At 40.4% G+C, this 72,089-nt stretch overlaps 6 protein-coding genes and 1 pseudogene across 6 annotated transcripts; 6 read left to right on the top strand and 1 right to left on the bottom strand.

The window, feature by feature from the left end:
• Window positions 1–248: 248 nt before the first annotated feature.
• Window positions 249–902, bottom strand: LOC125283741 (olfactory receptor 7A17-like; the record flags this gene model as incomplete). Its single annotated transcript, XM_048226578.1, has 1 exon — window positions 249–902. A coding segment is annotated over one exon (654 nt), but the record flags the coding sequence as incomplete, so codon positions are not given.
• A 15,484-nt stretch (window positions 903–16,386) lies between these two features.
• Window positions 16,387–17,355, top strand: LOC113249198 (olfactory receptor 7A17-like). The gene has a single exon (XM_026490715.3). The coding sequence runs from the start codon at window positions 16,387–16,389 to the stop codon at window positions 17,353–17,355; it is 969 nt and encodes a 322-aa protein (XP_026346500.3).
• Window positions 17,356–30,676: 13,321 nt separating this feature from the next.
• Window positions 30,677–31,630, top strand: LOC125283774 (olfactory receptor-like protein OLF4). The gene has a single exon (XM_048226987.1). The coding sequence runs from the start codon at window positions 30,677–30,679 to the stop codon at window positions 31,628–31,630; it is 954 nt and encodes a 317-aa protein (XP_048082944.1).
• A 7,408-nt stretch (window positions 31,631–39,038) lies between these two features.
• On the top strand, window positions 39,039–39,971 carry LOC113249196 (olfactory receptor-like protein OLF4). The gene has a single exon (XM_026490713.3). It carries the CDS (start codon window positions 39,039–39,041, stop codon window positions 39,969–39,971), a length of 933 nt encoding a protein of 310 aa, XP_026346498.2.
• Window positions 39,972–48,849: 8,878 nt separating this feature from the next.
• LOC125283816 (olfactory receptor-like protein OLF4) lies at window positions 48,850–49,836 on the top strand. The gene has a single exon (XM_048227247.1). It carries the CDS (start codon window positions 48,850–48,852, stop codon window positions 49,834–49,836), a length of 987 nt encoding a protein of 328 aa, XP_048083204.1.
• A 1,572-nt stretch (window positions 49,837–51,408) lies between these two features.
• LOC125283815 (RWD domain-containing protein 4-like) lies at window positions 51,409–52,116 on the top strand (annotated as a pseudogene).
• Window positions 52,117–62,574: 10,458 nt separating this feature from the next.
• Window positions 62,575–63,543, top strand: LOC113249984 (olfactory receptor 7A10-like). Its single transcript, XM_026491411.2, has one exon. The coding sequence runs from the start codon at window positions 62,575–62,577 to the stop codon at window positions 63,541–63,543; it is 969 nt and encodes a 322-aa protein (XP_026347196.2).
• Window positions 63,544–72,089: the final 8,546 nt, after the last annotated feature.

Genomic DNA, 72,089 nt, shown 5'->3' with positions numbered 1-72,089 from the left:
TTAAAAGTGTGGAGAAATTGAATTCAAATAAATGGAAATTCTAGGAAATAAATATGAGGTGCAGATTCCACTTCCCTAGTCTGATCAAAAGAATAGCAGTTCCTGGCTCTGAGGCTGTGAGCCCTGCAATCATGGGCGCTTCTTCAGCCCAGGACAATGGGCCCTCACATCACTGGAACCGAAAAGGTTCTTTTCAGAGCCCTCTTTATGTCTGTGTTCCTCAGGCTGTAGATGAAGGGGTTCAGCATGGGGGTGACCACCGTGTACATCACCGAGGCCACTGTACTTGTGTGGGAGCTCTGGGGGCCAGCAGAGCTAAGGTACACTCCTAGGCTTGTACAATAAAATAAGGGGACAACAGAAAGGTGAGACGCACAGGTGGAAAATGCTTTATACTTGCCCTGAGCTGATGAGATCCCAAGTATGGAGGAAACTATCTTAGAATAAGAGTAAATGACCCCAATGAGGGGACCAGCACCCAGTAGCAGAGCTGAAAAATACATCACTGTGTCATTAAGAAAGGTGTCAGAACAGGCAAGTTGGACCACCTGTTTCATATCACAGAAAAAGTTGGAGATTTCCACTTCTCTGCAGAAGGACAGCCACCACACCATTAAACTTTGTAATAAGGAATTCAGGGCACCCATCACCCAGACCACCAGAACCAGCAGTGCACAGAGCCAGGGTTTCATGATGACTGTGTAGTGCAGGGGGTGACAGATGGCCACAAACCAGTCATAAGCCATCACAGCCAGGAGAAAGTCATCCAATCCAGTGAGGAGTACAAAAAAGTACATCTGTGTGATGCAGCCTGCATAGATTATGACTTTGCTCTGAGTCTGGATGTTCCACAGCATCTTGGGGATGGTGGTGGAGGTGAAACAGATGTCTGCAAAAGACAGGTTGGCCAGGAAGAAGTACATGGGGGTGTGGAGGTGGGAGTCTGAGCTGACGGCCAGGATGATGAGCAGGTTTCCAAACACAGTGATCAGGTACATGGAGAGGAAAAGTCCAAATATGAGGGGCTGCAGTTCTGGGTCCTCTGAAAATCCCAGAAGAAGAAACTTGGAAATTCGTGTATCATTGTCTGGTTCCACGTGATGCAGGTGACTACCAGGGAGCAAAAAACTAACGTGGCTATTTTTTTCAATAATGAATATTACAAATATCGTTGAAATTCTACAGTCTTCGTTTCTGCGATCACAAATTCAATATCCCAGTTTTGTATGGAACTTGTCCCCTTTCCAGACCCCCGTGCCAGCTCTGAATAAAATATGCATCCCACAGTAGGCCTTTTCCTCAAGTACTCATGTATTCCATACTTTCTGAGAAAGTGAGAAATTCTGTCACACGTTTGAGGAATAAACTTGAGTAACAGATAACCTCCAGGCAAAGAGTACAGGTGTCAGGAAACAAGTGTCTGCACATTCAGTGATGGAGAAGATAAGCAAATAAAAGGTCGGATAGAATATCAGAAGGTGACCGGTGCTATGAAGAAATACAAAGTGGGATAAAAGGGAAGAGTGGATGAGGTGTTATTTTTTACGAGGTGCTGGGGTAGGCTACACACATTTACACAGAGGCCTCAGGAGGAGACAGCAGGAGACCCAAGGTTATCCAGGGAAGCGTGTGCCCATCAGAGAGAATAACGCTGCAAAGGCTCTCAGAACAGACTTGCGTTTTTCAAAATTAATTTTTAAAGCTTGAGTGTGGTTGACACACAATATTACATTAGTTTGGGGTGTACAACACAGTGACAACGGTTTAAACATTACGCCGTGCTCACACGTGTGGAGCTGCCATCTGTCACCACACAACGCTCTGACGATACCACTGAGTATATTCCCCACGCTGTGCCTTTTATTCCCATGACCCATTCATTCCTTAAATGGAAGCCTGTATCTCCCACTCCCCTTCACCATTCTGCCTTTCCTTTGTTCATTTATCGGTTTAAAAATCACTACCAGGCTGTTCTCACCTCCAGCCACAATAATTAGGCAAACAGGTATACAAGGCAAGCTGCCGATATCAGATTGTCTTTCCCCTAAAAATGTCAAACCTCATCCAAATTCCAGGAGTTAAGTCTCCTGTGAGCATGTAATCATGGGTCTCCCTTTTAAGAAGGTCATTTTGTGTCCAGTATTTAACGAAACAAAAAAATCAGTTCCAAAAACTTTGAGGAAGAAAAGTGGGGAGAAAGATCTAATAAGCTCAGGGGCCCCCAGAGATGGTGAGAAGGAGCAAACGTCCTTGGTTCTGGCAACACTCCAACCCCAGCTGCAGTGTCTTGATGCCCAGAATAATAGAGAAGCAAAAGACAATTTATCCAAAAGAAAATGTAGAGAGGATTTTGCTTTACCAAGTCATCTGACCCACTGAACACCCCACCAGAATAACAAGTAAAGGGAAGACACCCACAATTCACTAAAGGAAATGCACACAGAGCAACAAAAGTGGGGGATTTTAAAAGATTATTTGCTAAAAATAAAGAAACAAAAAAACAAAGACTCTGGATTCTGGGAAACAAACTGAAGGTTTCAGAGGGGAGGGGGCGAGGGGATGGTCTAGCCTGGTGATGGGTAGTAAGGAGGACAAGTATGGCATGCAGCACTGGGTGTCATGCACAAATGGTGAATCATGGAACACTGCATTGACAACGAATGAGGTACTGCACCGTGACTAACATAATAAAAATACAGAAAGAAAAAAAATATTTTTATTTTTTATTTTTTATATACAATGGAATATTACTCAGCTATCAGAAAGAACGAGTTCTCAACATTTGCTGCAACATGGACGGCACTGGAGGAGATAATGCCAAGTGAAATAAGTCAAGCAGAGAAAGACAATTATCACATGGTTTCTCTCATCTATGGAACATAAGAACTAGGAAGATTGGTATGAGAAGAAATGAATAAAGAAAGGGGGGTAATCAGAAGGGGGAATGAAGCATAAGAGACTATGGACTCTGGGAAACAAACTGAGGGCTTCAGAGGGGAGGGGTGGGGGAATTGGATAGACCAGTGATGGGTAGTAAGGAGGGCATGTATTGCATGGTGCACTGGGTGTTATACGCAAACAATAAATCATCGAACTTTGCATCAGAAACCAGGGATGTACTGTATGGTGACTAACATAATATAATAAAAATATTATTATAAAAAAGAGTTTTTTAAAAAATTTAAAAAGATATTACTTATTCATTTGAGACAGAGAGATACAGAGAGAGAGAGCATGAGCATGAGTGGGGGAGAGGCAGAAGCAGACTCCCTGCTGAGCCTGGATCCTGTCTTGGAGCTTGATCCCAGGACCCCAGGATCATGCCCTGAGCCGAAGGCAGACACTTAACCCAGTGAGCCACCCAGGCGTCCCCGTGAGAATATTTGTAAAAGAAGGGCATTTCCTGCTGATGAGGGAAAAGCAGTGTGAATGAAGAGCCCGTTAGAACGTCCTGGATGCAGAGGGAGTGGGCAGCCAGCGTGGGTGCTGGGGTTCCTCCAGATTCAGGGACTGCACACTGTACTTTTATTTCCCCAATCACCTCGTTACAGTACACACATCAGGCCCTTGGTCTGGTTGTTATTCCGTATTTATTCCTATGTGTTTGGCCACCCTTGTTCTCCTATGGCCCAGTAACAGACGAGGCTGGCCCTTCTCTCAGGTTCCTCTGTCTCATCTTTTCTCTGTAATTCCTGGGCTTTGGGTTTTGATCTCTTTAAAACAAAAACAAGAACATTTATGTATTTCAGAGAGAGAGAGAGAGAGCACGGGAGCATGGAGAGGAGGGGCAGAGGGAGAAGGGGAGAGACTCTCAAGCAGACACTGCACTGAACGCAGAGCCTGGCACAGGGCTCATGTCACAACCCCAAGATCATGAGCTGAGACGAAACCAAGAGCCAGGCGCTTAACCGACTGACACACCCAGGCGACCCTCAGTCTCTTTCTTACAAACACTATGGCGCACTCTATTCCTGCTTCTGATTTTGTCCCACATGTCTAGACGTCCCTACAATATACTCTGTAAAATCTGACACATGCCACAAAAACCTATTTCTTTGCTTTCTTCATATGAATATCACTGAGGACATCAGTCACATTCAAATTTATGTCACCCACTCTGCTTTCTTCATTTAACAAAGATCCAAGGGAGAAGGGACCTCACCTCCTTCATTCACTTTCAGTTTTATAAAGGTGTGCATTTAGACAGAAACACATTTTTAGAAGATAGACTTTATAAAATAAAAAGAATAGCGGGGAAAAGAAAACCGGGATAAATACAGTGGATTCAAAACAACCTTATTCATCAAAACTGAATATAAAAAGATTATCTTTTGCAAGAAAATATATAAAACAACAATAATTTCATCACATTAACACAGGCATCTAAATAAAAATGGAATGGGCGAAAATATATAGGAAAATATAATTTATAATTATTATTGATTCTAAAAATATGCAGAGAGCAGTGTCTAAAATTATAATGTCATCCTATATAAATGTAAGTGGAGTCAAACCTGCTTGTGAAAAAGATGTAAGTTGAATGCCAAAGAATGTGTTGCACAGGGTGGAGGAAGAGGAGTCTGGTTTAGAAAATAGATCTAATCACAAAAGGCAAAAGGCAGCAGTAAGCAGCAGGCACAGATGTGAAGTTAGACAGCAATGCATACAAAAGGCAGTTTATTAAGACTCACATAAAAAGCAATGGATGGGGGACAAAATATGACCGAGTGATAGATTTGACCCTTCACATTTATAAACCCTCACACTAGCTACCCAATACATCTGTACATACACGCAAGAATTACACAGCAAAGAGCAAACTTGGCTTAAATATTTGTAATTCTTTGGTTGAAAGAGTGCAATCAAAAACAAGGAAGAAATGATTCAGCAAGAACAACACACATACTAAACAAGAGTAAGACCGCTCAGAGCCCAGTATACAAGGAAAGAACTTGCACAGATGATTTGGGATGCGGAAAGTAAATGGCTAATAAACCCCCAAATACATCCTGCCTCCGGGTAATGAAATAAGTGCAGACTAAAGCCCTTTAGCATATGCCTGAATGTGCTGTAAGTAAACTTCTGGAGCGAATACCTATGTGAGAGAGGATTCCGTGAGATGTGTGTCTCCAGAACAGCGGTTGCAAGGTAGCGGCTCCCTCCACTGGTCAGGGTCTCTCTCATGAATGCAGAATATGGTTGAATAGACCACATCCTAAATATTTTTAGTTTTAGTTTTTTAAAGATTTATTCACTTATTTGGGAAAGAGAGTGTGAGCAAGGAGAGGGGTAGAGGGAAAAGTAAAAAAAGAATCTCAAACAGACACAGACCCCTCCCCCCCGCCCCCGCACTGAGCAGAGACCTGGCACAGGACTTGATCCTGGAACCAGAGATCATGACCTGAGCCAAAACCAAGAGCCAGAGGCTTACTGACTGGGTCACCCAGGCACCCAGTAAAACTCTTTTATAAATGCCCTCACTGCTCCGCACCTGCCTCCATCCCTAATAGTTTATTTTCATATTCCTCTTCACTGCAAATCTCCTTGGAAGTGTTCACATTTTCCTAAAGAGAGTGCCTCCCATTCCTTCTCTAGTCTCATCCAACCGGACTTTTATTCCCACACTTAGTGATCTACGGTAATCCTTGTATTGCCAAGTGCACAGACATTTCTTTTTTCAACATATTAAATAAATGACTGTAAATGAATGAGTTCACCAGGCCAACAGACACAATGATCACTTGGCTCCAGGCTAGGCTGGATAGGATGTCAGGCGACCTCAGGTAAAAGCTTTCAGCTTCCATTGTCTCTGATCCTTTCCTGAAATACCTGCTGAGCTCTGAGACTCACCGGGATGGGGTCTGTGAGAGGAAGGTCTCTATGTGGAGGTCTGAAATCCCCCCTGGATGGTTGATGATGGAGACTGAGGCTCTGTCCCCAGACAGGACAGCAGGAAGGAGTGAAGCATAGGTCCCCTTGCAGACCTAGGAATCCAAATGTAAAAACTATGTCTCCACCAGCTCAAGGTTGAACATGCCCAGGGGCTGCAGCAGATGAGATATTTACAGCTCCTGTGTTTGCTGTATCTGTTCCCTATACCTGCTCGTTAGACACATTTACCATTATTACTCCTTGAGCACATCTTCCCATGGGAACTTATCTGGACCGAACAGAGTTTTTTCCCGTAGATTCTATGTTCCCAAGAGACCAGGTTAGAATTCAGGTGCATCCGGTGTTTATTAGTCCTCCCTGAACTTGCTGGATTTCTAGAGCTCTAACATTGAAACTTTCCACAGACCTGAGTGAAATTTTTTTCCAGATCAAAGACTGAGGAACCTGTGTTGACTACATCCCTTGGATCTCCAAAATATTGACTTACGGTGGGAGCACAACTCCTGACAGCTCTAGAAAAATGTTCTTCCTTCTCCAACAAGCAAGAGTATTCCTTTGCTACAAAACCATGGACACAACAATCCTTGGATTCATAATTCTTTTGAGAAATCAATTAGGAGTTTAATGTGGTTTTTAAAATGATTTATTTATTTATTTTGAATCGATTAGCCAAGGTATAGTACATCATTAGTTTTTGATATAATGTTCAATGATTCATTAGCTGAGTATAACACCCAGTGCCCATATTATGTGCCCTCTTTAATGCCCATCCCCCAGTTACCCCATCCCCTCATCCCCTCCCTTTCTGTAACCCTCTGTCTATTTCCCAGAGTCAAGAGTCTCATATGGTTTGTCTCCCTTTCTGATTTCTTCCCATTCACAGGAGTTTAGAGTATTTAATACAGGTTAAAATGTGACATTTAGTCCTTGACTTATAACCATTTGCTAATTATGAGATGTATTTAGACCTTTTAATGCACCATGGGCTGAGCTTAGAATCTTATATGGATTGTCTCACTTATTTTGTGCCAAAGCCATTCTATGAGGACCATAAAATGATGAGCCTTATTCCACATCTGTAGAAATGTGACTTGGAAGGGTTCAGCAATTGACCCAGAATTATGAACTGGGTCATTATGAACTGATGTGCATTGACTCGAATGCAACAAGATAGGCCAGTGGTTCTCAACCAGGGATGATTTTGCCTCCAGAGGACACTTGAAAATATCTGGAGAAAATTTTCACTGTAGCAGTGTGGTAAGTGCTATTACTAAGTTGGCATGTCTAGGGTGGCCCAGAGAGTCTGCATCTGTAACCAGCTCCCAGTCATTGATGTCGCCTGTCTTGGTCTCTAGACACTTTTGCATGTTCAGGCTGTGGTCCTGTGTCAGAGTCAGCTCTGTTCTTCTCCCAGAACCCCCCACTCACCACAGATCTGACCTTAGGTGGTCAAAAAAGTTTACAGGTGTCTTTTTTTTTCCTTCAAGAAAAACATGAACCTGCCAAGCCTTTGTTCCCTTATCTGTAAACTAGAGAAATTCCATCTAAGGATTCGGTCTGGGAACTTAGTAATACTTTAGAGCTCACAGGAAATTCCGTGGCACAGAGCGGTGCTCCATCCATGGGGACTACTGTGACCATCTAAGTTCCACATTGCCTAAGCTCATGATGACAATAAAAAGGTCTTTTGGGACAGGAAGTGAGTCCAGGATTCCTCTGCCTCTGGGACAGTGTTCTGGGTGTTTGGGGAAGGAAGTGGGTGTCACTGGCAGCATCCTGCACAACTGGGGAAGCCAGGCACTCACACACTCACATTCGTCCCTGGGAGAAGTCCCTGGCCGAGCAGATCTCCCGTGGCACTGAGTGTGCTGCCTTGTGATAGAGGGTATGTGGGTAAAGTGTAATTGTTCCTCTGACTCTCTTCAGTGTGGTCAGTGTTGATTGCATTTTGGTCCAATTGTGGGCGTCAGTTTCTTTGTCAGACCCCAGGACTTCCATGAAGGTGCTTTCAACCATGAGTTATTGTCAAAGTGGTGCTCTTTGGGGAAAAGATGTGAGTAAACTCCTATTTCTCTGTTTTGAGGGTATATATACTATATATATAGTATATATACTAGGAATATATATAATGTACATTAGTAGGAATATTTTATATATATATATATATATATATATATATATATATATATATATATATGGAAAATTCATTTTTTCCTAGAAGCTCTACTGACAGATTTCATCTCCATGTCTTTGGGCAAATCTGTGTCACATTGTATGTTAGGCAGAATGATGACCTTCCAAAAATGTCTGCATCCCAATCCTTGGAAACTGTGAAAATAAACAGATTATAAGAGAAGAGGAATTACAGTTATTGAAGGCATTAGGATTGCTAATAACCCGACCTTAAAATAGAGTTTATCTGGGATTATTTGAATAAAGTCATTGTAATCACAAGGGTCTGTGAATGGAAAAAGGAGGCAGCAACAAGAGTCTAAGAGATGAGACATGAGAAGGACTCCACCAGCCACTGCAGCCATTGAAGATGGAGGGCGGGGCCATGGGGCAGGGGTGCGGGCAGTCTCTAGAAGCTGGAGAAGGCAAGAAAGTGGCTTACCCCTTAGAGTTTCCAGAAAGGAATGCAGCCCTGCAGACAAATTGACTTTTATTCCAGGGAGACCCATTTTGACCTTCTGAATTGTAAGGTAATTTCTTTGTGCTCTTTTTAAGCCACTATGTCTGTGGTCACTAGTTACTATAGCAACAGGACCAAGACACATGATCACCCCTACACTGAGGCTTTAATCGGAGTATATGGCCACCCCTCTCAAATCAGTGTCCTGCCACTAGGAAAACAGAGAATCCATACTGGAAAGTCAGCCTAGCCTCTGTTCATGATTAAAATGTGTAATAATCTTCCGTTTATCAAAACATTGTGAAAATGGCTTCTGCCCAAATTGGTGTCAAGACAGGACAATAAGAAAACCCATATTCTATAAGAGAAAAAGCTATTATGTTATAAAAGTGGATTCAAAACCAATGAGGAAAGGAAGGTTTTGGAAATAAATGGTGTTTGGACAATTTGTTGTGAGTCAGAAGCAAAATAACATTAAATTTCTACCTTAACGCCTTACCACTTGTTGCCATAAAGTGAGTGAACTTGTAGGAAAATGAAATGTCTAAAATGAACTTGTAGGAAAAATATAAAACAGCACGGATTTCTAGAAAACAGATTAGATCAATTCTCTGAACATAAACCAGATGGTAGTAAAAGAACTGAGAACCATAATTGATGGATTCCAGCGCATGAAAACCTGTAGGTCCAACAATAAGGAATATTTAAAAATAAGTGTAAAGCTAGGGAAAATACCTAGAACATATTGGATATTGCAAAATGTCAAGTGTAGACATATAAAATGTTGTTTTAAACAAAAGTGAATAAAACTACTTAAGATGAGAAATGATTTAAGGATGCAAATCAAAAATATAGGAAGGATACATGGGAATAAATATATAAGCATGAAAATGTGCTAGTTTGTAACAATCAAATGAAGTGAAATTATCATATTAAGGAAACCTTAATCTCAGTGTAGGGTTTGATTTATTTCTTTTTTTCATTGTTATAAAATTTTATTTTACTTATTTTAATAATTTTTTATTATGTTATGTTAGTCACCATACAGTACATCCTTAGTCTTTGGTGTAGTGTTCCATGATTCATTATTTGGGTTTGATTTATGTCTAAGGCTACAGCCCCTAGAGACAGAACATTTCTTAGCTGGGAGGCTGACTTCTAGAAGTGGGCATTTATGTGTTAGGGGTTGAACTGTTATTATAATAAGATTTGGCTGGAGGCAACATAACGTGATGCCTGAGAGACCATCTGAATCAGGCAGCCCTGTACAGACCTCAGAAGGGGTGACCTTGACTGAGTCAATTGGTTACCATAAGCTCCGCCTCTGCCTCCCTAGTAAATGGGGAATGATACTAATCATATGAATTCTATTGGAAAACTTACATGAGAGAATGTGTACACACAGTTACACAGTGCCGGCAGAGTGCTATCATTACATTTTGTTATCAAGATCCATATTGATAACCAAATTTCTTGGGGCGCCTGGTGGCCAGTCTGTTAAGCACCAAACCCTTGATCTCAGCTCAGGTCTTGATCTCAGGGTTGTGAATTCAAGTCCCGCCTTGGGCTCCATGATGAGCATGGAGACGGCTAAGAAAAAACAAACAAGAAAACCACCAAGTTTTTTTTCTAGCTCAAAAGCTTTGATTCAATCAATACATTTTTTTTCTGATTCTGACTGTATTTAACCACCTGCCTATCTGCCTGTACTCAACAAACATTCACTGAGGATAAGGAGCATCCTGAGAACTGTACGAGGCACTGCAGATTCAAAGATAAGTAAGAGACAGATCCGAAATTCAAGGAATTTGTATTGTGAAGGAGCAGAGAAATTTAGTAAAGTTGATGTGACTGGATGGAAAGTGAATCAGATCAGGAGAGAAGGGGAGGGCAATTCTTTGAGTTGATTTTATTCATATGACACAAGAAAACATCTCCATAAATGAGTTTTTAGGAGATTTCCAAAATAGTCACATATCTCATCCTTCTGAGGATAGATGTTAACTGCATGAGAACTGACTTGTTTTTTTTTTTTTTTAAGAAATCCAAACCATTACTGAAGATGACCAAGAAAATACCATCTTGTATTCACACCAAGTGAAAATTACTGGTTTTAAAGCGGAAAGGGGAACCTAAGACATAAACCTGAAGAAAACTAGAGAAGGGAAGGAAGACCCAAGGAGACTACTTCTACAAACTGAGGGCTTCAGAGGGGAGGGGGGTGAGGGGATGGGCTAGCCCAGTGATGGGTATTAAGGAGGGCGTGTATTGCATGGAGCACTGGGTGTTATATGCAAACAATGAATCATGGAACACTACATCAAAAACTAATGATTTACTGTATGGTGACTAACAATACATAATAAAAAATTTAAAAAATAAAGGTCTGGATTAGATTTTTTAAATATTTTATTTATTTATTTGAGAGAGAGAGGGAGAGAGAGAGAGAAGGAGAATCACCACTGAGCAGAGAGCCCTGATGAGGGGTTCAATCCTAAATCCCTGAGATCATGACCCAAGCTGAAGGCAGATGCTTAACCGACTGAGCCACCCGGATGCCCCTGGATTAGATTATTATTGTGGTTGTAACAAATGACCAGGCTGCTGCCTTCAAACAAATACATTTATTTTCTGATAGTTCTGGAAGTCTGAAGTCTGAAATAGGTCTCTGTGGGCTAAAATCACTGTCTGCAGAAAAGAGTTCATTCTGGAGGTCTGGGGAGAATAGGTTTTCTTGCCTATTCCAGCTTTAGAGCCACCTGTACTCCCTGCCTCATGTGCCCTCCGTTTATCCTCAAAGCCAGCAACATAGCATCTCAAAATCTCTCTGTGACTCCAAGTCTTCTGCCTCCCCCTTCCACATCTGGAGGACCCTTGTGAGCTATTGAGCTCACCTGGATCATCAGAATAACTTTACCTTAGTGTCAGCTGACTAGCAATGTTAATACCATTTGTAACTTTAATTTTCCCTTGTCATGACACAAGACATATCCACAGATTCTGTAGATTAAGATGTGGAAATGTTTTGGGGACATTATTCTGCTACCAAAAGTCTTTGTCAGAGGTATATTTGCTGTCAACTCATGGGCCCTCCCTTTGAAGGATCAACCACAGAATTTATTTCAGACTCTACATGAGAATTGAGACTTTTTTATCAAGACCACGCATGAAGAGGACCACATGGCTTATTTATTGACATCTCCCCAAATCTACTAAACACAATGTAACATTTCAACTAAATAAAATCAATATCAACTCAAGGTTAAGGTAAAGTACAAGGAGGTTATACCTTTGGAAGGCAGGCAAATTCATGAGACGGAGGAATACAAAACTGGATTCACTTGACTTCTCATCTGGTCTCTTGGGAACAGAGTCTCAGCAGGAAAATTTTCCATTCTGTCCAGACCAGTGGCCCACAGGGAATGAGTGCTCCGAGGTGGGAGTAACAATGGAAACATCGCCTAGTGAGCAGACACAGGGAGCTGTAAATATCTCCTCTGCTTCAGAACTTCAGCACGTGGATCCTTGGACTGGCCGGAACATGGTTGTTATTTCTGGGTTCCTAAGTCTGGCTGGGGGACCCATGCTTCACTGCTTCCTGCTGCCCTGTCTGCGAACAGAGGTTTGGTCTCCATCATCAACCATCCAGGGAGGAATCGGCACCTCCACACGGAGATTTTCATCTTATGAAAGACTCACCAGGTGAGTCTGAGATTTCAGCAGGAATTTCAGGAACGGATCAGAGAGAATGGAAGCCGGTAACTTTGACCTGAGGTCACCTGACACTAGACAGACTCATGTATAAGTAATTTATTTAATGTGTTCAAAAGAACAGTGTCCGTTGGACTCAGCAATGCAGGCATCATTGTTGACAATATGCAATGGGAATAGAAATGCAGTTGGATGAGGGGGGGAAGGAATGGGAGACATAAAGTGGTTCCATTGAAATTAGAACATATGCAAGGAGTTTGCAGGGAACGGGAGCAGGAAGACAGAGTATTAGGATTGAAGCACGTGCAGTGATTTGTTTACAATGTGCTGGTTTTGAGCATGTTCGTATTTATAGAAAGACCCAGACCCATGAAGGTAGCTGTTCCCTTGCAACAGCAGTTCCTGAGACATACATTTCTCAGCACCTTCTCTCACAGTGAGTATTCACATGAAAAATTGTATTTAATATGCAAATAGCGATATGCTAACTAGCTTTACTTTGTAATACATCATTAGGAGGAGGTGTGAAAATGATGGGGAATTTGTGAGGTAGAAGAAAAACTCAGACAAATCTTTTCACTGGTGATAATCACTCACTTAGTCACAGGAAGGAACTGTAGTGTAAGCTTTTTACACATACTGACGACCGCTGTCTGCCACCCCAGGAGGATGGGTGCTGCTATCCCCACTATTTGAGTCACGATATTCACATTTGGAATGGATTGGTTGTTTCTCCCAAGTTCAGACAGCGTATATGTGGTAGATCTGACATTCAAAACCTGGTTTTCTGATTCCAAAAGTCTTGGTTTTAAAATCATTCAGAAAAGTATTTTATTATGTCATCTTTAAAATTCCCTTTCTATTGTCATACATTGTATATTTTCTGTTGTAAATTACAATTTATTCCCTTTGCACAGTTTTTTTCTAGAGGGGTTTTCAGTCAGTAAAATATCTTGACATCATAAAGATACCACTGCTTTATTGTTTAGATACATTGTTATTTTCCTTTGTTAATTATTCTGGGCATCAGGGGATGTGGACTGGGGCTGGAATGCTGCCAGAACCAGGGAAGGTCTCCGCTCATCAGTCTCTCAGGGAAAATCTGAGCTTATTACATCCCTTTCCCCCCGTGTGTCCATTTGTTTCCTCGCTGTGATTTTGGAACTGCTTTCTTATGTTTCTTTACATACAGGACACAACTGGTGATGGGCATCATGGAGCACATGTGATGGGATGAGCACTGGGTGTTATATGCAACTGATAATTTATTGAGCACTAGGTCTGAAACTAATGATGTACTGTAAGTTGAATTTAAATTAAAAAAGAAAAAAAAAAGAAATGCATAACATGTGATGATCATATTGAAATGGAGCCCATGTTTCCATGTCCAGTAGAGGCTTCCTAACTAGATGTTGAGTACTGTTTACACAGTCTTCAGGGTAAAGGTAATCTCGTGTTGACAGCTTGCCTTCTACTGCTTCCTTCAACAGTATTGTGGCTAAGGCAGGAAAAGCATGAGAGTAACATAGCGGTGGGAGGGCGTATTGCACTGCGCTCATGTGCAAGCCAGTGATGTGTGTGTGTGTGTGTGTGTGTGTGTGTGTGTGTGTGTGGTGGGGCATGAGCAGTCCTCAGGGCAATGGTATCTGAGTTCATATACTCCAGTATGGGAGCCTTCAATGCCAGAATGTTAAAAAATGGTTGGAAATAAGGAAGGAATCCATCTCTATTCACAGAACACCTTGGAACACAATTAATAAGATGCAAAGAACACCACGTGAAGGAAGGACTCCCTGTGTCTTGAAGTCCCATCAGTGGCAGGAAAGTCCCCTGGGTCCTCAACGTTCTCTGCCATCACCTCTCATCTCTCTTGCTCTTGCTCATTAGCTCACTGCACTGACTGCATGTTGAGATCTACAGATCTGCAGTAAGTGCCTTCTGCAGGGCCTTTGCTCTGCTTTCCCTGCAGGGCACACACCTCCCCCAGATATCTTCCTGCCTCCTGCTCAGTTGTTTGTTGAAACTTCTGTTAAAATGTCACCTTCTTTGCAGGCCTTCCTGAACTCCTATTAAAACCTAGCATCCTCTGCATACACTCCTTTTTACACCAACCTTTTTCCCCCTTCATAGCACCTGTCACCATCTTATATGGAATACGATTTTTTAATTTTTTATATATATATCCTTTCTCCATCATTGTATTGTATGGAGTTTTCTTTTTCTTCTCCAAGTTTTAATTAAATTCAATTAGTTAACATACAGTGGCAAATAAGTTTCAGGTGGAGACTTTGGTGATTCGACACTTCCATACAATACCCAGTGCTCATCACAAGTGCCCTCCTTCATCCCTTCACCTATTTCACTCATCCCCTCACCCACCTCCCTCCAGCAACCCTCAGTTTCTTCTCTACAGATAAGGGTCTGTTTCTGGTTTGCCTCCCTTTTTTACCCATATGTTTGCTTGCTTTGTTTCCCTAAATTCCACACATGAGTGAAATCATATGGTGTTTGTCTTTCTCTGACTGACTTGCTTCACTTAGCATAATATACTGTAGCTTTATCCATTGTAAATGGCAAGATTTCATTCTTTTTGATGGCCTAAAATTCCGATATATATATATGTATATATCTATATATCTATATCTATATCTATATCTATATCTATATCTATATCTATATCTATATCTATATATCTATCTATATCTATATATCTCACTTCTTTATCCATCCATCAGTCAGTGGACACTTAGGCTCTCCCCATAGTATGGCTATTGTTGATAATGTTGCTATAATCACCAGGGTGAATTTACTCTTTCAAATTAGTATTTTTGTGCCCTTTGGGGAAATACCTAGTGGTTCAACCTATAGAATGGGGAAGATATTTGCAAATGACGTATATATAAGGGTTAGTATCCAAAATCTATAAAGAACTTATCAAACTCAACACACAAAAAGCACATAATACAGTTAAGAAATGGACAGAAGACATGAGTAGACAATTCTCCAAAACAGACATACAGAGGGCTAACAGACATATGAAAGATGCTCAACATCACTCATCATCAGGGAAACACACATCAAAGCTACAATGAGATATCACTTCACACCCATCGGAATGGCTAAAATGAACAACACATGAAACAGCAGGTGTTAGGGGAGGATGCAGAGAAAGGGGGACCCTCTTACATTGTTGGTGGGAATGCAACCTGATTCTGCCATTCTGGAAAGCTGTATGGAGGTTCCTCAAAAAGGTAAATAGAACGGCCCTTTGATCCAGCAATTGCACTGCTAGGCATTTACTCAAAGAACAAAAAATACTAATTCAAAGGGACACATGCTCCCCAATGTTTATAGCAGCATTATCTACAGTAGCCAAACTATGGGTACAGCCCAAGTGTCCTTCCACTGATATGGATAAGGAGAATGTGATATATTTTATATAATGATGGAATAAGAGTCAGCCATAAAGCATGATTCTTGCCATTAGCACGATACAGATGGAGGTAAAGAGTATTATGTTAAGTGAAATAAGTCACTCAGAGAAAGATTAATACCATATGATTTAACTCATATGAGGAATTTAAGAAACAAGAGAAGTAGCAAAGGGGAAAAAAGAGAGAGAAAGGGATAAACAAAGAAACAGACTCTTAACTACAGAGAACACACTGCTGGTCACCAGAAGAGATGGTGGGGGATGGGGAAATGGTTGATGGGGATGGAAGAGAGCACCTGTGCTGAGCACCAGGTGTCGTATGGGTGTACTGAATCACTATATATTGCACACTTGAAACCACTTTTATACTTCATGTGAACTAACTGGAATTTAGGGCGCCTGGGTGGCTCAGTTGGTTAAGCATCTGCCTTCAGCTAAGGTCATGATCCCAGAGTCCCAGGATCCAGTCCCAGGATCCAGTCCCATATCAGGCTCCCTTCTTAGTGGGGAGTCTGCTTCTCTCTCTGACCCTCCGCCATCTCATTCTCTCCTTCTTACCCTCTTTGTCAAATACATACATAAAATCTTTAAAAAAATTAACTGAAATTTAAATAGAAACCCAAATAATTAAAAAAAAGGTAAAAATAAATAAATGATGTCCATTTGTTGAACATTACTATGTTATATTTTTTTCTTCCTTGGTAGTCATGTCAACAAGATGGTACCAGGTAATGATACACAGGTTTCAGAGTTTGTTCTTCTGGGATTATCAGAGGAACCAGAAGTGTACCCCCTCATTTTTGGGCTTTTCCTCTCCATGTACTTGATCACTGTGTTTGGAAACCTGCTCCTCATCCTGGCCGTCAGCTCAGACTCCCACCTCCACACCCCCATGTACTTCTTCCTCGCCAACCTGTCCTTTGTAGACATCTGTTTGACCTCCACCACCATCCCCAAGATGCTGTGGAACATCCAGGTTCAGGGAAAAACCATAACATATGCAGGCTGTATCAGCCAGATTTTTTTTTTCGATGTGTTTGGATTCCTGGAGGATTTACTCCTGACGGTGATGGCTTATGACCGCTTGGTGGCCATCTGTCACCCCCTGCACTACACAGTCATCATGAACCGCCAACTGTGTGGACTGCTGGTTCTAGTGTCCTGGATCATCAGTGTTCTGAATTCCTTATTACAGAGCTTAATGCTGTTGTGGCTGTCCTTCTGCACAGGCATGGAAATCCCCCACTTTTTCTGCGAACTCAATCAGGTAGTTGGGCACGCCTGTTCTGATGCCTTTGTTAATGACATGGTGATGTATTTTGGAATTGTGGTGTTGGGTTGTCCCCCTGTGGCTGGGGTCCTTTACTCCTACTCCAAGATAGTTTCCTCCATATGTGGAATTTCATCAGCTCAGGGCAAGTACAAAGCATTTTCCACCTGTGCATCGCACCTCTCACTTGTCTCCTTATTTTATTGTACGGTGCTGGGAGTGTACATTAGCTCTGCTGCTAACCAGAGCTCCCACGCAAGTGCCGTGGCCTCAGTGATGTACACAGTGGTCACCCCCATGCTGAACCCCTTCATCTACAGCCTGAGGAACAGAGACATAAAGAGGTCTTTGAAAAGAATCATTGGGGTTCCAATGATGTATGTGCCAATGGTCCTGGAGCTGAAGAAGTGCCCATGATTGCAGGACTCACATCCTCAGAGTGAGGAACTGCCATTCTCCCATCAGGCTGAGGAAGCAGAATCTGTTACTTCTACTTATTTCCTGGATTTCCATTTGTTTGAATTCAACTTCTCCACACATTTAAGTAACTCACTTTATTAAGCTTCTGCTACGTCTGATATACAGACAGTTTCCCTTTTATCTATTTTCATAAAATTCCAATATTTTCTCCAACCTTGGTCACAAATGTCTAGATATTTCTGTATCTTACATAGGGCAAGCTGGATTTCTTAAAAATAATTTCATTTCAAGTGACTTATACCATGCCAAGTAAATGTCCCCGATTTCCCAAAAGAATAATCATGAGTTTTATTTGTCACGTGGAAGAAACTACACTTGGCCACTAAGCCCTTCATATAACGTGTTTGTAGGTGCAAATACATAACCATAATTTTACCTTGAGTCTGTCAGCCTTTTTACATATCTGCCCTCATTACTCTTCTGATAATGTGGACTCTAACACTGTTCCCTTTAAGTCTCAGGCTCCTGACAGGAATGCTCAGGCTAGGAAAGCCCGGGCACCCCCTGCACCCCTGTGCTTGTGGACATTCCCACAGATGCTTCCCTGACCAGAGCCTCTGCTGTGGCTGCACCAGCCCTTGGGTTCTTACTGTGACTGCAAGACAGGCCTCAGCAGCACCCATCAGAGAACTCTAACAAAACCAGGTTTATTCCTTACAGGTCCTGGAGGGCACAGGGAATCCCAAAGGCCATTCAGGGAGGTCTCAGAAGGGTGAGAAAGACATTGAGAGGGAAAGAGAGAGTGGTGCGGAGGGATCTGTCTTTACTGGGAACATGGCCAGAGTGGTTAAGGATTTGTGGGTTTCATATTTTGTAGGACAATTTTATATGAGTAGAATTTGGGTGCTGAAGGGGAAAGCAGGGTCACTCACGTGTCCATATGGAGGTGACCCAGGTCTTTCTGAAGAGGTACTTCATGGCTGGGGCAGTCTCAGGGCTTATCTGGTAATAGTGTCCCACACCTGATAATATGTTTATTCAACATGGTTGTCTATGAAATGGATGCCTCAGAAATTCAAAGATTAAAGTCAGGCACCTACTCTATAAACATTCTCCTGTGTTTCCTGACTGGTCTCCTGATTTTATCCTGTGATTCAGCTCAGTGTCCTGAAAGACTATGGTAGCCACCAACAAACACTGATGAGCAAAATCTCTTCCAGTGGAGTCTACATGGAAAGGCAAATTTGAATAAACAGATCGACCTGATGTGTTCTAAGTGTCAGGATGACCATAAATACTATGAAGGAAAATTTCAAGACACTCATTTTGTTACTAAACAAAATATTCCTTTTTTTCATTTTCTCTTCTTTCCCATCAAAGTTCATGCTTTGCCTCTATTTATTGAAGCATGGAAGGTTAGTGTCTGCGACTGAGGGGGTTTATTTATTTATTGAGTTGAAGGGTCGGTTAGTGTCTTGTATGTTTCATCACTGAATTATCTTCCTTTCCTACTTGAAAACTTCCAATATTACCTGCTATTATGACTCAATTGTTCCACAAAATATCTCCTTTTTCCTAATATTTGTCACAAATGCTAAAGGATGGTGAATGAACAGTATCGGTATCATCCAACTCGTGCCTCCTTCCTGCTCAGAAATCTCTTCCCCCTGCATGATCAGAGGACACTTCACAGGAGAGCTTTATGTCCTGCTGGTCGCGTGGTTCAGAGTCACCAGTTCTTCTGCACAAACATGCACATCCTTCAAACTCTCCCAGTGACTCAGAAGGGAGCCCACATACAATCACTTGTTCATAACGTCAATGGAAAGAAACTTGAGTAACAGAACGATCATGACTGCTGTCCTCTTTTGTCAGATCATGTGCCACAAATAAAATGCAGCCCTTGTTTTAACTGCCTCAGATCTGTTCATTTGGATTACTGTGTCAGTCACCTATGGTGCATAACAAGCTGTCCTTGTCAAATGGGACATCTCTATCATGTGGGTGGCCAAGTGCGAAGGTCAAGAGAGAATTCTTGAGACATTTTACGGTGCAAAGAAGTGCTTTTACTTTAGCATAAGGACAGGACCCATGGGCAGAGAGAGGTGTACCAGAATTGTCAGCAGTGACTGATTCTGTACTTTGGATTTTGTGGAGGGAGGGGCTGGAGATAATGTAAATTTCTAGGGAATTTCTGTCCATGACATTTACAGGACCTTGGGGGTTGGACTATTGTCAAGATAACATTGCTTTTCATCTCTGATAAAACATGTACATTAAAGCAGCCATGAGTTCCTGGAGGAGTGTCACACTCTGCATGTCTCACGGTTTTATCAGGGGCTGCAGGTTGTAAGGAGATTGACTTTTAGCTACAGTTTCTCTTGTCTTTGTTCTCCTTATGAATAATTCCTTTACAATGAAATGGCATTGTATTCTGGGAAGCATTTCTGATCTCTGCTGGGCTCCATGGGTCTGGAGTCAGGAGTGAATCTCTATGTTGTATTTCTAAGGCTCATCAATGGTGTTGTATGAGGTGGTAGTGTTCTTCTGTCTCAGCTAATTCATGCTCTTATTACTACATTTCCATATGTAAGGTATTCTTCTATTTATAACTAAATGAACTTATGTGAATTATTTGAATTTCTTCCCACTGTTCCTACGTCCATGTAACACTTGCTTTCCTTCCCTGTTAGAAGAGCTCTCTCCCACACCTTCAATGGAGAGTCAGCCGCCTGTGATCTAGATCCTTCCTTTAGCCATGCACCGTAGATATTTTCCCACCTAATTAAATCATTGGAGTATAATTACACACAATTAGCTGCAATTTTAATGTGTACAATTTGATGACTTATAGAAGCTACACGAAAATGAAGAGCACATGGTGCAAGTTCCTGTTTCTGTCTAATTAGAGGCTGTTACATAATGTTTATCTGCTTTGTTAGGTAATTGTTAAAAATTTCAGATCCCTGGATCTCTTTCCTTGTTGCTGAAAGCAGTGTGGAATTCTAAAAATAACTTCATATGAATATTGTAAGAAAATAATGAAATACATGGAAATTAATTTTTACTCCAAAGAAAACATACCAGTGTAGTGGTTGTGAAAAGAATGAATGGTCGAATCAACATGAAATAAAAGGATGCAAAATATGGGCACAAAATTGCAAATTACAATGGGTAGCCTTAATTTTGATCCTAAGCTCCTTTCCCATGTCACTGCTTCATAGGCCTCAGTGTCAGACCAGACATGCCATGAGGAATTCATGGCACCAGCTGATGGGGCAGAATATCTCCAAACCAATTCAATTCTCTTTTTCTTTTTTTTTTTAAAGATTTTATTTATTTATTTGACAGAGATAGAGACAGCCAGCGAGAGAGGGAACACAAGCAGGGGGAGTGGGAGAGGAAGAAGCAGGCTCATAGCAGAGGAGCCTGATGTGGGGCTCGATCCCAGAACGCCGGGATCAAGCCCTGAGCCGAAGGCAGACGCTTAACCGCTGTGCCACCCAGGTGCCCCTCAATTCTCTTTTTCTATTTAATTGGGTTCCTTAAATGCAAATTGCCCTTCTCCAAGAGAAGCTGATGAGTGAATTGAGAGGCTTAAAGTCAGTGTCCTCGAATAGTTTGGTTGACTATGTCTATATGAGATGCCTCCTGCTGCTGTAAAATATCCCCACTAGTTGCTTGAAACAAACACGTATGTGATCTTATAGTTTTGGAGTCAGAAGCTTGGAAGGAGTCTCATTGGACTAATAGCAAGATGTCTGCAAGGTTGACGTCCTTCTTGAGGCTCAAGGGAGAATCTGTTTTCTTTCCAATTACAGTCTCTCTTGCTGGTCGCCTGATTCCTGGGCTCCTGGCTCGTCAACATTTGGAGGACCATTGTGATTACCTTCGTCCCACCTGGACAATGATAGGTAAGCTTTGTATGTTAACGCAGCTGATTAGCAACCCTGTACAGTCTGCTACCTTAACCTTTCTTTGCTATAACAAATAACACAGTAAAGGCCCTGCAGATTAGGGCGGGGACATATTTGGGAGGGCCTTCCTCTGTCTACTACAAAGTCTTTATCATAAGTGTACTACTCTGTTCAGTTATGAAAGCAATAAACACGGAATTTACAGCCTCGAGAAGGAGTGAATATACTATTTCTTCAAAATTTCATGCCATGACAGTATTTGGTGACAAATGCCTAAAACTCCCCATACTTACCTCTAATGCAGGATCACAGCTTTGTTAATCAAAGAGTGGTCCATACACCAGTGTTACACGATTTCTATTCCCTTAGGTCCCCACAGTTCTTGGTCACACCACTTTGAAGAATGAAAAGGTAGACCAGAAGAAGAGTGGTAGACAGCAAAGCAAAGTTTATTGAGCAACAGTATAAAGCTCCAGAGAGCGAGGGGGCCCAAGAGGCTGGGCCCCAGAGTTTCTAGGTTTAGGGGTTTTTATGACTCTTCTGCAGAACTATCTTAAGTAATCAGGGTGTAGTGAGTCATGCCAATCAGGCTTTGGTCATGTATCTGTCTACCTATTAGGTTAATGTCTCTATGATGATGGTCCTTTCTTTTTTTTTTAACATTTTATGTATGTATGTATGTATGTACGTATGTATCTATGTATTTATGAGATAGAGAGATCGGGTCCCTGTGTACAAGCGGGTGGGAAAGGACAGAGGAGAGGGAGAATCTTAAAAAGATTCCACTCCCAGTACAGGACACAATCACAGGACCCTGAGATCATAACTTGAGCCAAAATCAAGAGTCAGATGCTTAAATGACTGAGCCACCCAGGGACAACCAAAAGTCTGTATTTTAATTCATGGCCATTCCTTCTCACTGAACCCACGATAACCCTACATCATTGATGGAAAGAAATAAAATGCAGGCAATATTTATCAAGAACTTACAGTGTTCCAGGTCCTTGTATCAACCTCCCTCCCCCACCCCAGACAGAGGGAGACATTCTTTTCCTAATTTTGTAATTATAGAAGTACATTCAGCAATTTTAACTAAGCCACCCAACACCACACAATTAATAAGTAGCCAAAACAGTATTTGAACCTAGGTCACTCTGAATAAAAATTCATATTTGTTGAAAATACCCCCTTTTTTAAAAGATTTTATTTATTTGACAGAGATAGAGACAGCCAGCGAGAGAGGGAACACAAGCAGGGGGAGTGGGAGAGGAAGAAGCAGGCCCATAGCAGAAGAGCCCGATGCGGGGCTCGATCCCAGATTGCCAGGATCACGCCCTGAGCCGAAGGCAGATGCTTAACCCTGTGCCACCCAGGCGCCCCTGAAAATACCCTTAATTGGAAAGGAAAATGTGAATCGCTCTCTCTCAATCTCTCTTTCTCTCTCCAACTCATTTCCTTTTCTGAAGTACTATCTTAGTATCAGCAGAATGCATATGGCATATACTAGAATTTGGAGTTTTAATTTTTTATTTCTATTTTATTTAAATTCAACTAATTAACATAAAATGTATTATTAGTTTCAGAAGTACAGTTCAGTGATTCATCAGTCTTCTAAAAAACCCTGTGCTCATTACCTGACAAGCCCTTCTTAATGTCCATCAACTAGTTACCACAACACCCAACCACCTCCCCTCCAGCAACCCCCGGTTTGTTTCCTATACTTAAAAGTCTCTCATGATTTGTCTCCCTCTCTGATTTCATCTTGTTTTCTTTTCCCTCCTTTCCTCTATGCTCTTGTTCTGTTTCTTAAATTCCACATATGAGTGAGATCATATCATAACTGTCTTTCTCTGATTGAGATATTTGGCTTAGAATAATATCCTCTAGGTCCATCCATGTCATTGCAAATGGCAAGAATTCTTTTTTTTTTTTTTGATCGCTGAGTAGTATTCCATTGTATATATGTACCACCTCTTCTTTATCCATGCATCTGTCAATGGATATCTGGGCTCTTTCCATAGTTTGGCTGTTGTGGACTTTGCTGCTATAGACATTGGGGTACATGGGTCCCTGTGGATCACTTCATTTGTATCTTTGAGGTAAATCCCTAGTAGTAAAATTGTTAGGTCATAGGGTAGCTCTGTTTTCACCTTTTAGAAACCTCCATACTGTCTTCCAGAGTGGCTGCACTGGTTTGCAGTCCCACCAACAGTGTAAGAAGGTTTCCCTTTCTTCGCATCCTTGCCAACATTTGATGCTTCCTGATTTATTAATTTTAGCAATTGTGACCAGTGTGGAGAGATATCTCATTATGGTTTTGATTTGTATTTCCCTGATGACAAGTGATGTGGAGCATTTTTTCATGTGTCTGTTGGCCATTTGTAGGTCTTCTTTGGAGAAGTGTCTGTTCATGTCTTCTGCCCATTTTTTTTTGTTTTATTTTGTTTTTTTTTCTTATTTTTTATTTTTATTTTTTATAATAATTTTTATTATATTATGTCAGTGACCATACAGTATATCCTTAGTTTTTGATGTAATGTTCCATGTTCATTATTTGCATATAACACCCAGTGCACCATGCAATATGTGCCCTCCTTAATACCCATCATTGACCTGTCCCAGTCCCCCACCCCCCTCCCCTCTGAAGCCCTCAGTTTGTTTCCCAGAGTCCATAGTCTCTCATGGGTCATTTCCCCTTCTACTTACCCCCCCTTCATTTGGTTTCTGCCCATTTCTTGACTGGATTATATGTTTTTTGGGTGTTCAGTATGATAAGTCCTTTATAGATCTTGGATACCAGCCCTTTATCTGTAGTGTCATTTGCAAATATATTCTCCCATTCTGTAGGTTGCCTTTAATTTTGTTAACTATTTCCTTTGCTGTGCAGAAGCTTTTTATCTTGATGAAGTCCCAAAAGTTCATTTTTGCTTTTGTTTCCCTTGTCCTTAGGAATGCATCTTGCAAGAAGTTGCTGTGACTGAGGTCGAAGTGGTTACTGCCTGTGCTGTCCTCTGGAATTTTGATGGATTCCTGTCTCACACTGAGGTCTTTCATCCATTTAGAATCTATTTTTGTATATGGAATAAGAAAATGGTCCAGTTTCACTCTTCTGCATGTAGTTGTCCAATTTTCCCAATACCAGTTATTGAAAAGACGCCTTTTTCCATTGGAAATTCTTTCTTCTTTTGTTGAAGATCAGTTGACCATAAAGTTGAGGGTCCATTTCTGTGTTCTCTATTCTGTTTCAATGATTTATGTGTCTGTTTTTGTGCCAGTACCATGCTGTCTTGATGATGACAACTTTGTAATATAGCTTGAGGTCAGGCATTGCGATCTCCCAGCTTTGTTTTTCTTTTTCAACACTCCTCTGGCTACTCAGGATCTTTTCTGCTTCCATACAAATTTGAGGATTATTTGTTCCAGCTCAGTAAAAAAAGAAAAAAAAAGTTGATGGTATTTTGATAGGGATTGCATTGAATGTATAAATTACTCTAGGTAGCATAGACATTTTAATAATGTTTATTCTTCCAATCCATGAGCATGTAATGTTTATCCATTTCTCTGTGTCTTCCTCAATTTCTTTCATGAGTGTTCTACGGTTTTTTGAGTACAGATTCTTTACTTTGTTGGTTAGGTTTATTACTAGGTATCTTACGGTTTTTGGTGCAACTCTAAATGGGATCAACTCCTTAATGTCTCTATCTTCTTTCTCATTGTTAGTGTATAGAAATGCAACTGATTTCTGTGCATTGATTTTATATCCTGCCACTTTGCTGAATTCCTGCATGAGTTTTAGGAATTTAGGGGTGGATGCATCCTTAGACACATATAAACTACCAAAACTGCAACAGGAAGAAATAGAAAACCTGAACACACCCATAAGCAATAAGGAAGTTGAAGCAATAATAAAAAATCTCCCAGCAAATGGGAGTCCAGAGCTGGATGGCTTCCCAGGGGAATTCTACTAAACTTCTAAAGAACTATTACCTATTTTTCTGAAGCTGTTTCAAAATATAGAAATGGAAGGAAAAATTCCAAACTCTTCCTTGAGTCTAGCATTACCTTGATCCCAAAACCTGAACAAAGAACCCTCCAAAGAGGAGAATTACAGACCAAGATCCCTGATGAACATGGATGCAAAAATTCTCACCAAGCTATACCACAAAGGTGTGATCACCAAGAAATCTTGTACCAGCACAAAAACAGACACATAGACCAATGGAACAGAATAGAGAACCCAGAAATGGACCCTCGACTTTATGGTTAACTAATCTTTGACAAAGCAGGAAAAAACATCCAGTGGAAAATTCTCTTCACTAAATGTTGCTGGGAAAATTGGACAGCTATATACAAAAGAATGAAACTTGACCACTCTCTCACACCATACACAAAGATAAATTGCAAATGCATGAAAGACCTCGATGTGAGACAGGAATCCATCAAAATCACAGAGGAGAACACAGGCTGTAACCTCCTCGACATTGGCCACAGCAACTTCTTTCACGACATGTCTCCAAAGGCAAGGGAAACAAAAGAAAAAATGAACTTTTGGGACTTCATCAGGATGAAAAGTTTCTGCACAGCAAAGGAAACAGTCATCAAAACAAAGAGGCAACCCACAGAATGGAAGAAGATATTTGCAAATTAAACTACAGATAAAAGGCTGGTATCCAGGATCTATAAGGAACTTCTCAAACTCAATACACGAGAAACAATAATCAAATTAAAAAAATGGGCAGAAGATAAGAACAGACACTTTTCCAATGAAGACATACAAATGCCTAAAAGACACATGAAAAAATGTTCAACATCATTAGCCATCAGGGAAATTCAAATGAAAACCACTTTGAGATACCACCTTACACCAGTTAGAATGGCAAAAATTGACAAGGCAGGAAACAACAAACTTTGGAGAGGATGCGGAGAAAGGGGATCCCTCCTACATTGTTGGTGGGAATGCAAGTTGGTACAGCCACTTTGGAAAACAGTGTGGAGGTCCCTTAAAAAGTTAAAAATTGAGCTATGATCTAGCAATTGCACTACTGGGTATTTACCTTAAAGATACAGACGTAGTGAAGAGAAGGGCCATATGCACCCCAATGTTCATAGCAGCATTGTCCACAATAGCTAAATCATGGAAGGAGCCGAGATGCCCTTGAACAGATGACTGGATTAAGAAGATGTGGTCCATATATGCAATGGAATATTACTCAGCCATCAGAAAGAACGATTATCCAACATTTGCAGCAACATGGATGGGACTGGAGGAGATTATGCTAAGTGAAATAAGTCAAACATAGAAAGACAATTATCATATGGTTTCACTCATTTATGGAACATAGGGAATAGCAGGGAGATCGGTCAGAGTGGGAAGGGAAGAATGAAGGGGGTAATGAACCATGAGAGACTGTGGACTCTGGGAAACAAACTGAGGGCTTCAGAGGGGAGGGGCTGGGGGATTGGGATAGGCTGGTGATGGGTATTAAGGAGGGCACATATTGCATGGTGCACTGGATGTTATATGCAAGCAATGAATCATGGAACATTGCATCAAAAAGTAATGATGTACTGTGTGGTGACTAGCAAAACATAATAAAAAGTTAAAAAGAAGTTCTCCCCAAGATACTAGCCAATAGGTTCCAATAGTACATTAAAAGGATTTTTCACCCTAACCATGTGGGATTTATTCCTGGGTGGCAAGGGTGGTTGAATATCTACAAATCAGTGTGATGACTACATTATTACAGAAAGGAACCATATGATCCTCTGAATAGATGCAGAAAAAGCATTTGAGAAAGTATAGCATTCTTTTTTTTTTTTTTTATGAACGCATTCTTTATTTCTTGAGAGGCATGAACCCTCAAAGGCTCTGATAATACTTTTTTACACTCTGGAACAATTCATTGTATGCACTTTTTAATTGCAGGTATTTATTTTATGTGTGTGCTCTACTATCTTTTTTTTTTTTTTTTGGGGGGGTCTTTCTCTGCTTGACTTATTTCACTCAGCATAATACCCTCCAGTTCCATCTGTGCCAATGCAAATGGGTGTTATATGCAACTAATGAATCATTGAACACTACACCAAAAACTAATGATGTACTTAGAGTGCCTAAATGAACATAATTTTAAAAAAGAGCATTCTCTCTTAATTAAAACTCTTCACAGTGTAAGGATAGAGGGAACATACCTTAATATCATAAAAGCCATATACAAAAAGCCCACAGCTAATATCATGCTCAATGGTGAAAAACAGAAGTTTTCCCGTAAAGTCAGGAACACATCAGAGATGTCCACTATCACCGCTGCTGTTCACACAGCACTAGAAGTACTGGCCTCAGCAATCAGACAGAAAAAGAAATGAAAGACATCCGAATCTGCAAAGAAGCAGTCAAATCCTCACTCTTTGCAGATGACATGATACGCTACATTGAAAACCCAAAAGATGGGGCTTTTTTCTTGCTGTCATCTGGGGCATATGGCCTAAGTGCCCCTTACCCGTGATATTGACAAATGCTTTGCAGTTAATTATCTTATTTAGGACATTTTGAAGAAGTTATTTCTGCAAGGGCTGCAAAGCAGAATGTCAGTAAGGTCCTGTCAAAGCTGCAGAACAGGATCTGAGTGCTATTTTATTTTAGCTGTCTTGCTTTGAAAATAAAGAAACCTAATCCAGGCAGGTTACTGGGTTTTAGACTTTATAAAATTATAGCTTCGATCTAACGTAAGATCCTAGGAGATTCACAGAGAAAGAAGAGAACAAGGTCAAGGAAGAGCTGTAAAAAGAAAAACAAAACAAACAAAAAAAAAACCACCTGAAAGCTGGATTCACATGACCTCTAAACTAGTCTTTTGGGAACCAAATTCATTAGGAAAACATCCCTTCTGTCCAAAGAACTTTTCCACTTGGGAATCATGTGCATAGAGGCTGGAGTAACAAGAGGGAAATGCGCCTAATGAACAGATACAGGGAGCTAGAAAAAGGTCCTTATCTCCAGTCCATCAGCCTGTGCAACCTTGGACAGGAAGGGCCATGCTTCTTGTCTGTTTGTTCCAAGTCCTAATTCTGCCTGAGGGCCGATGCTTCTCCTGCTGCCTCGGCTGAGGACAGAGTTTAAGTCCCTATCATCTGCTGTCCAGGGAGGAATTCAGACTTCCACAGGACACCTTCCTGTCACACACCCAGCCAGGTGAGTCCAACACCCCAGTGGACCATGGATGACAGGGTCAGAGAGAATGGAAGCCAAGAACATTGACTAGTCATCTCCTGAGAGCCAATTCAACTTAGCTCAGAGTGAGGGATCCCTATGTTTTTTGGTTTCCCTGATTAAGTTATTGATTTTTTTTTGTAAGATCTGAGGTATTTCATATTCTTCCAGATAGATGTCCCTTATGCCATCATTTATTTAATAATTTGACCTTTTCCAATGAAATTGAAATACAACCTTGTCATGTCATAAATGTCCTTATACATTGAGACCTAATTTCTAACTCATTTAACAAATAAAAACTGAGAATTCAAGGAACATTATATATTATATTCTTTTATGTTTTTGACTTTGGTAATTTAATTATTAATCTATCTTGATATCATTAATGATTGTAATGTTTTATCCTATTTCAGTTCATTTTGGATTTTCATACAAATTTGCCTGGGACGGGTATTTTGAAACTACTCATTTTATGTTTTAACCAGGTTTTGTGATCCCTTCATACTTTTCATTCTATAACTTTTCATATTGTAGGTCTTTATATATTAAATGCATAAATCCACAGAACTTAGTGAAAACAACAAGTGTGAAGAAAGAAGACAAAGTCCCTGCACTTTTGAATCATGAATCATACCAGTGAGGACAGAGAGCAATGAATTAAGTGTGTGTATGATATGTTGTCCACAGACAGAATGATATGAAGCAAATTATTGAGAACAAAAAGATAGAATTGTCATGCTGTGGGCAGGATTTACAGACCAATGTCTGGGGACGCCTGTGCAGATTGGATGAAATCCAGAATGAGGGTTAGAGTGTGCCCATTGGGATTGTCAAAGGAGAGATCAATACACAAAGCCCAAAAATGTCAGTAAGTGATGCCGTGGAAGAAAAGGGAGGGGCTAACCTCACCTCCTGTCAGACCCCATAGAAATGAACCGGCCAAATAATGATGCAGGAGATACAGGAAAAATAAGTCTTCTATGTTGGATATAAAAATGCCCAACTTTTGTTGTATTGTGTATACTTTCTTTTGTGAAGTGTTGGTTAATCCATTTCTCATTTTTGGGGGTTTACACTATTAATACATATTTATTTATATATATAAAATTTATCCATGGGAGGCTTAAGAATTGGCAATTCTGCACTTTGCAGGAGAAAGATCAGTGATCTGGCTACTTGGGTTAGATCCATTCCCAGCATAACCAGGATGGTGGGGCTGAGAAAGACAGGGGAATAACACCACACAGGCGGCCATGGTGTCCTGTGTGTGTGTGACTTTAGAGTGTAAGAAGTCCCCACAACAAGGTGCCAGGACTCATAAATCCCAAGGTGATATAACACAGGGGCCAGAACTCGATCAAGAGAGGCCACTCAAGAGGAGATCTGGTTCCATTCACGGGAGGCCTTTGCAACACAATGAACACAGAGGGAGAGGCAGTGTGGACAAGGAAGTCCCTGTGCCATAAGGGTTCAGAGGTAGCAGAGAGGCCACTTCCCTCCTCAGCATGTCTGACAGTGTCTCTCCTCAGTCTCCCTCCTGCTCATTCCCCCCGCAGCACTGATTTTGTTTCTTTGAATTGAACCTTGGAAACAAGTACCTTCCTCAGGGCCTTTGCACTGGCCATTCCCTCTGCTGGGCACACATTTCCCCCATAATCCTTGATCTGCCTCCATCTCTTACTTGAGGTCTGTGTTCCAATGTCACAATGTTTGCAGAACTGGCCTCCATACCCGTGAAAATAGCATGCCCCTTTTCACTCTCTACTTTATCCCTGTTTTCATATTACCACCTGCCACACCACAAATGTAATTAATTTTCTTATTTGTTAATTTATTCTTTCTCCGTCATTGAGTGATAGGGATTTTTTTTTCTCTAGCTCCTTATACTCCTTGCCTATAGAATTCCTAAAACATTGCCAACACTCAATTTATATATCTGAAATTGGGAATAATATTTTTAATTAAAACTGAATACTACATGGCCTTTTGGGGAAAAAAAGGATTGGAAAAAAATCCATTACTCTCCTGATATATGCGATTCATTGAAGGGGACCAGATGCATGCACGACATATTAAAATGAACTTCTAGACTACAAAATTTAAAAAGTAGCATTGAAATCTGTGACTAATACAAGTTCGTGTTAGAATTAGTCATGCATTTTGCTTCTTTCCTTGAAGTCACCCCCACCACATGGGACCAGGCAATGACACCCAAATTTCAGAGTTTCTTCTTCTGGGATTATCAGAGGAACCAGAACTGCAGCCCCTCCTATTTGGGCTTTTCCTCTCCATGTACCTGATCACTGTGTTTGGAAATCTGCTCATCATCCTGGCCGTCAGCGTGGACCCCAACCTCCACACCCCCATGTATTTCTTCCTGGCCAACCTGTCCTTTGTAGACATCTGTTTCACCTCCACCACCGTCCCCAAGATGCTGGTGAATATACAGACACAGAACAAAGTTATAACCTATGCAGGCTGCGTCACACAGATTTATTTCTTTATACTCTTTGCTGTTTCAGACTTTTTCATGCTGAGTGTGATGGCCTATGACCGGTTTGTGGCCATCTGTCACCCCCTGCACTACACGGTCATCATGAACCCCCAGCTCTGTGCACTGCTGGTTCTGGTGTCCTGGATCGTGTGTATCCTGAATTCCTTATTACAAAGTTTAATGATGTTGCGGCTTTCCTTCTGTACACACTTCCACATCCCCCACTTTTTTTGTGAACTCAATCAGATGATCCAACTTGCCTGTTCTGACACCTTTCTTAATAACTTGGTGATGTATTTTGCAGCTGTCCTGCTGGGTGGGGGTCCTTTTGTTGGGATCCTTTACTCTTATTCTAAGATTGTCTCCACCGTACATGGAATATCATCAGCCCTGGGCAAGTATAAAGCATTTTCCACCTGTGCATCTCACCTCTCAGTTGTCTCCTTATTTTATTGCACAGTCCTGGGAGTGTACCTTAGCTCTGCTGCTCCCCAGAGCTCCCATGCAAGTGCAGTGGCCTCGGTGATGTACACGGTGGTCACCCCCATGCTGAACCCCTTCATCTACAGCCTGAGGAACACAGACATGAAAAGGGCTCTGAAAGCAGTCTTTGGGAAGGAAACACTACATGACCAATTGTCAAAGGACTGAACACTTGCTTACAATTGCTTAATCTAAGTTTCCTGAGCAAAATTTTATTGTATAGATGTTTGCATTCATTTCCTGCTACTACGTAAAATGATTATGTTAGTGTTTTAATACACATTTATGTTCTTAGCAGTCAGGGAATAAGAAGTCTGAAATGACACTCATCGGGCTAAAAACATTTGCATTTGCAAGCCTTGGTTCATTCTGGAGGCTACCAGGAAGAATGTACTTTACCATTCCAAGATCATAATATAGTGCAAAATACGTCTAAATGTATTTCTTACTTTTTTAAAAAGATTTTATTTATTTATTCGACAAAGATAGAGACAGCCAGTGAGAGGGAACACAAGCAGGGGGAGTGGGAGAGGAAGAAGCAGGCTCATAGTGGAGGAGCCTGATGTGGGGCTCGACCCCATAACGCCCGGATCACGCCCTGAGCCGAAGGCAGACGCCCAACTGCCGTGCCACCCAGGCGCCCCTGTATTTTTTACTTTAACAAATGCTTCACAGGGAAGGACTAAATGACAGGTATTAATTTACAAGAATGATATTCCTAATTGTTTGGCAAATGAGTCCTGCAGCTGAAGTAGGTAGCGGTTCAAGGTTCATACCAAATAAACAGTTGTCCTCACTGTTGGAAAGGAAAACAACAATTTATGGTAGATAGCAGGGCAGTGTCTGCACCACAAATCAACATTTTGGAGATCTGAGGGGTCTAATCCAGACAGCTTGCTCAGTCCTAGACTTTGGGGAATAGTTGAAGTCAGGGTTGGGGTAAGGTGCCGGGAGGTCTGAAATCTGGGAGCAGTGGAGTTCCCCAGGAAGGAGTAATTAACTCTGGATTCACTCAGCTATAACTGGTCTGTTGGGCACATAGAATCTCCAGGATACTTTCCTTTGTGTCCACACCAGTGTCCCATGGGGAAATCATGTCCTTAGAGGTTGGGGGAGCAGGAGCAGGAGGGAAACGTGCCTCATGAACAGACAGAGGAAGCTCTAAATATCTCCTGTGTGACAGTCCCTCTGCCTGTGCCACCTTGGGCTGTACAGGACCTGGTTGTTGCTTCTGGAGTTCTAAGTTTGGCCGGGAGACTGACAGCAGCCTCCTTCCTACCATCTTGTGTGGGGACAGAGTTTAGTCACCAACATCCCCACCAAGGAGGAATTCACACAGAGACCCCTCCTTCAGAGTTCCCATTCAGGTGAGTCCAAGAGCCCAGCGGGTCCTGCAGGAAAGGGTCAGAGACAATCCAAGCCTGGCGCATTGACCTGAGGTCAGCTGACAATGACCAGCCTAGCCCAGAACCTAGAACTCTCTATGCTCATTTGCTTGCCTGATGAGCTAATTAATGGAATCATTGAGGATGTTAAAGAAAGAGTAGAACATTGAGCTCACCAGTGCATGGGTGATTGTTGACAATGAAGTGAGGGGGCGGGAGGCATAAAGTACGTCCAGTAAAATTGAACACAACCCGTGAGTTTTGCAATTAAAGGGAGTAGGAATATTAGGGATGGCGGGATGTCCAATGAAGTCAGGGCATTTCATTTTGTCTTTAAATGTGGCATATTGGACTCTGTTTCCATACTGATGAGAAAGACTTAGACCAATTTATTGCTTGCAGATAGGACCTTGCAACAGTAATTCATGAGACATACATTTTCACAGGGTCCCTGTTACTCTGTGTATTTGCATGAAAACAATAATCTGATGAGATCAGGTGCATTCTGGGTGATATGGCCATAGACAATGTGAAGGAGCTTTGCTTTGCAATGATTTCTTTATCCAGGGAGCTGAATATATTTCTGGATGAGTTATTCATTGCTTTTCTGTAGTGTACATTGTCTCTACCAGGTCTTTCCATTTGTACCGTAGAGTCAGGGTTTTTTTTATTCCCGTATTTTATTGCATTCTTTCAAACAATGAGTTGAGCTGGTTTTTGTTTTTATTTTACCAACTTTGCTGTTTGCATGAAGTTCTATTGTGTATGTATAGACGTAAATGTGGGGAATTGTGTATTAGTAGTGTGGGCTCAAATCAATCACTTGGTTATATGGTGTTTTCTTTATTGCTTTTTTGATTTATTATCAATCCTGAAAAACTGATCTGTCACTAATATTCTTCACTTCTCAATCCTTGCAATAAAAAAATTGAAAATTAATGGTAACTTGTACCCTGAGTGCTAATAAATCACCTTGATATGTATTTCCCATTTGTTTCTGCATCTCTGTCATTCCCCAGGGGTCTTTTTCTCTCTGTGTGTTGAGATCCATTTCTAACAGTTGCGTCATCTTTGACCATCATCTCTTCTTTTCATTTGACTGAAGATACCACCTTTAGTTTCCATATTTTAGTCTTAATATCTTTATGTAAGAAAAAAATGATCACTTAGAGAGTGCTTGCTCCCAAGTTGTAAAAGTCATTCTCTCATATTCTTTTTATTCCAAGTCTTTGGACATTAAATCTGGAATTAGTGACCCATCTTGATAGCACACAATTATTCCTTTATGTGTTTATATACATTAGTTATAGATTCTCGTAGAATTTTGTTTCACACAGTTGTTTTGAAAACACTACACTTGACCTAATGTCATTCCTCCTGACAATCTTTTTTAAATAAATTTGTTAATTTTAATTTTTATTTTTTTCATGTAAATTTTCATGGTTCGTTAGTTGCGTATAACACCCAGTGCACCATGCAATATGTGCCCTCCTTACTACCCATCAGCAGTCTATCCCACTCCCCCTTTATTCCTTAAGTACTTAGTGTCTAAAACTTCCCTTCCTAGACGATGCACACGTACCCATTCATACACTGTAAAAATGGATGAGTGGTATCCTGTGCTCATCATAAATGCTCTTTAAGTTTTAGGGAAGTCTTTTTTCCTACCTGTTTCCATTCTTCTCTCTCAATAATATCTCATGGACTTGCCTCCAGTCTGCTAGAGAAGAACTGATTCCTTATTTCAGGACCTGCATAGTATTTCATGATGTGGCCGTGCTACTACTTACAATGTGAAAGCATTTTCTTTCTTAATACATTGCTATTCTAACAATCTACAAAAATATTTAGAGATTATTATGTTAAAAATCTGTTTCTCCTTTGGAGGAAATATTGTTCCCCAGGGGGACACTGAAGAATTCAGAGTCCTGTGAGAGCTGTCAGGAGAGGCCAGGGATGCTCTAAATATCCTACAAACCCAGGACACAGGCCACCACAGAGAACAGGCTGGACCAGAATGTCAATAGTGTTGAGACTGCAAATTTCTGAGCTGAAGAACATGTCTCTTTTCATGTTAATAGCTGTCTTTAGGTGTTTTCCCCATTGTAACAGTTCACATTTCTGACAACAGAATTAGAGAAAATTCTTTTGCTACCTGTTTAAAAATTCCAACCAAATCAGTGCTGGAGATCTTTCTGTATCTCACAGGCTGATGAGTGTGCAACAGATTTCTTGTCATTTTCTTATACCATTACTAAACTGGAGAAAATATTTCTGCACTTGACCCCCATGTTCATTATTACATTTCCTGATTATTATAAATCTACAATCTCTATGTCTATTCTGCAGCTTGCAGCAATTCACGCAGTGACAGACTATTGTTTATTGACTTTTGGTTGGATATATTGTCCATAAAAAGTTTTAAATTTTATATAGGTAAATATATCTGTCCATGGGAAGCTTGCAAATTTGAATGTCAGGTAGCATTTTACATTGTTTAGGGGAATGATCAGTGATATGGACAGCCTGAGTTACTGCCGCTCCAGGTTCATCTTTGAGGCTGGGGATGAGGAGTCATGGTAGGAACACAGCCTAGGGAGCAATAAATTGGGGTGTGTGTAAGTTTGTGTGTGTGTGCATGTGTGTGGGTGTGTGTGTGCATGTGTGTCTGCCTGTGGAGTGAGAAGAGTCCAAGAGCTCGGGTTCACAGTCTAATATATTCCAAGATGACTCTTATATTACAAAGGTCAGAATTCAATCATCAGATGGTTCTGAGGAGGGGCTCTATTTCAATTTACAGGACACCTTTGCAAGTAGATTATAAAATACAAGAAGTATACAGTGTGGGTGTGTGACTCCTTTTTCTTGAAGTTTAACCAGCAACAAAGTGACCTACATCTTTGAAATTGCCTGACACCATTTCTCATCCCTCTTCTGCTTATTCCCCTTCGAACATTTGGTTCCTTTTTTTGGACTCAGTAGCTCACAGTCGCTCAAAATAGCTCAATCCTCAGGGTCTCTGCAGACGCCATTCCCTCTGCCAGCACACACATCCCCAGACATGCTTGTGGCTCCTACCCTCTCTTGCCTAGGGTATCTGTTCAAATGTCATCTTGTTTACTGGTCTTGTCTGAACTCCAATTACACAATGACGCTCATATCCCCTCTCTTCTTGATACCTACTCTTCTTCTCTTCATACCAATGACACCTGTGATTTATTATTGTTGTTATTATTATTATTATCTTATGTTAGTCACCATACAGTACTTCATTAGTTTATGATGTAGTGTTCCATGATTCATTGATTGCATATAACACCTAGTGTCCATGTAATGTGTGCCCTCCTTAATACCCATCAGCAGGATAACCCATCCCCCCAATCCCTTCCCCTCTGAAACCCTTAGCTTGTTTCCTAGAGTCCATAATCTCTCATGATTCATCTCCCCCTTTGATCTCCTCCCCTTCATTTTCCCCTTCTTTCTCCTAATGTCCTCTGTGCTATTCTTTATGTTCCACATATGAGTGAAACCATATGATAATTGTCTTTCTCTGCTTGACTTATTTCACTTAGCATAATCTCCTCCAGTTCCATCCATGTTGATGCAAATGTTGGGTAATTATCCTTTCTGATGGCTGTGCAATATTCCTCCATTGTATATATGGACCACATCTGTATCCATTCATCTGCTGAAGGGCATTGCAGCTCCTTTCACAGTTTGGCTATTGTGGACATTGCTGTTATGAACATTGGGGTGTATGTGGCCCTTCTTTTCACTACATCTCTATCTTTGGGGTAAATACCCAGTAGTTCAAGTGCTGGGTCATAGGGTAGCTCTATTTTTAAGTTTTCAAGGAACATCCATACTGTTTTCTCCAAACTCGTTCTATGAGGCCAGCATTACCTTGATCCCAAAACCAAGCAATGACCCCATCTAAAAGGAGAATTACAGACCAATATCCCTGATGAATATGGATGCCAAACATCTCAATAGGATCTAACAGTACATTAAAAGGATTATCCATCATGACCAGGTAGGATTTATTCCTGGGGTGCAAGGGTGGTTTAACATTCACAAATCAATCAATATGATAGAACACATTAATAAAGAAAGGATAAGAACCATATGATCCTCTCAATTGATGCAAAAAAAAAAAAGCATTTGCAAAATACAGCATTCTTTCCTGATTAAAACTCTTCTGGGTGTAGGGATAGAGGGTACATTCCCCAATTTCATAAAAACCATCTATTAAAAGCCCACAGCGAATATCATTCTCAATGAGGATAAGCTGAGGGCTTTTCCCTTAAGATCAGGAACATGACAAGGATGCCCACTCTGGCCACTGTTGTTCAACATAGTACTAGAAGTCGTAGCCTCAGCAATCAGACAACAAAAAGAAATAAAAGGTGTTCAAAATGGCAAAGAAGAAAGAAACTCTCTCTCTTTGCAGATGACATGATACTTTATGTGGAAAACCCAAAAGATTCCACCCCCAAATTACTAGAACTCATACTGCAATTCAGTAATGTGGCAGGATACGAAATTAATACACTGAAATCAGTTGCTTTTCTATACACTAACAATGTAAGTGTAGAAAGAGAAATTAGGGAATCAATTCCATTTACAATAGCACCAAAAACCATAAGATACCTTGGAATAAACCTAACCAAAGACGTAAATGATCTATATTCTAGAAACTACAAAACACTTATGAAAGAAATTGAGGAAGACACCAGAAGACAGAAAAACATTCCATGCTCATGGAGTGGAAGAACAAATATTGTTAAAATGTCTATGCTGCCCAGAGCAATTTGTACTTCCAACGGCATCTTGGTCAAAATACCAATGGCATTTTTCAAAGAGTTGGAACAAACGATACTAAAATTTGTATGGAACCAGAAAAGACTCTGAATCGCCAAGGAAATGTAAAAAAAGAAAAACAAAGCTGGGGGCATCGTGTTGCCTGATTTCAAGTTGTATTACAAAGCTGTGATCACCAAGAAAGCATGGTATTGGCACAAAAGCAAACACATAGACCAATGGAACAGAATAGGGAGACCAAATATGGACCCTGAACTCTATGATTAACTCATCTTAGACAAAGCAGGAAAAAAACATCCAATGGAAAAACGACAGTCTCTTCAATAAATGGTCCTGGGAAAATTGGACAGATATATACAGAAGAATGAAACTCAACCATTCTCTCACATCATACATGAAGATAAACTCTAAATGGATGAAAGACCTCAATGTGAGACAGGAATCCATCAAATTCCTAGAGGAGAATATAGGCAATTACCACTTCAACATTGACCGCAAAAACTTCTTTCAAGACATGTCTGCAAAGGCTATGGAAACAAAAGCAAACATGAACTTTGGGACTTCATCAAAATAAAAAGCTTCTGCACAGCAAAGGAAACAGTCAGCAAAACAAAGAGGCAACCCACGGAATGGGAGAAGATATTTGCAAATGACACTACAGATAAAGGGCTGGTATCTAAGATCTCTAAAGAACTTCTCAAACTCAACACCCAGAAAGCAAATAATCAAGTCAAAAAATGGACAGAAGATATGAAAAAAACACTTCAAAGAAGACAAACGAATGGCTAACAGACACATGAAAAAATGTTCAACATCGTTAGTCATCAGGGAAATTCAAATCAAAACCACATTGTGATACCACCTTACACCAGTCAGAATGGCAAAAATTGACAAGGCAAGAAACATCAAGTGTTGGAATGGATGTGGAGAAAGGGGAACTCTCTTATACTGTTGATGAGAATGCAATCTGGTACAGCTTCTGATATATTATTAATATTTTTATTCGTCACTGGTTTTCTCTATCATTGAATTATAGTGGCTTCTCATATTCAGGACCCTCTACTCATGGCTAGCCATGGCCTGGCCTCTGTTTGACACTCAATACATATTCCTCAAATGCATGAAAGATATTCTTAATAAAACAGTAGAATACGTGACCTCTGTGGGGGAAGGCGGGAAATGAGACAGAAAGCTTAATCAGAGATGGAACGGGAGGGAATCTCTTCAAAGGGGACAGTCCCTACACAAGATACTGAAATTAAGTTCTTGATTCTAAAATATAAATTGTTGCATTTCAACCATGTGAGCAATGCTATTCATGAAAAATTGATGTTGTCTTTTTCCTCTTTCCTGATAGTCACTGCAACCACATGCAGTCAGGCAATGATACAAGGATGTCAGAATTCCTTCTTCTGGGATTATCAGAGGAACCAGAACTGCAGCCCCTCATATTCGGGCTTTTCCTCTCCATGTACCTGATCACTGTGTTTGGAAACCTGCTCCTCATCCTGATTGTTGTCTCTGACTCCTATCTCCACACCCCCATGTACTTCTTCCTTAACAACCTGTCCTTTGTAGACATCTGTTTCACTTCCACCACCGTCCCCAAGATGCTGTGGAACATCCAGACTCAGAGCAAAGTCATAACCTACAAAGGCTGCATCACCCAGATGTATTTTTTCATAATCTTTTCAGGGTTGGACATCTATCTTCTGGCTGTGATGGCCTATGACCGGTTTGTGGCCATCTGTCACCCCCTACAGTACATGGTCATCATGAATCCCCAGCTCTGTGGACTACTGGTTCTGATGTCCTGGATCACGAGTGTTTCTCATTCCTTGTTACAGACTTTAATGGTGTTGCGGCTGTCCTTCTGTACAGAGATGGAAATCCCCCACTTTTTCTGTGAACTCAATCAGATGATCCAACTTGCCTGTTCTGATACCTTCCTTAATAACGTGGTGATGTATTTTGCAGCTATGCTGCTGGCTGGTGCTCCCCTCTCTGGGATCCTTTACTCTTATTCTAAAATTGTTTCCTCCATTCTTAGAATCTCCTCAGCTCAGGGCAAGTACAAAGCATTTTCCACCTGTGCATCTCACCTCTCTGTTGTCTCCTTATTTTTTTGTACCAGCCTAGGAGTGTACCTTAGCTCTGCTGCTACCCAGAGCTCCCATGCAAGTGCAGTGGCCTCGGTGATGTACACGGTGGTCACCCCCATGCTGAACCCCTTCATCTACAGCCTGAGGAACAGAGACATAAAGGAGGCTCTGAAAAGAATCATCGGGGTTCCAGTGATGTGAGGGCCCATCATCCTGGGGTTGAAGAAGTGCCCATGATTGCAGGGCTCCCAGTCTCAGAGCCAGGAACTGCTATTCTCTGATCAGGCTGTGGAATTAGAATCTGCTCCTTCTATTTATTTTCCAGAAATTCCATGTGTTTGAATTGAACTTCTTCATATGTTTAAGTACCTGGCTTTGTTAAGCTTCTGCTCTGTCTGATAAACTTCAATAGTAGAGAAATCATGAATTCTGTCCCCATATATCAGTGCAAATGCTTAGAATGGGAAAAAGTAAATTTTTATAATTTCTCTCAGTTCTGGTTGCTTTTATAATTGCATCTCTTCGCTAGGACTGCATAACTAGCCATTCTGAAAACACGTGTCTTCATATAACACCTTTATTATCGAATGAGAGTGTCTGGTGGGCAGTTGTTCTGACCTATTCCGCACTACTTTTCAGTCTCTACATTGCATTTCTAAAGGTCATCCACGATGTTGTGTGGAGTTGTAGTTCCCTTCTTTCTTCAACTAATACATGATATTTATTTCATTTATATATGTAGGTTAATCTTACAGTTTAGGGAAAAAATAATTTACCAAATGTAAATTACCTTAATTGAATTTTGCTATTTCTATGTCCATATGTGATACTTGGCTTTCTTTCCAGTTATAAGACATTTCTCCCACCCCTGTCAGGTGGGACTCAGCTATAGGTGCTTTTGATCCAGTATGAGTTGTACACCATTAGAATTTTAAAATTCTCACTAATTTATTGGAGTACAATTACATATAGTAAGCTGCACTTATATTAAATGTACATTTTGCTGAAATAAAGGTGCCATAGTTGAATAAAGCATACCTACTTTATGGGTCTATCTGTAAGAACTCGAGATAAGGTCCAGGAAGTTTTACCTGCATTCTTATGTTATTGTTACAAATGTTATTCACCTGGACATCCATTTCCTATTTCTGAAGGTAATGTGGAACTTGAAATGAAAGTTGTGAGGAATAAATAAAATGTTGAGTACACTTTCTTGAGTCCATAGAAAAGATCTGAGAGTGAAGAGTGTGTGTGTATGTGAGTGTGTGCACTCATGCACATCTTTCTTTCAAATAAACATGCTCACACACATGTGTGCACACATACACTGATTTATAATTCCAACTATTATGTTGAAAGAAAACTTGAGAGAAATTTGCAGAAGATCGAAATGAAAAGGAATGTTTGCATGAACATGAAATAGAAAGAATGTAGAAATTTTGACACAAAGATTTAAAGTAGAATTAGTGATTAATGTAAAAAAAAAATCCTTTAGGATGGGGTGCCTAGGCGGCCCAGTCAGTAGTACATCCGACTCGAGGTTTCGGCTCAAGTCAAGATCTCCTGCTCGTGGGAAAGAGCCCCACACCAGTCTCCATGCTCAGTGTGGAGTCTGCTTGTTTCTCTCTCCCTCTCTCTGCCACTCCCTTCCCCCACTCTCTCTCGTTCTGTCTCTCAAATAAGTAAACAAATCTAAAAAAAATTTAGGGTGACAATTGTAATAATGGATTGCTTTTTTATCTTAATGCCTCAAAGTCCTCAAAATTGTGAATAAGATAAATTAATAAAAATTTTTAAAAAGTATCAAAAAAGTAAATTATCAGGCAAAAAAAAAAATCTGAACCATATTTACATTTATGCACTGGGAAATTCTCCATACCATCTGATGGGGCCAAATATCTCCAAATTAACTCCAATTTCTCGATGTAATGTGGGATTTCAACACACAATGCCTTGGCCAAAGGCAAGCTAACTGAATTATTTGAGAGGCTCAAACTCAGTTCCTGCAAACAATATCTTATTGGATAAATATCTGTATTAGATTCCTTTCACTGTTGTTGCAAATTACCTCACTAGTGTCTAAAAACAAATAATTCTCTGAAAGTTTTAGAGATCAGAAGCATGAAAGGGATGCCATTGGGCTAAAATAATGATGTGCGTGGGCCAGAATCCTTCTGGATGCTCTGGAGGAGAACATCCTCTTTCCTGCTCCAGTGTCTAGTGGCCCCCACGTTCCTTGGCTCATGGCCTTTCCTCCACCTGTGAAATCAGCACAACAGTAGTTTCAACTGTCTGTCTGACTCCATTCTTCTTGCTCACTCTTCCACACTTAGAGGACCATTGTGATTATGCTAGTCCGATGAATAATCCAGGCTTATCTTCCTAAGATTATGACTACTAGCTTTATTCCAACTGCTATCTTAATTACCCTGGTATATAAGCTAATATTTTCAAAAGGTCCTCACGATGACATCTTTTGGAGGCCCTTCTTTTGCCTACTACAAAATCTTTTTTGTATATATTAATTGATACCCCTCAAGAGCCCACCTTCTTCCTTCCTTCCTCCCTCCCTCCCTCCCTCCCTCCCTCTCTCCCTCCCTCCTTCCCTCCCTCTCTTTCTTTCTTTCTTTCTTTCTTTCTTTCTTAACTCTTATTTTTAATTTTTTGTTTTGTTCAGCTAGCCAGCATATAGTATATCATAAGTTTTTGATGTAGTGTTCAACGATTCATTAGTTATGTATAACACCCAGTGCTCATCCCATCATGCGCCTTCCTTAATACCCATCAAGAGCCCTTCTGTTTAAAAAATCGAGCATATGCCACATGGACAGCACTGGAGGAGATAATGCTAAGTGAAATAAGTGAAGCAGAGAAAGACAATTATCATATGATTTCTCTCATCTATGGAACATAAGAACTAGGAAGATCAGTAAGGGAAGAAAGGGATAAAGAAAGGGGGGGTAATCAGAAGGGGGAATGAAGCATGAGAGACTATGGACTCTGAGAAACAAACTGAGGGCTTCAGAGGGGAAGGGGGTGGGGGAATGGGATAGATCGGTGATGGGTAGTAAGGAGGGCATGTATTGCATGGTGCACTGGGTGTTATATGCAACTAATGAGTCATCGAACTTTACATCAGAAACCAGGAATGTACTATATGGTGACTAACATAATATAATAATAAAAAAAAAACATTAAAAAAAGAGCAAAGAAAAAAAAAACGAGCATAGAATTTTTCACCACCCAAAGAGTGAGTGAAAAACTATTCATTCAAAAATATGTGCAAGGAAGATTCGTGGTGGAGAAGACCTAAAACTACCTACACGTGACTCTAATACAGGACCACAGCTTTGCTCTCAAACTGTGCCCCTCAGACCAGGACCTGCAGCATCGCCACCACCTGGGAGCTATTTAGAAATGCAAAGGCTCTAGGCTGACCTGGATGGCTCAGTCAGTTAAGCAGCTGACTCTTGGATTTGGCTCAGATCATGATCTCAGAGTTGTGAGATCGATCCCTGTTTGGGGCTCCATGTTCAGCACAGAGTCTTCTTGACATCCTCTCTATTCCTCTCCCTTTGCCCCTCTCCCTGCTCATTCTCTCTATAAACAAACAAACAAACAAACAAACAAACAAAAACTCTAAAAAAATGCAGTCTCTGGGCCCACTGGAGACCTGATGAGTCAGAATTTGCGTTTGAACTACAAACCTTGGTGATTTGTATGCACATTGAAGGTAGAGAAGAGCTGGTCTAGAATCCTGTTTCACACCTTCTCACTGTGGACATGGGGGCTGGATAATTCCTTTTGCTGGGTGCTGGCCTGTGGGTTACGGGTGTTTGGGAGCAGCCCACAGACATGGCCAAATATCCCCAGTTGAGAACCACCATGCCACGATTTCAGAACTAAAAGCATTCTGACATAATTCTAATCAAAACTCCATCCCCTCCTTGCTTTATACATTAGAGCAGAACGTAAATCCCCCTGAGCCCCATTTCTACAATAGAGAATGGAGTTCATAAAAGTACTACCGCAGAGAATGAACATTTGTCAAAAATAAGTGTGACACGCCCTATGAGGTGCTAAGCTAGGTCGTGGTGAATGAAATGTAAATGTATCTCTTCCAATTAATAAACACTTCATAATAAGGGGCTGAATGCCTGTTCTTAACCTGTGATCTAACTATGATATTCTTAATTGTTTTGGCTAAACTATCGTGAAGCCAAGGAGTGCAGTAACCAAGATTTTAGAATAAAGGAAAAAATGTCTCCCCTTTCTTGAAAAAGGAAATAGTAATTTTCTAAAGATACCAGGGATTGTGTCCCCACCATAATTTCAATGCTTTGAAGACCCAAGGGAAATAGTCAGATGAATTCTTCAGTATTAGACTTTTGAGAAAACTTGAAGTCAGTGTTGTGATTAAGTGCTGGGAGGTTTAGACCTCTGGAAACGGGATAATTATTGGAGAAAAGGTAACAAAAACTGAATTCACCTGGCATACAAAGTGGTCTCCTAGGAACAGAGACTCACCCAGAAATAACTCCGTTCTGTCCAGACCAGTTTCCCCAGGAGAAATCATGCACTTATAGGTGGGAGCACCAAGAGAGAAATGTGCCTAATGAGCAGAGGTGGGGAGCTGTAAATCCCTTTTCTGCTACAGAACCTCAGTGTGGGCATTTTGGTTGGACAGAACATTGTTCTTGCTTTCAGAGTCCTACATCTGGCTGGGAGACCGATGCTTGATGCCCTCGTGCTGTCTTGTCAGCAGACAGAGTTTGATCTCAATCATCAACTATCCAGAGAGGAATTGTGACTTGCAAAGAGAAAGCTTGCTCTCTGAGTGCTCATGAAGGTGAGTTCAAGAGCACAGCAGGCACTGCAGGAGAGGATGAGAGGGAACAGAAGCCAAGTCTTCTACCTAAGGTCACTGAGAATCCATCCAGCATAGCCAGGATGCCACAGATCACAGTAGTTGTTTGCTGGCTTTACCAATAAATTAACGTATTTATGTAGGATGCTAAAAAGAAAAGTGAACCTTGCAATCAGAAGTGCAAGTAGTAATGTTGATAATTAAATGGTATTAATGGAAGCCAATTAGAAGGAATTGAGAGGCATTAAGATGCTTCCAGTAAAAGTAGAATAGAAGTGCAAAAATCTTATTCATGAATGAGAGTCCACAAATAGGATATTAGCTGTGGAGAGATATACAGTGGAGTGAGGGCATGTCCTCTTATTTTAAGATGGAGGATCTTAGACTATGCTTCCACATGGATGAGAAAGATCTTGACCAAGGGATGATTGCAAACACATCCTTATAATAGTGATGCATGAAACATACACACTTTTTCTTCTTTCATTCTGGGAATTCACATGAAAAAAATAGTATGTAATACATGAAAATGGGTATGCTAATGAGCTTTACTTTGCATTGTTTTAGAACCTGTGAATCTGACTGTGTTTGTGGGTTTGTTGTTCATTTGGTAGGTTCTCTGTTAAAAATTGTCTGTGCAAGTCCTTTGCTTTGGGTAGTGTTATAAGTGTGTTTTTATTCCTTTTTAAAAATTTCATCTTTGGAGTGTCTTGCTGGATCAGTTGGTGGAGCACGCGACTCTTGATCTTGGGGTTGTTAGTTTGAGGCCCACATTGGGTGCAGAGATTGACTGATAGTAAAATCTTTAAAAAATAAAATACAATAACATAAAATGACATAAAATAAAATAAAAAAATATGATCCTTTCTACCAAGGAAGTGGAGTTTTTATATAAACTGACGGTTGGCCATTTAGTTCTTTTATATACGTAAAAATGTATTTCTGGAGAATGTATGAAAGTGTATGAATTTTGTGTGGTCAAATCTACTGGTCATTCATATTGGGCTCTCTCAATTGCTTAATTGTTTTTATTGAGGTACCATTGACACATAACATCCTATTAGTTTCAGGTGTACAACATAACAATTCTGTACTTGTATATCTTCCAAAATGATCACCAGTCCAGGGTGCTGAACATGCTACCGTGCACAGGGAGACCCACAACAGAGAAGGATCTGACCCAGAATGTCAGTCAGCACAGAGATCGAGAAACCCTATTTTAAAGAATATCTGTATTTTTAATATTTATAGTTGCCTTCAAGTTGTTTCCCCATAATTCCACACTTCTCATTTCTGTCCCCCAAATTAGAAAGTGCCCCTTTCACTGCCAGTTAAGAAGTCCAGTCCCAATCAGCAAGGCAGCTCTTCCTGGGCTTTCCCCACTGCTGGGTGTGAGAGAGAAATCTTTCTTGTTGTTTTCTCAAACTATCACTCACCTTGAGCAAAGATTCATGTATTGGATCCTCATTCCGTTGTCCATCATTATAATTTGTCCATACATTTCATGCCTATTTCCCACAGCTAGATGCATTTCAAATGATTTTTACAAATTTGTTAATCAACTAATTTTTGGTTGGGAATTTTTTACCTTAAAAATGTTAAGTTGGTAGAGTTAAATGTCTTCCTTTTTGCTTCTAATTTTCTCACTTTAATCAAGATGGTTTTGCCTGCCTATAGATTTTATCTGTACTTTTTTATATGTTCATTTGCAAAGCATTATTTACTTTTATGCTAGTGTCTTTAATCCCTTTGATTTTCTTAAAGGTGCGTAAGATCAGAAACCACTTCATTTCCTTCCAGACAGATAGCCATTTGTGCCAACTTTTATTCAACAATCCAGTCTGTTCCAATTGAAGTACAACCTCCCCATATGTTAAATGTCTGTGTCTACTGTGACCTAATTCCTGACTCTTTCAGAAAATAATTACAGAACATTTGCTGTGTGTCAGAAAGTTCTAGATACATTTTACGATATATTCTCTTATGTCAAGGTCTTCACTAAATTAACTACTAATTGATGTTGATACTATTCAATGAGTGTGTGGTCTATCATGTTCAGTTCATTTTTAAAATTTTTAAAATTATGTTCAGTAGCCAACATACAGTACGTCATTAGTTTTTGACGTAGTGTTCAATGATTCATTATTTGCGTATGACACCCAGTTCTCACCACAACACGTTTTTGATGTTCCTTTTGGTTTTGTTTAATACAGTTGGGTGAAGTCACCCATGTTAACAAGTTTCATCACCTTTGCCATCCTTCTTATTCTATAGGTCTTTGCTTTCTTCAGTGTGTGTTTACATAAAGGCACATATACTCCCATAGCTTGGGAAAAACAAAGGGAACAAGGAACAATGAGCATCAAGTGTCTGCTCACTTGGTCCTGTACATATTGGCAAAGGCAGAGGGCAATAAAAGAAATGTGTGTGTGACATAATGTACTCATGGAAAAATCACATCTTGAGTAAGGATGGATTATTATGGCAGGTGCAGGACATATAGAACAGGATCTGGGGTGAAGATGGGGACCAGGACTAGAGAGTGTCCATTGGATTTGTTGAAAACATCAAAACCCAAAGGACAGGAATAACAAATAAAAGATGTCACATAAGACAAGTGAGGAAGGGACTTGCTTGCCTGCCTCACCCCTCAACAAGCCAAATAAACAGCGATTGGTCAAATAAATGTGGACCGGCCACCAGGAAAGGAAGCCTTCTGCTCCTTGATATTAAAACAGCCCACCTGCTGTTCTACTTTGTATATTTCCTGCTGTGAAGTGTTGGTTTATACCTTTTGTTCATTTTCCTCTCAGAGCATCCCATCTATAACATGTTTCACATCATGAAAATATCACTATTTTCATCTTTTTGCTCCCTTATTATTTTTGCCAGGCATCAAGGGGATCTAAGGAGAGCAGGAACGTCACTAGAACCAAAGACACTTTTTCTTCCTCCTGGTTGGTCTCTTGAGGGCCTCCTGCACTATTGGATCTGTTTTTCCTCTCATGTCTGTGTCATTCCTCTCTCTTCTCTCTGTCTTTACTATACAGACTGCCCATGTTCCTTTAAATTGATATCAGAAAATGAGCATATCGATAGGCATCCCCAAGTTTATTGCCCATAGGAATTGCTGGGTACCACTTCTGCATTCTTTAGGAGAAAGAAAACAAGATCTGGCGAGCTTGATGTGTGTCCGCAGCTGGCCTAACTAGTGTGCCTGGGGTGAAAAAGACAAGGCAGTCAGTAGCCCAGGAGGCCACAGAGGGTCATGGTGTGTGTGTGTGTGTGTGCTATGAACTGAGGGCAGTCCTCAGAGCAGGGCTATTAGGGCTCACATATTCCAAAGTAACTCTTATTGACAGGGGCCAGAACTCAATCAACAGAAGTTACTAACAGGTTGTGCATTTTGCCTCACGAGACATCTCATAACAAAATTAAGAAAGTCTTGCAAAATTAATAAAGTGAGGAATTCCTGTGTCTTGAAGTTGCAGCCATAGCAGGGTGGCTGCTTCGTTCCTCAGTACGCACTGCCACCACCTCTCATCTGTTTCCTTCTTCTCCTTTCCCTTGATGCCCTGGTTTTCTTTTGAGCCTTGGTTTTCTGACTCAAACAGCTTCCTCGGGGCCTTGACACTGGCTGTTACCCCTGCTGGGTGTACACTTCCTGAGATAACCTCAATCTCCCTTCCTATCTCGAGGTCCTGTTCACATGTCACCTTCTTTGCAAGTCTTGTGGACATCCAGTAAAAAAATAACACCCCATCACTTCTCTCCTTTACACCTGCTTTCCCTATCTTCACAGCTTCTGTCGCCATCTGACATGTTATTAGATTATTAGTATTTGATTATATTCTCTTCCATCCTAGGGTTATAAGGACATTGCTTATCAGCACCCTATAATCATTGTCCAAACTGTGTCTGGAACACATACGACGCTCAGTATCCATCCCTTAAAGGAGTGAAAAATATTCTCAATGAATCAAGAATCTACATTATGCTGGGGAACAGACTGATTACAGAATTCTTATTTGTGTATAAAAATGTGAATTGGTGCTAGGGATGCCCTAAAGGGGATAAGACCACACACACATATTGAAATTAATTTATTGACTCTGAAATATAAGTGGTATCATATATGTTAGGTTACAAAAATACTAGTTTGTGTGAAATTAATCATTTATTTTTCTATATCCTGGTAGCTACCCCAAACCCATGGAGCCAGGGAACCTTACAGGAGTTTCAGAGTTTCTTCTTCTGGGATTTTCAGAGGACCCAGAACTGCAGCCCCTTATATTTGGGGTTTTCCTTTCCATGTACCTGATCACTGTGTTTGGAAACCTGCTCATCATCCTGGCTGTCAGCTCTGACTCCCACCTCCACACCCCCATGTACTTCCTCCTGGCCAACCTGTCCTTTGTAGACATCTGTTTCACCTCCACCACCATCCCCAAGATGCTGTGGAGCATCCAGACTCAGAGCAAAGTCATAACCTTTGCAGGATGCATCACGCAGATGTATTTTTTCATACTGTTTACAGGATTAGACATGTTCCTCCTGACTGTGATGGCCTATGACCGCTTCATGGCCATTTGTCATCCCCTGCACTACATGGTCATCATGAACCCCTGGTTCTGTGGACTGCTGGTTCTGGTATGCTGGGTCCTGAGTGTCTTGGATTCCTTGTTACACACTTCCATGGTGTTGCGGCTGTCCTTCTGCACAGAGGTGGAAATCTCCCACTTTTTCTGTGAACTCATTCAGGTGATAAAACGTTCCTGTTCTGACACCTTTCTTAATAATATGGTGATATATTTTACAGGTATGTTGCTGGCTGTTGGTCCCTTCATTGGGATCCTTTACTCTTACTGTAAGATAGTTTCCTCCATACTTGGGATCTCCTCAGCTCAGGGCAAGTATAAAGCATTTTCCACCTGTGCATCTCACCTCTCCGTTGTCTCCTTATTTTACTGTACGAGCCTAGGTGTGTACCTTAGCTCTGCTGCTCCCCAGAGCTCCCACTTGGGTGCATCAGCCTCAGTGATGTACACGGTGGTCACACCCATGCTGAACCCCTTCATCTACAGTCTGAGAAATAAAGACATAGAGGGCTCTGAAAAGATTCTTTGGAAAGGAAAGTATAAAAAGGCCCATTGTCCTGGGGCTGAAAAACTACACGTGATAACAGGACGCAAAACCTGAGCCAGCAACGGTAATTCTTTGATCAAATTGTGGACTTAGAATTTACTCTTTCTCTTGATTCCCTGGAATATCCCTTCCTGTAACATCAACTTCTCTGTACAATTTGAGTAACCATCTGTATTAACCTTTCTGCTCTCTGGTATCTTACAGTGCCTTGCTTAGTTGTTTTCTTGCTCTCCTAAATTGATTCCCAATTTTGGACAAAATATTGGAAATTCTATTGGGGTACCTCGGTGGCTCAGTTGGTTAAACATCTGCCTTTGTCTCTGGTCATGATCCCAGGGTCCTGGGATTGAGCCTGCTTCAGGTTCCTTGCTCAGTGGGAAACCTGCTTCTCCCTCTCCCTCTTCCTGCCACTCCCTCTATTTGTGCTCTCCCTCTCCCCCCTGTCAAATAAATAAATAAATAAATAAATAAATAAATAAATAAATACACTCTTTAAAAAAAAACACAAAATATTGGAAATCCCCATTAATCCCATGAGATTCTATACATTTCTTAAGAATTATTTTTTTCTGAAAGGAAATATATCATACTGAGGAGGTTTTTCTTTATGTTCCCAATAAACAATCATGAGTTGTACTACTCTTAGGAAAAAAAAAACACACCACAATTGGAAGCAAAGCCATTTATAATTTCTTAAGAGAGGAAAGTCTGAGACCACAGGTCACCACTTTTGTGCCCATAATTCTTTTAAATATCTGTTCTTCCTGAAAACTTGACCTTAACATATACTGTGTTTTGTAACAAGTCATTGGGTTTTATTTTTCTCCTTAGGATCCTGTTCTCTTATTCATCTCAGTGTCCACATTGCCTAGTCACTGGCAAAACCAATAATCAAGCACACATCTCCAGCTGTAGTCCACATAGAAACACAAATTTCAATAAATAGTTAACATAATATGGCTGTAGAGTCAGAGATGAAGCAAAATTTTAGTCAGACATTTATTAATGTGCAAATAATATTTTCATGCTGCCCATCTGCTTATTGATGATGTGAGGCTGGCATCCATGTGTAAGGGGGTCTATCATTGGGATGAAGAAGAGCTTGCATAATTATGTTTTCTGTTTTGTATTCCTGCTACTGCCTGGAAACTTCCATGTCTCCCTACAAATATGATTCATTGAAGTGTAATTGCATACAACAAGATGCACACATTTAAAGTGTACAGTTTGATGGGGCACATCGCTCAGTGGGTTGAGCATTTGACTCTTGGTTTTGGCTTGAGTCATGATCTCAGGGTCCTGGGACAGAGCTCCTTGTCAGGCTTGTGCTGAGCTGGGTGGGACTCAGCTTGGAGATTTCTCTCCCTCTCCCTCTGTTCCTCCCCCTGCTCACACTCTCTCTCTCTCAAATAAATAAATAAATCTTAAAAAATAAATAAAGTATACAATTTGCTGAATTATGGGAGGCAGACAAAAATTAAGACTATAGGGGGATGCATGGGACTCTCGTCTCCAGTATGAGGGACTCACCTCCTACAGCAGACGATGCAGAAGGGGGCCACCCGGGCCTCCAGGCCACTGCTCTCCCTTTGTCCTTACTGCAGATGCCCTCCTGGGAGGGGTCCCATGACCCACTTGGCAAGTGCCAAAGAGGACCAGGAAATGGAACTGGAAACATGACCTTCTGTTTATGCAGGAGAAGAAAGACTCTGGGAAGTAAGTCCAATTTCCTTTCAATACACCGAAGGTGAAAGTGGTGATCCTAGAGCCTTCTTAATAGAGATTTTTTGGACAGAAGCATATCCCCAAAAACTTCCAATCATATCTGTGAAAGCTTTTTTTTTTTTTTTTTTTTTTATGACCCTGGTATCATCAGCTGTAAAGCAGAGTGTATTAGCCAAGTTACGGGAAGCAGTGGGAGGTAATCTCATCTCGTGACCCAAGGACCTACATGTCATTTGAATATGCCAAGGAGAGTAAAGAGCTGTTCATGGAGAATCACCATCCCTTGAATGCTACTACAACCATAAGCAGTATCATCTCCATTGAAACTCCTAATATAGCCCCATCGAGTAAGGAAAAAAAGACAAAACAAAGCAAAACAAAAAACAAGAAACAAAACAAGTTTCAAAAACCCAGAAATGTAAGCCGGCAGAGAAAACAGATCACAAAGGAGAACTTCCCCAAGGATGGAACTGGGTTGATGTGGTGAAGCATTTAAGCAAAACTGGCTCTAAAGGTGATGAATTGTGCTTGGGACTGGACACAAGGGAAGGGCATCCTTTAAACAGTAAACTGGGTTCAAAATCCTTCATTACTCTTTTTTGGGATTGAGGTGGCTTTTTAGAAAACATAATTTTTTTGTATGTTTCTTATGTAAAAATGTTTTAGGCTGAAAGTTCATGAAGAAATCTGGTTGTATTAAACCATTTTCACCAACTTGCTTTAAAAGGAGAAATCTTTAAAAAAAAGATTCTACATGAATCCATTTATGTAGAATTCAAAAAAGGTATGCAGTGAGTTTTAACTCCTTCGTTATGTTATTGATAAAATGTGATGAACGTGAGCCTCGATTTCCTTATTTCTAAACCTAATGTTGGGGAAGGAGCCCTAACTTCAGAGAGATGGTGTGAGGAATACATGAAAAGTGTACAAGCACTTTGTTGAGTCCAAAGAGAACATTCAAGGCTAGGAATGTGAGTATGTATATGTGTGTACATCTGTATACACCTTTCTCTCAATAAACACATTCACACACATTTATGTAGAGACACAGAGACTTCGTTACATCCCATCTATTATATTGAAAGGAAACCTGAAACACAAACTGAGGGCTTCAGAGGGAGGGGGATGGGGGAATGGGATAGGCTGGTGATGGGTAGTAAGGAGGGCACGTATTGCATGGTGCACTGGGTGTTATACGCAACTAATGAATCATTGAACTTTACATCGGAAACCAGAGATGTACTGTATGGTGAATAACATAATATAATAAAAATACTATTATGAAAAAAATTAAAAAAATTAATAAAAATTTTAAAAAATGAAAGGAAACCTGAAGTTGGAGCCGATACAAATGAATAAACACTTGAATGAACATTAAAAAAAGAATGTAGAATTTTGACACAAAGCATTCCTTAGTTTTAATAATGAATTGTTATTTATCTTAAAACTTTAAAGGCATCAGCGTCAAAACCACATTTACATTTATGCAGCGGGAAATCACTGTCCAGCTAATGAGGCAGAATATCTCCAAACTAAAACGGATTTTCTCCTTCCAGTTAAGGAGGGATTTCAATACTAAATGCCTTTACCCAAGGGAAGTTGACTGAATGAGTTGAAAGGCTCAAACTCCATTCCTACAAACAATATTTTGTGAAAAAAGTATGTATTTGATTCCTGCTGTTACAAATGACCACATGAGTGGCTGAAAACAAAGATTTATCTTGTATTTCTAGAAAGTCAGAAGCCTGAAATAGGTCTCACTGGGCTACAACTAAGAGGTCTCATGAGCACTGGGTGTTATATGCTACTAATGAATCATTGAACACTACATCAAATATAATGATGTACCATATGGTGGCTAAGTGAATTAAAAAAAAAAAAGAAAACAAAAAAAGAGGGCTACAGGGCTGTGATCCTTCTGGACACTCCAGAGGGGAATTCACTCCCTTTCTTATTTCACTTTTCAGTGGCTACCTGCCTTTTTTTTTTCATTTTGAATTTATTTTTATTTTATTATTATGTTCAGTAAGCCAACATATAGCACATCATTAGTTTTTTGGTTTTACTTAATTTTTCTCTTTAATTCTCAGTTTTGTATTTTGTTTATTATTTATTTATTTATTTATTTATTTATTATATTATTATGTTCAGTTAGCCAACATATAGTACATCATTAGTTTTTGATGTAGTGTTCAAGGATTCATTAGTTGCATATAACACCCAGTGTTCATCACAACATGTGCCCTCTAATACCCATCACTGGGCTAACCCATCTCCCCACCCCCCTCCCCTCTGAAGCCCTCAGTTTGTTTCCCAGAGTCCAGAGTCTCTCATGGTTTGTCTGCCTCTCTGATTTCTTCCCATTCAGTTTTCCCTCCTTTCCCTTATGGTCTTCTGCACTATTCCTTATGTTCCACGTATGAGTGAAACTATATGATAATTGTTTTTCTCTGCTTGACTTATTTCTTTTTTTTAATAATAATTTTTATTATATTTTGTTAGTCACTATACAGTACATCCCTGGTTTTTGATATAAAGTTCCATGATTTATTACTTGCGTATAACACCCAGTGCACCATGCAATATGTGCCCTCCTTACTACCCATCACCAGCCTATCCCATTCCCCCATCCCCCTCCCCTCTGAAGCCCTCAGTTAGTTTCCCAGAGTCCATAGTCTCTCATGGTGCATTTCCCCTTCTGTAACCCCCCTTTCTTTTCCTACCGATCTTCCTACTTCTTATGTTCCATAAATGAGTGAAACCATATGATAATTGTCTTCCTCTGCTTGACTTATTTTGCTTAGCATTATCTCCTCCAGTCCTGTCCATGTTGCAGCAAACGTGGAGGAATCGTTCTTTTTGATGGCTGAGTAATATTCCATTGTATATATGGACCACATCTTCTTAATCCAGTCATCTGTTGAAGGGCACCTCGGCTCCTGCCTTTCTTGTCTCCTGGCCCTTTTCCATCTTCAAAGCCTGCAGTCTAGAGTCTGAAAATATCTCTCAGATTCCAATTCTTTGTCCTCCCTCTTCTACTTTTAGAGGACCATTGTGATTACACTAGTCCCATCTGCATAATCTTTGTATATTGAGATCACTGATTAGCGAGCTTATTCCATCTACTAGCAGTACTCTCTATTTGATGTCACCCAATAGCCCTTATATGGGAGACTTGATCAGAGAATTTATCAACACCGATAGAGTTATGTGAAAATCTTTTCTTTCAAAATTACAAACACTGAAGATTCCTGGTGGAGAAGACCAAAAGTTACCTACACATGATTCTAACACAGGAAGGGAGCCTTGCTCTCAAACTGTGCCCCATGGAACAGGACCTGCAGCATCACCACCACCTGGGAGCCGGTTAGAAATGCTGAGCCATACACAACTAATGAATCATCGAAAACTACGTCAAAAACTAATGATGTGGGGCGCCTGGGTGGCACAGCGGTTAAAGCGTCTGCCTTCGGCTCAGGGCGTGATCCTGGCGTTACGGGATCGAGCCCCACATCAGGCTCTTCTGCTATGAGCCTGCTTCTTTCTCTCCCGCTCCCCCTGCTTGTGTTCCCTCTCTCGCTGGCTGTCTCTATCTCTGTCGAATAAATAAATAAAATCTTAAAAAAAAAAAACTAATGATGTATGCTATACAGTGGCTACCTGAACGTAATAAGAAAGAAAGAAAGAAAGAAAGAAAGAAAGAAAGAAAGAAAGAAAGAAAGAGAAAGAAATTCTGAGTCCCTGGGCCCACTGGACACCTAATGATTCAGAATTTGCATTTTAACTACAAACTTTGGTGATTTGTATGCACAATGAAGATAGAGAAGTGCTAGTCTAGAATCATATTTTCACCTTCTCACTGTTGACACTTGGGGCTGGATAAAGATTTGTTTTGGGGATTATAAATGTTCAGCAAGATCCCTTCAGACATGGTCTAAATATCCCCAGGGGCAAAATCATGTCTGGTTGAGAACCACTGTGCCAGAGTTTGAGAACTGGAATCATGGTGACAGAATACCAATCAAGTCTTCTTCCAGTACTACACTTAAAACTGTGGTATTGTGATTTGTACTTAAAAATAATTGAGTCCACAAGATATCAAATCCTGAGTCTTATCCACTTCAAAATGTATGCTAATAATTTGAAAGTAAAATAATTAAGCATATGCAAACTAACTATGAGAAAACACACAAAAGCTGATTATTTTACTAATATTGAGAACTTACACAAATTATTGTATTTTATTATTAAAGGGTCTTTATCACTTTCTTTTTTTTAAAGATTTTATTTATTTATTTGACAGAGAGAGAGACAGCTAGTGAGAGAGGGAACACAGGCAGGTGGAGCAGGAGAGGAAGAAGCAGGCTCCCAGTGGATGAGCCCGATGTGGGGCTTGATCCCAGGACTCTGGGATCACGCCCTGAGCCAAAGGCAGACACTTAACAACTGAGCCACCCAGGCGCCCCTCTTTATCACTTTTTATAGCATACCGATACAATTTCCCATCACTTAAAAAAATACATATATATACATTTGGTCTTCATCCCCATTTGTGGCACAGAGCTTCTAAAACTTCAAATTTTCTAAGTGATAAGAGCAATAAAGATGTCTTTTTGTAGGTTAATGAGGTGACTTTGGGAAAGTACCTATGGAGAGGGGCTGCTTGCTAGGACCAAACATGTGGTTAGAGGACTGGAACTTTGGGTCCCACCTCCTGACTTCTGGGACAGGAGAGGGGCTGGAGATGGAGTCTAATCACCAATGGACAATGATTTAATCAATTGTGTCCATATAATGAAGCTTCCATAAAACCCAAAAGATGGTTCAGAGAGCTTCCAGGTTGGTGAACACATGGAGATGGTAGAGTGGCACACCTGGAGAAGGTATGGAAGATCCACGCCCTTTCCCCATACCTTGCCCTATGCATCTCTTCCATCTGGCATCATCCCTCCCCTGAGGCAGCACAGCTCAAGAGGGAAATCCTCAAGAGGCAGCCATAAACTTGAACATGTGCAAGCTCACCTACTGAGTCCATCATGTGACCACCTAAGATCAGACCTGAGATGAGCATGAGGATTCTTGGTAAAGAAGGTCTAGAAACAACTATCCCTGACTCAAACACTGAACCATAGCCTTAGTACTCAAAGACTGGTCCACAGACCTGAATTGGTGGCATCAGTATCAACTGGAAACAGTAACCATTATATGATCCCTCAGCTTCACCCACATCCTGCCAAATCAGAATCTGAATATGAACAGGATCCCTAAGTGATTCAAATGCATGTTAATGTTGGAGAAGTTCTGGTCTAGAATAGTGTTTCTCAACCTCTCCACTGCTGACATTTGTGCTAGATAAGTCTTTGTGGTGGGACCATCCTGTGCATTGTAGGAGAGGGAGAGCATCCCTGGCCTCAAGCCACTAGGTGCCAGTAGCACCTCCCTAGTTATGACAACCAGAGATTTCTCCATAACTGTCAAGTGTCTACTGGAGGCAAAATCGCCCCTGGTTGAGAATTAATAATTTAAAGGACGAGAACTGGAAATATCTTGGTGGATTTCCAGTCAAAACTCCTACTCCCTCAGCTCATAACTTGGGACAGCTCATTTCACATCTGAGCCCCACTTTTGCACGTTTGGAGTAAGGTTCATTATTGTCCAGATCTTACAGAGTGGATTTTTGTAAAAATGAAATGAAACAATCCACATAGGATTCTCAGCTCAGTATATGGGGCATAAAATGATGTAAATACCTCATAATAACACACTTTTTAAAATATAGCACTAAGTGGCAGCTCTTCATTGGTATTACTGGCATGAATCACCTGGATGGTTAGTCAAAAGCATCATGAAGACAACGGCACAGTATCCATATGTTTAGAGCAAATTAACATACCCCTCTCTTGTTGAAGAGGGGAGTAGTATTTTTCTAGAGATATCAGGAGATCTTCTGTGCCATAAGACAAACCTTTGGAGGTCGATGGAACCTGATTAAGTAGGTCCCTCAGTCTTAGATTTGGACAAAACTCTGGAAGCCAGGCAAGATCATGGAGAAGAAAAACTGGATTCACCTGACTTCTCACCCGGTCTCCTGGGAATAGAGAATTGGCTGGAAAAAAAAAAATTTCCTTTCTGGAAATTTGCAGACCAGTGGTCCATGGGGAAATAATATGCTCAGAGGTGGGAGTGACAAAAGAAACAGTGCCTAATGACCAGACACAGGGAGCTGTAAATATCTCCCCCACTGTAGTCCCTTTCCATGGTGCATCCTTGTGCAGAACAGGACATGGTTGCTGCTTTTGGGTTCCTAAGTCTGGCTGGGGGACTCATGCTTCACTGTTTCCTGCTGTCCTGTCTGGGAACAGAGCTTGGGTCTCCATCATCAACCACCTACAGAGGAATTCAGAACTCCACTTGGTGACATTCATCTTACAGACCTCACCTAGGTGAGTCTGAGAGTTCAACAGGTGTTTCAGAAATGGATCAGAGAGAATGGAACCTGAGAACATTCCCCTGAAGTTCCCTGAGAGCCTAACCAGCCTGTCCCAGAGCCAAGAGATTGTATGTTTGTTTGCTGGGTTGATTACAAAGGTTAAAAATAATTCATTTAAGAAAGGAAACATGAGAGACTACAGACTCTGGGAATCAAACTGAGGGTTTTAGAGGGGGGTGGGGGATGGGCTAGCCCAGTGAAGGGTAGTAAGGAGGGCACATATTGCATGGAGCACTGGGTGTTATACGCAAACAATGAATCATGGAACACTACAAAAACTAAGGATGTACTGTAGCAGTTCAATAAAATCTCAAAGGATTTAGAAAAAAAGGTGGTGGCTGATGTTGGCAGCTTTACAAAGACATGCTGTGACACTGGTAAGTAAATAAACTTACATAATCCATAAAAAATAATTCATTTAATATATTTTAAAAAGAAGTGTTCATTGGACTCAGCAATACAGGGATCACAGTACGTGGTGGGAATGGAAGTCCCATTGGATGGGACAGAGGAAGGACTGGGGGACATAAAGTGGTTCCAGAAAAATTAGAACATATTCAAAGAGTTTTGCAGGTAAGAGGAGTAGGAAAAGAGAGCATTAGGCTTGGAAACGTGAGCACTGGAGCGAGGGTATTTAAAAAATTTTCAGGTGGGGTGCACTTAGCTTACTCTGTATTTATTAGAAGGATCCAGGTCCGTGGAGGTAAATAGTACCTTGTGACAGCAGTTTTTGAGACGTATATATCACAGTCGTCTCTCCCATTGGTATCCACCGGGGGGAAACTGTACTTAAGATGAATGAAGGGATACGCCAAGGAGCATTACTTTGCAACTATTTTAATACTAAGGGGGCTGAATATATTTTTGACTTTCTTAGCCTTTTACTTCAGATATGCAAATTGTTTTTGCAAGTGCCTTGCTTTCATGCACTGGGATCTGTGTGTTTTTGTGTGTGTTTTGATTGTATTCTCATAAGCAAAGAATGGCGATTTTTTCACCAGGTTTGCTGTTGGCCACTTTTTCCATGTATTGTGTATAGATGTATGTGTAGGATCGAGCAAAAGCCTACGTGGTTTGAGTGGTTGAAATGATCAGTTGATGACATCATGTCCCCCTCATTACTTTGAAACACTGGAATTCTTCTGCATCCTTAGTAGTAAGAATTGCTTTTTACACATATTGTCATCTTATTGCACATCTAATTGTCCTTATTTCTACCATTTTGTATTCTGAAATGAGATTTCTTTTTTTTAATAATTTTATTATCTTTATATTGTATTATTACTATAGCATTACTTGAACTCCATGGGAATGAAGAGAAACAAAACCCACCAATCATACTACTCGTTATTCGTTAGAAAGTCCATTTTTCCTTCAAGTTTTTACATAACTAGTATTTTTGTAAAATAGTTAATTGTCACGATAGCACAGAAACAATTTGCATTCTGTGTTTACTTCCATTTCAATGGCTGTGTAATGCTCCATTAAGTGGCTCAATGATATCATAGTTTACTTCAATATTGCCTCTTTGTAGGACATTTAAGTTGTTACAATCTTTTGATACTATGAACAACCCAGGTAACATTTTTGGGCATGTGAGTTTTTCCTCCTCTGGGACTCACCTATTGCAAAGTATGACTCTTTTTTTTATTCATAATAATATTTTTATTATATTATGTTATTCACCATACAGTACATCTCCTGAGATTTCTTTAAATAGCAATCACCTCCTGTTGTTATGTGAAACATGTTCTTTCCTATTCAACTAAAGATCTCCTGCATCTTTTCATAAACATGATTGAGTCCATTTGTGGTCACATATGATCAAATTATAATGAGCTACTGCTTCCTGCACTCTGTATTAAAAAGTATATTTTCCTGTTCTTTTATTCCCAAGCTTTTAGCCATTTCTTCCTGAATTAGAGACCCATGTTGATGTGATTGTTGCTATTGTATATCTTTTCTATAAAGTGTTAGTATTAGATTATGGTTCAGTTTTGTTGACGACAGTTATTTGAATCCACCACATTTAACATGAGTTTATTTTCCCCACCATTCTTTCTATGTAATGGATTTTCTTTTCCTTAAAACTTGTTTCCATAAAAATGCACACCTTTGTGAACATAAAGATGTGAACAAAGCAGATAAGGTAAATAACTGCTCATATGACACCAGGTCTTCAAGGATAAATCATATACAGGAGGAGATAATGCTAAGTGAAATAAGTCAAGCAGAGAAAGATAATTATCATATGGTTTCACTCATTTATGGAACATAAGAAGTAGGAAGATCGGTAGGAGAAGAAAGGGAAGAATGAAGGGTGGTAAACAGAAGGGGTAATGAACCATGAGAGACGATGGACTCTGGGAAACAAACCGAGGGCTTCAGAGGGGAGCGGGTGGGGGAATGGGATAGGCTGGTGATGGGTATTAAGGAGGGCACGTATTACATGGAGCGCTGGGTGTTATATGCAAATAATGAATCATCGAACTTTACATAAAAAACTAGGGATGTACTGTACGGTGACTAACATAACATAATAAAAAATATTATTAAAAAAGAAAGAAAGAAAGAGGATAGACCATCATGCAACATGTAAGATTTTACAGAGTATGATTTGGGAAGGTTTCTGCATGTCAGACAAGGAACAGAGAAGCAGGACTGGTGTATATCCCTGGATTTTGTGTCAAACAAAGAGCAAACCCCAAAGCCCAAGGCAACAAAGGAATGAATGCCACCAAGGAAAGTCAGAGGAGAGCCAGCCTCATCCACTCTCTGGCCACATAAAAACAGGTGTGGTCAAATAAACAGGGCATAGGGACAGGAATGACACTTAGATCAGGGGCCTGAGGTGGACCCCATGAGGAGGCCAGTGGAGCAGTCAGTACAGGCTCCTTGGATTCTGATGTAACATCAGCACCCACTCACTGCCTTTTCCCTCTGCAACTTGGTCTTCTGATGGACTCTTCATTCATACTGTTTTTCCACATGAACAGGCACTGGCTTCTGTTAAAACCACTTTTTTCCCCTTTACTGCAGTAGATTCCAATTTTTTTATTGTCCATAGTAAGCATGTGTTTATATTATGATCAAGCATGTGTGCACATGCAAACACACAAATCCGCATGTACGTACACACACACATACAAAGATGACTGAACAAAGAGAACAACCATTCATATACTAACAGGAAGGAACTATGCTCAACTTTTTACACATATGGACGTAATCTGTCGACCACCTGAGGAGGATGGTACCACTACCTCCACTATTCCAGCGAGAATAACATTTTAAAATGAATTGGTTGTCTCCCCAAATTCAAACAGCTAAGGTGTGGTAGATCTAAGGTTCAAAACTCATTCACTGATTCAAAAATTTTGCATTTAATATCATTTAGAAAAGTCTTTTACAATTTCATCTTGATAAATCCCCCCTATATTTGTGTGTTGTATATTTTCTGGGGTCAACTGTGGATTTGTTCCTTTTGCTCATATTTCTAGTGGATGTTCATACATTAAGGTGTCTTATAAACATAGCACTCCTTTCTCTTTTGGAGAAATTGCTTTTTACTGTTTTATTAGTTATTCTCGGCATCAAGGGCATATACCTAGGGTTGAAATGCAGCCAGAAGCAGGGAAGCTTTCTCATCATCACGATATCTTGGGGCCCACCTGGGCTTATTTGTCCTTTCTTCCCCCTCTTCCTTTTCTCTGTCTCCTTTTAGGGTTTTTTTGTTTTGTTTTGTTTTTTGTTTTACTTCTCTAAATACAAGACAAAATGGTCACATTAAAATTGAGCACCAAATTATGTGTTCATGGGATTCTTACCACCTGGAATTTGGGTACTTTTCTATATCATGAGGGTAATGATAATTTGATGTTGAGAGCTTAACTAGTATCACTTCTTTCCTAATTATTATTATTATTATTTTATAATATTTTTTATTTTGTTATATTAGTCACCATACAGTACATCCTTAGTTTTTGATGTAGGGTTCCGTGATTCATTACTTGCCTATAACACCCAGTGCACCATGCAATATGTGCCCCCCTTAATACCCATCACCAGCCTAACCCAATCCCCCACCCCCCCCTTTGAAGCCCTCAGTTTGTTTCCCAGAGTCCATAGTCTCTCGTGGTTCATTCCCCCTTCTGTTTACCTGCCTTCATTCTTCCCTTCCTTCTCCTACTGATCTCCCTGCTATTTCTTATGTTCCATAAATGAATGAAACCATATGATAATTGTCTTTCTTTCCTAAATATTATAGCTGGGGGTGAGAAGTTATTGGTAGGCAATGGTCCCAGAAGTCTGCAGTGTGCCAATATGGGACCATTAAAATAGATTCCAGGATGTAAACTAACACTTGGAAATAAGGAAGGGATCCATTTTTATTGATGTGCAAGGAACATGATGGAATGAAGGATTCCTTGTGTATTGACGTCTCAGCTGCAGTGGGGAGGCCAACTCGTTCCTTGCCCCCCCCCCAAGTTGTAACTATAGCATTTCTGCCATGATACTAATGCCTAATTGTGTTAAAAATAATCATTTTCCCAATTTCTAGTCATCATAACAACCACATGGGACCAGTCAATGACACCCGCATTTCAGAATTTCTTCTTCTGGGATTATCAAATGATTCAGAACTGCAGCCCCTCATATTTGGGCTTTTCCTCTCCATGTATGTGATCACTGTGTTTGGAAACCTGCTCATCATCCTGGCCATCAGCTCTGACTCCCACCTCCACACCCCCATGTACTTCTTCCTCAGAAACCTGTCCTTTGTAGACATTTGTTTCACCTCTGCAATCATCCCAAAGATGCTGGTGAATGTACAGACACAGAGCAAAGTTATAACCTATACAGGATGCATCAGCCAAATCTGTTTTTCCACACTCTTTGCAGGCTGGGACAACTTTCTTCTGGCTGTGATGGCCTATGACCGCTTTGTGGCCATCTGTCACCCCCTGCACTATGAGGTCATCATGAACCCCCTCCTCTGTGGACTGCTGGTTCTGGTGTCCTGGATCATGAGTGTCCTGAATTCCTTGTTACAAAGCTTAATGGTGTTGCAGCTTTCCTTCTGTACAGAGGTGGAAATCCCCCACTTTTTCTGTGAACTGCATCAGATGATCCAACTTGCCTGTTCTGACACCTTTCTTAATGACACAGTGATGTACATTTCAGCTGTGCTGCTGGCTGGTGGTCCTCTTGCTGGGATCCTTTACTCTTACTCTAAGATTATTTCCTCCATACATAGAATCTCATCAGCTCAGGGCAAGTATAAAGCATTTTCCACCTGTGCATCTCACCTCTCAGTTGTCTCCTTGTTTTATTGCACAGTCCTGGGAGTGTACCTTAGCTCTGCTGCTACCCAGAGCTCCCACGCAGGTGCAGTGGCCTCGGTGATGTACACGGTGGTCTCACCCATGCTGAACCCCTTCATCTACAGCCTGAGGAACAGAGACATAAAGGAGGCTCTAATGAGATTCTTCAGGATGGCATCTATAAAAATGACAAGTGTCCTGGTGGTGAAGAAGTGCCCTTGACTGCAGGGCTCAAAGTCACGAATTTTGATCATTGTGAAATAGAATTTTCTCCTATGAATTTCCAAAAATTTCCATTTCTTAGAATTCAACTTCTATTTACAGTTTCAGAAAACTCTGTTTTCTAAGTTTTCTTCTCTGTCTGATATACATACAGTTTTTCCGTTTATCCATTTTCATACATTTCCACAGGTCTTCCCAACCTTGGAACAGAAATATTTGAAAATCTTCCTATCATTTACGGGACCACCTTGATTTCTCAAATATGATTTATTTTCAAAAGACATATATCATGCCACGTAAAATTTCCCTAGACTTCCTGAAGGAATAACCGTAGTTGTATTAGTCAGATTAATAAAACTGTACTTGGCGTCTAAGGACATTTATATAATTTCATCATACAGGAAAATACAAAACCACAGTTTTCACTTGGGTCTGTTGACATTCTTTTTTACTCCTTAATTGCTCTTCTGGATGATGTAGACTTTATCATCGTCGCCTTTAAGCCTCAGCCAATGGATAGCCATGCTATAGGCTAAGAATGCCTGCAACACTCACCTGGGCCCACAATAGTTGGGACTCAGCCCTGAGCCAATATTATGGATGAACTGTCCCTTGTCATTAATTTGTTTTTGTTGATGCTGTTAACATATAATTGATGTCACGTTGTATTAATTTCCAGTGTATAATGGAATGATTCAATATTTGTATGTATTGCAAAGTGATCAAAACAAGTCCAGTTAACATGTCACAATACACAGTTACAAACTTTCTTTCATGATGACAGTTGTCAAGATCCCCTCTCCTAGCTCCTTTCAAATCTACACTACAGTTTTGTTAGCTAGAGTCATCATGCTACACATCACAGCTCCATGACTTACTCATTTTATAACTGGAAATTTGTACCTTTGGATACTTTTGCCCATTTCACCCACTCCACACCCCCTAGCTCAAGCTACTACCAATATGTTCTGGATATCTACATTTTTGGTTTGATTTTGTTCTTGTTTTTAAGATTCCACACAGAAGTGGGATCATATTGTATTTATCTTCCTATGTCTCACTTATTTCACTGAACTTAATGCCCTCAAGTTTCATCCATGCTATCACAAATGCCCCAAGTATTCATTTTTATGCTGAGTACATTCCATTCTCTATCTATCTATCTATCTATCTATCTATCTATCTATCTATCTATTATCTATCTATCTATATATCTATCTATCACCTATCATCTATCATCTATCATCATCTATCGAGAGACTAGTATGATTTCCCTAGACTTCCTATCCTGAGACTTCCTATATGGATATATGACAATTTCTGGTTTATTTGAATTCCAGCATAGTTAAGATCTGGTGTTACATTATTTTCAGGTGTACAATATGGTGATTCAACACTGCCATGAATCAGCTGGTACAGCACACTTTCTTTATCCATTTGACCATTGATGAGCATCTAGGTTGTTTCCATGTCTTGGCTTTTGTAATGATGCTGCAATGAAAGGGAGGTGTTTACATCTTTTCAAATTTGTGTTTTTGTTTTATTCAGATAAATGCTCAGAAATGGAATTGCTGGATCATAGAGCATTTCTATTTTTAATGTCTCAAGGAACCCCACACTGTTCCACAGTGGTTGCCCCAATTTACATCCCTACCAACAGTGCACAGGGTTCCCTTTTCTCCACATCCCACCAACACTTGATTCTTGCGTTTTCAATACTGACCATTCCAAGATTCATGAGGTGATATCTCATTGTAGTTCTGATTTGCATTTCACCGGTGAATAGCAATGTTGAGCACCTTTTCATGGACTCGTTGGCCATCTGTATGTCTTCACTGGAAAAATTCAGACCCTCTGTCCATTGTTTATTCAGATCGTTTGTTTGTTTGTTGTTATTGAATTGTATGAGTTGTTTATATATTTGGGATATTTACCCCTTACCAGATACATGATTTGTAAATGTTTTTTGTTTTGTTTTTGACATTCTTTTGACTTAGACAATCGTCTAAATTTATTTTTTAATAATAATTTTTTATTATGTTATGTTAGACACCATACAGTACATCCTTAGTTTTTGATATAGTGTTCCATGATTCAATATTTGCATATAACACCCAGTGCTCCATGCAATATGTGCCCTCGTTAATACCTATCACTGGCCTATCCCAATTCCCATCCCCCTTCCCCGAAGCCCTCAGTTTGTTTCCCAGAGTCCATAGTCTTTCGTGGTTCATTCTCCCTTCTGTTTACCCCCCCCTTCGTTCTTCCCTTCCTTCTCCTACCGATCTTCCTGCTATTTCTTATGTTCCATAAATGAGTGAAACCATATGATAATTGTCTTTCTCTGCTCGACTTATTTCACTTAGCATAATCTCCTCCAGTCCTGTCCATGTTGCTGCAAATGTTGGGTAATCATTCTTTCTAATTGTCGAGTAATATTCCATTGTATATATGGACCATGTCTTCTTAATCCAGTCATCTGTTGAAGGGCATCTTGGCTCCTTCCACAACTTTGCTATTGTGGACAATGCTGCTATGAACATTGGGGTGCATATGGCCCTTCTCTTCACTATGTCTGTATCTTTGGGGTAAATACCCAGTAGTGCAATTGCTGTATCATAGGGTAGCTCAATTTTTAGCTTTTTAAGGGACCTCCACACTGTTTTCCAGAGTGGCTCTACCAACTTGCATTCCCACCAACAGTGTAAGAGGGATCCCCTTTCTCCACATCCTCTCCAAAATTTGTTGTTTCTTATCTTGTCAATTTTTGCCATTCTAATTGTTTTCTTCCTTTCAGGAGGTGGCCTTTTCATTTTATTGATGGCTTCCTTTGCCAGGCAGAAATTTTTAGTTTGAAGTGACCCTGTGTATTTTTGCTTTCGTTCCCTTGCTTTTGGTGCAAATACTAAAAATCATTGTCAAGACCAATATATTTCTTCTAGGAGTTTTATGGCTTCAGGTCTTACATTCATGTCTGTAATCCATTTTGAGTTAATTTTTGCCTATGGTTTAAGATAATGTCTGATTTCATTCCTTTGTATGTGGCTGTCCAGTTTACCCAACACCATTTATTGAAGATACTGTTCTTTCCTTATTGCATATCTTGCCTTCTTTGTCATAAGCTAATTTTTAAATTGGCTTAATATAATAAAATTAAATTTTATTGCATGGAGCACTGGGTGTTATATGCAAACAATGAATCATGGAACACTACATAAAAAAATTAAGGATGTACTGTATGGTGACTAACATAACATAATAAAAAAAAATTAAAGATTTTATTTATTTATTTGATAGAAGGACAGTGATAGAAGGAACACAAGCAGGGAGAGCGGAAGAGGGAGAAGCAGGTTTCCCACTGAGCAGGGAGCCCAATACAGGGATCAATCCCAGGGACCCTGGGATCATGACCTGAGCTGAAGGCAGACACTTAATGACTGAGCCACCCAGGTGCCCCAGTTTGTCATAAGCTAATTAACCACATATCTGAATTTATTTCTGGGCTCTCTACTCTGTTCCACTGATGTGTGTGTGTGTGTGTGTGTGTGTGTGTGTGTGTGTGTATACGTGTGTGTGTGTGTGTGCGCGCACGGGTATGTGTGTGTGTTTATGCCAATATCATGATGTTTTGGTTACCATGATTTTGTAATATAAACTGCCTGCATTTTTGCTCTCATTTTTCATGATTACTTTGGTTATTTGGCATCTTTGTGATTCCATAAAATTTGTAGGAGTGACTGTTCTATTTTTGTAAAAAAAATGCCATTGGAATTTTGACAGAGATTACACTGAATTCACAGATTGCTTTTTGTAGTATGGACATTTTAGCAGTATTAATTCTTCCGATCAATGAACATGGAATATACGTCCATGCATTTGTGACAACTTCAATTTCTTTCAGCTGTGTCTTATAGTCTTCAGTGTATGGGTGTTTTTCCTCCTTGTTCAAAAATATTCTTAGGTGTTTTATTCTTATTGATACAGTTCTAAATTGAATTGTTTTCTTTTCTTTGTTTTATTTTATTTTTTTAAAGATGTTATTTATTTGACAGAGATAGAGACAGCCAGCGAGAGAGGGAACACAAGCAGGGGGAGTGGGAGAAGAAGAAGCAGGCTCATAGCAGAAGAGCCTGATGTGGGGCTCAATCCCAGAATGCCAGGATCACGCCCTGAGCCGAAGGCAGACGCTTAACCGCTGTGCCACCCAGGCGCCCCTCTTTTCTTTTTTTAAAAAAAATTTTTTACAAATCTTTGCACATTAAAAAACCATTGTGTATAATAGAATAACAGACTTTAGAACCCAGAGATATTAGATATCGTCAGTTTAGTCTTCTCATGACTAAATAATATTGTGAGATTTCTTTCCCTGGAGATATTTTTGAATGTCTTTTACAATCACAGGAAGTCAGAGTTGGAAGAGAACTGAGAACTGTGTGAGGCCAGCAATCTCATTCTACAGATGAGGAGCCTGAGACCCTGAGGACGCAAGTGGCTGGATCACGGTGCTGTGATAAGACCCCGGGTCTCTAGACTCTGCAATCTGGGGGTCTCCACTTGTATAGCCAAGGCTGCTTCTTACTTTCAATTTTGCTTCATTATTGTTACCCTGGGACAGCTGGGAATTTCTCGTAGAATCTGTGAATGTGCTTGTCATGAGACATTAATCTGTGCCAGAATTTAAGGTAACATAGAAATAGCCAAAATGTACTTTGGGCAAGAGCCATGAATCCCAATGGGAGTGGGCTGGGATAAGTAGTTATGTTAATAAAACCTTTCCACATCAAAAGTGTGAGTCAGGTTCAATATATGAATACCATCAAGAAGCTACACACAGAGGGAGTTTAATTTTAGTACAAATAAATCACCTGTTTGCATCTCTCTTCAGAAATAAAGGGGGTGGAAGTTGTTATGTCTTTCAAATTAGATTGATTACTAAAAAAGGGAAAACAATCTGGAGGACGGTTGTTTTCCTTGTGGACTCCTGTCCTGTGTACCATCTATTTTTAGTGACGCTTGAACTTCCAGTTTAAAAGCAGGTGGAAATGGAGACTGTGCCTTTACTCCCCTTTACCTTAGCTGCATTCAGGAAATTCCATGCCTGCCCCTTTCCCCTGCAGGCACCTGCCACAGCTCTTTTCTGAGGCATATTTCTCTGGGCTGGTCTACAGTCCAGCAAGGATGGTGGTGGATGTGGGGCCAGAGGAAGCTTCCTGTGATGGTGTACAAAGCTTTTCTTAAGGAGAATGGAAGCCAAAGGAGTCAGCCATCCTCCTGATACTTTGAACTCCCCTCTTCTGCTCATATTTCTCTAAGAAGCCCTAAGGGAAGAAAAGAGGCTAAGAGATTTACCTTGTGGAGTTCAAAAATTATTCTACCCACCGTATTCTGGTTTGCTCCTGCCCCTTCCATGTCACCTCCACCTCTCCCTCTGATCCTTAAGGTCCCAAGCAGGGGAGTTTGTGGGTGAATGGAGAGGAGGGAGTGGGTGGGGGTTTGTTACAACCTCCCCTGGACTTTGTGTCTAACGACAGTAAGGACCCTGTCAGAGGGAGTCTTATGGGGAGGGCACATTCCCTTCTTGGGAAGCTCCCCATCTAAGCAGAGACACTTCAGAGAGTTTGTGATTTGAGTATACAAATGCAACCGATTTTTGTCTCTTGACTTTATATCCTGCTGAATACGTTGAGGAAGTTATAACGGTTTTTTTCTTTTAAACACTTTCTTGATATATAATGACATTGAAGAAGAGGCAGAAGAGTAGGGGACCTTGTTTCAGTTGGTCCCTTAAATTTAGCTAGATAACTCGAATCATTCTGAACACCCATGAATTCAACCAGAGATGTAAGAAGAGTATCTGGAACTCTAGGCGTAGAAAAGTGAACACTTTTTGCAAGGTAGGATGTGCATAAAAGTGATTCTGAGGGGATATATCAAAAGACAAATGGGGGGGAGGTGCAGTCTAAATTGGATGATCTAACAGCTAGGGTAAATGAGGCAGAAGAGAGATTAAGTGACATAGAAAACAAGTTGGTGAAAAGGAAAAGAGAGGTAAACAACTAATGGACCATGAGGGGAGGCTTTGAGAAAACAGTAATGTCATAAAATGAAATAATATCAGAATTATTGGAGTGCCTGAGGGAGAAAAAAGACAGGACAAAAAAGCAGATGGAAAAGCATCCCATGCTCATGGATTTTAAGAATAAACATTGGCAAAATGTCTGTGCTTCCCAGATCAATGTACACATTCATTGCATTCCTTATCAAAATACCATCAACATTTTTAGCAAAGCTGAAACAAATAATCCTAAAATTTGTATGGAACCAGAAAAGACCACGAACAGCCATAAGAAAGTTGAAAAAGAAAACCAAAGCTAGTGGCATCACCAGACTCAAGCTCTATTACAAAGCTGTGATCATCAAGACAGTATGGTATTGGCACAAAAGTAGGCACACAGACCAATGGAACACACTAGACAACGCAGAAATGGACCCACAACTCTGTGGTCAACTAATCTTCAACAAAGCAGGAAAGGACATCCAATGCAAAAACAGACAGCCTCTTCAATAAATGGTGTTGGGAATATTTAACAGCAGAAGAAGGAAACTGGACCATTCTGTACACCAGACACAAAGATAAACTAATTTTTATGGAGGAAAGTCCTAAATATGAGGCAGGAATCCATCAGTATCCTAGAGGAGAACACAGGCAGCAACTCTGTGACCTTGGCTGCAGGAATTTATTCTTAGACATGTCTCTTACAGGAAGGGAAACAAAAGCAAATATGAACTACTGGGACTTCATCAAGATAAAAAGCTTCTGCACAACAAAGGAAATAGTCAACAAAACTAAAAGGCAAACTATGGAATTGGAGAAGATATTTGCAAATGACATATCAGATAAAGGGCTAGTATCCAAGATCTATAAAAACTTCTCAATCTCAACGCACAAAAAACAAAGAATCCACTCCAGAAATGGCCAGAAGGCATGAACAGACAGACACTCCTTCAAAGAAGACATCCAAATAGCCAACAGACACATAGAAAAATGCACAACATCACTTGTTATCAGGCAAATACAAATCAAAACCACAAAGAAATACCACCTCACACCAGTTAGAATGGCAAAAAATTACAAGACAGGAAACAACAAATGTTCCCAAGGTAAGGAGAAAGGCGAACCTCCCACACTGTTGGTGGGAATGCAAGCTGGTAGAGCCGCTCTGGAAAACAGTACAGAGGTTCCTCAGGAAGTTCCAAACAGAGCTACTCTATGATCTACCAATTGCACTACTAAGTATTTACCCCAAAGTTATAAATACAGTGATCTGAAGTGACACCTGCACCCCAATGTTCATAGCAGCAATGTCCACCATAGCCAAACTGTGGAAGGAGCCAAGATGCCCTTCAACAAATGAATGGATAAAGAAGATATGATTCATATACACAATGGAATATTACTCAGCCATCAGAAAGGATGAATACCTGCCATTTACATCATCATGGGTGGAACTGGAGGGGATTATGCTGAGTGAAATAAATCAAGCAGAGAAAAACAATACTCATATGGTTTCACTCATACTTGGAACATAAGGAATAATGTGGAGGACCACAGTGGAAGGGAAGAAAAACTGAACGGGAAGAAATTAGAGAGGGAGAGAAAATATGAGAGGCTCTGGACTCCAGAAAACAAATTGAGGGTTACAGAAGGGAGGAGGGTGGGGAGATGGGGTAAGTGGTGATGAGTATTAAGGAGGGCACATGTTGTGATGAACACTAGGTGTTATACGCAATTTATGAATTGTTGAACACTACATCAAAAAGAAATTATATATTGGTTAATTGAAAAAAAAAAAGAGTCACGCCTTCCCCCCACTGAGCCAGCCATGCACCCTGAGCGGCAACTCTTGATCTCTGGGTCATGAGTTCAAGCTGCACATTGGGCCTTGAGATTTCTTAAAACAAAGTAGCTTAAGTAAGTAAGTAAATAAATTTAAATACATATATTCATAAAGTCATATTTATATTTTAGCAATGGGGAATTAACTTCTCCCATTCCATTTATGTTTCAGCCATGGAACAGAAGCTCCACACTGACTTTATTTATTTATTTTCTGCTAACAATTAGAGTTGGATTTCACAACAAAATGTTCTTACTCAAGAGAAGAGCAAAGAAGTAATAGACTGACATTCGCTTTCCTCCAAAACAATCATATTGGATAAATGTCTATATTATATTACTATTTCTGCTGTAAGAAATTACCACACTAGAGACTTCCAAGAAACAAATTTATGCTCTTACTGTTTTGGAGGTCAGAACCCTGACCTAAGTCTCAGTGGGGTAAAATCAAGATGTCTGCAGTGTCTGGTTCCTTGTGCATGTTCCAGGAGAGACTGTCCTTTCCTTTTGCAGTTTCTTGTAGCAAGGAGTTTTTGGCTCATCGTCCCTTATCCACCTTCAAAGTCATTGATGTGGCATCTTCACATTTCTCTCTGATCCAACTACTCTGCCTTCCTCTCCCACATTTAGAGGAACATGGTGATTATAT

Source organism: Ursus arctos, unplaced genomic scaffold, assembly GCF_023065955.2.
Source record: "Ursus arctos isolate Adak ecotype North America unplaced genomic scaffold, UrsArc2.0 scaffold_14, whole genome shotgun sequence".
NCBI lineage: Eukaryota > Metazoa > Chordata > Mammalia > Carnivora > Ursidae > Ursus > Ursus arctos.
This window is presented reverse-complemented; position numbering and strand designations above follow the sequence as displayed.

What these genes read in the sequence shown, in the direction of transcription:
- LOC113249198 (XM_026490715.3), top strand. Translation starts at nt 16,387, where the DNA reads ATGGTACCAGGTAATGATACACAGGTTTCAGAGTTTGTTCTTCTGGGA.
- LOC125283774 (XM_048226987.1), top strand. Translation starts at nt 30,677, where the DNA reads ATGGGACCAGGCAATGACACCCAAATTTCAGAGTTTCTTCTTCTGGGA.
- LOC113249196 (XM_026490713.3), top strand. Translation starts at nt 39,039, where the DNA reads ATGCAGTCAGGCAATGATACAAGGATGTCAGAATTCCTTCTTCTGGGA.
- LOC125283816 (XM_048227247.1), top strand. Translation starts at nt 48,850, where the DNA reads ATGGAGCCAGGGAACCTTACAGGAGTTTCAGAGTTTCTTCTTCTGGGA.
- LOC113249984 (XM_026491411.2), top strand. Translation starts at nt 62,575, where the DNA reads ATGGGACCAGTCAATGACACCCGCATTTCAGAATTTCTTCTTCTGGGA.